Below are 66,744 nucleotides of genomic sequence, written 5' to 3'. Positions count from 1 at the left end.
ATACACTAGTTGATTATCGTTATTCTTATCCTTACCACAAATCTTTTTAGAAACCTCTCAATTGCAATGCAACTACAAGAATCTACATTGTATATGTCACGTGGTACAGAAGTACGAATCGATTGGTTAGTTCACGACTAAGTTAACATAAGTTGGAATCCACCAAGAAAGCTTGAGAGAAACCTCAAAATAGCGTAGATTTATTTTATTTCAATGATTCAAAGATTATTTAACTGGACGGCTTACAGCCCTATAAATACTAAAATTATAAAACCCTAATAGATATGAAATTATCAAAAAATACTAATAATAAAATTAGAAATACTAATTTGACTAGAATTCCTATCAACAACTAAAAATAAAACTCTAAATAACATAATAATAAAAATTCCTAATAATTGAGTAAATAATACGGAACATGTCCTACATCAAGTCTCCTCCACTTAAAAATAACTAACCCTTGATTTACGATTTGGATGCGCACAATGAGCTGTTAGAGACTCATGCAGAACCAATCCTTCAAAATCTTCAAACCATATGGATCAACAGGTTGGTTTCGTGTGACATCACGAATGCCGTCCACATTGATTGGACATCTTGAGAGGCGAACTCCTCCTCTGATACCAACTGACGCGACACGGAAGTACTTATCGATCAAGCTAGTTCACGACTGATACGAATGTCCCACATTGCTTAGATAAGGAACTTGTGATCTATTGATAAGGAGAGAAAATGTCTTCCTCAATCAACCAACAAGTTTTCTAGGTAGTGACCTATTGGGCTGGTTGGTTACAACCAGTCCATATGTGGGTAGTGGTTGGGCTTATGTGGTTGGTTAAGGAATGTATGGGCTTGTTTAGTGTGTGTATGGACACTCACCTAGCCTGGTTCTTAACAATGATATCAGAGGTGTTAAGTCTCTACACATATGGGTGTTTGGATCTCCCTTCTTCCAGGTATCGGACTGGATTGGGCCTCCACGGAAAGGGCTATCAGTGGATCTGGTGGTACGGGTAAGCCCCAACCCAGTGAAAGACTCCCACTAAGTGCAGCCAATGTGGGCTTCGGCTCAGTAAAGAAGGGGGGTGTTGATGCGAATGTCCCACATTGCTTAGATAGGGGACTTGTGATATATTGATAAGGAGGGCAAATGTCTTGCTCAATCAGCCAACAAGTTTTCTAGATAGTGACATATTTGGGCTTGTTGGTTACAACCAACCCATATATGGGTAGTGGTTGGGCTTGTGTGGTTGGTTAAGGAATGTATGAGCCTGCTGGGTGTGTGTATGGGCGCGCACCTGGCCTGATTCTTAACAACGACTAAGCCTACATAACTTGGAATCCACTAAGGAAGCTTGAGAGAAATTTCAAAATAACGTAGACTTATTTTATTTCAATTGTCTATTGGGCTTGTTGGTTACAACCAACTCATATGTGGGTAGTGATTGGGCTTGTGTGGTTGGTTAAGGAATGTATGGGCTTGGTGGGTGTGTGTACAGGCGCACACTTGGCCTGGTTCTTAACAACGACTAAGCCAACATAATTTGGAATCCACCAAGAAAGCTTTAAGAGAAATTTCAAAATAACGTAGACTTATTTTATTTAAATGATTTAAAGATTACTTAACTTGACCTCTTATAGCCCTATAAATACTAAAATTATAAAACCCTAATAGATAAGAAATTTTCAAAAGTACTAATAATAATATTAGAAATACTAACTTGACTAAAATTCCTATTAACAACTAAAAATAGAACTCTTAATAACATAATAATAAAAATTCCTAATAATTGAGTAAATAATATGAAACATGTCCTACAATAGGATGTGTAGACAATAAGAAATTTATGTTTGAAGGCAAGAATCTCGCAGTTTAAGTTTTGATAGATGCTACATTCACAACTAATTCACCTAGCGCGACGAGTTCTCAAGGAATCATATGCACTACTTTTAGAATTAGAATTTGATCAAAGAATGAGATAGGCATTTTCCGAAAGTATTAGGTAAGATAGGAACGAAAGAATTACCTCAATCTCATCCCTTAACCAGTGTACGAATGGTCAATGCACTGGCTACATATCATTCAGCAATTCAGGGGAACAAATTAATAAGACCGTAACCAACCTATACATAATTCAATACTAAACATAGGAGGTCAAAAAAAGATATATCACAATTTTTTTAAGCAGTAAGAAAGCAAAGATAACAGTTGCAATATAGAGGATTTCTCACATAAGGATATAATGTAAGGATGTAAAATAAGGGTTACATTTTAATGGTGTGGATGAATAAGATGACAAGTGGGATCCACTGCTTTGGGTCCCACATGTTTCAAATCAATGGTGTAAACATAAACCCTTATTTTACACCCTTATATTAGATCGACCCTTATGTGAGAATTCCTCTTGCAATATATATATATATATATAACAAAAAAATTATTCTATGTGAATCAAAAGTATGAACACTCCAATGATTGTAATAAAACACAATAAAAATGGGGTCAACACATTTGTTGTGGGACCCGTCGCATCTTTGGTTGAAAAAAAAGTTCACAAATTTATTCATATAGGAGAATTTATTATATATATAGAGGAATTCTCTTATAAGATACTAAAAGAGGTATTTAGCATACACATAAGGATCTTACATCAAAATAGAATCCAAAAGGCCCACATGTTTTATTTGACTTTAAGACAAAAAGACCCCACCAAAAATAATATAAAAGATTTAAACATTGATAGATTACTAAATGAAACACACATGTTCCCTAACATTTCATGCAACTTGATGATGGTTTCCTCCTCTTCTCCTGTGAAATACCCTTTTGTTTTATGTCCTGCCTCAAACCAATACTAAAAAGAGAAATATTCAAGAAAATTACCATCAACCCTAAAAAAATACCTCAAATTGAAATATTGAATCCACCCTAAAAGAATATTCAAGAAGATCATGTATTAACAAATGATCACTACGAATAGTGAACCAAGCCCACAAAACATAAGACCCACAAAAAATAACTCAATGAGTCGAGCCCACAAAACTACACTTCACAGAAAATAGAACAATGAGCCCACAAAAAACATAGCACAAAAGCCCACAAAACATATGGCATTACAAAGCAAAAATGAAATGACCACAGTAAGCAAAAACAATAACAAGTTTGTATCAACATGCAATTGTTGGGATGATTCTGGTCATCGTGCCGCTCCAAGTCCCGTTGCTTAACAACCGCATTATAGTCATGACATATAGCAGTATCTTTATTCATCATCTTAATGTGTTGTTTCAAACAGTTGATAAAAGTGAATGGCAAACCATTGCACAAGGCACAAGGGAATGGTCTGTTGGCCACCTTGTCCATACTTGTGCAGAATGATCCTTTGCCACCCATCACTGTCAACTATGAAAAATATTGCAATATTCATTACTTTTACTAGTTTTCATAATGAGAATATTTATAATGAGTTTAGGGTTTACAAATACTTTGTCCACTCATTAGAGCGGGCCCATATTAATGGAGCGGGTTTTGGTGGCAGGTCAACATAACAAATTTAGATACAACTAGTTGCAAGTCATTCAAAAAAAATAAACACAAGTAAACGAACAAAGGCAAAAAAAACAATATGTTCACATCAACATGCATTCAATTTTAGATCATGTACCAACACAACTATAGTTTTCTCTTCCTTAGGAACTCTCCTCTATCGAATCACGGAGGCACCAATTTTATTTTTTAGTTTCTCAAAAAATAACATTTATATAAATAAAAGTCCATCCCCTTTTCATAACGGGTGTAACCTTGGCTGTTGAACCTTGATTTTATTGTCTTTTGCCTTCTTGAATTCTCATTGGGCAGTTATAGCCTCAATCTCTAATCCAAACCCAATAAGAACATACATTTCTCATCGCATCCGGGACTCTCAAACTCGGAGTAAATTTCACAGTCTAAAATTCTTCAATCTAGACCGCTTATTTAATCCAACAAGAGCGAAGGCGGACACGTGTCCACTCCAATTCCAAAACTTCCCTCTCAAATTTTGACTAAGCAATTTCTTCCCTCCTACAACAGAAGAGCAAGTTTTTGGGTATTCTCAAATGTGAGCATATTCGCTTCACGTTCTCTCATGAAAACCACTTAATCTACCATCATTTGATTATCTAACAGGAGAATCTAAATACATACTTATTTTTACTTTGTTTAGACTTATACTAGTAGGTCTAAATAGGTCTAAAGTGATATACAGTCTTCAATCATGTCTATGATGTCAAATGGAGTAATTAAATATAAGAATTATTAAGATTGTACAAGTCTTTCGATATATTTGTTTGTATTCATTCAAGTAATGAAATAAGATTTCTTGAGATATTCTACACGTTTTTTTATCAATGGAAGCTATGGGCTGAAGATTTACGTTTATCAAGCTATTTGAGTGAGGTAAAAATTAATTCAAACACCCATTTTAATATCTTTTTCACATGTGGCTGTGAAACTCATTTTAATGTAATCATAATTTTATATCTCTGTCAATTAATTTTATTTGATAAATTTGAACAGGATGTTAGCACGGCTTGATGAAAGTAGAATTAGATAATAATCAAATAGAAACAGATTATACGGAGCAGTTTACAACTAATATGGTATGACTAAATATTATATTGTGTAATATTTTAAATTTGAACGAATACTAATTACTTATTTTTCTAATAGGTATTTAATTGTCATGAAGATTTAATTGGCAGAGGATATGAGTTGGGATTCGTTTTGACTATATCCAGTTCAAGTCAAGGTGAATTTGGTCAGAAACCTAAATTACTTATGCAATGTGAATGAAGTGGGCATTATCGGTCAATAAAAGCTTCATCCAAATTGATCGGTACTAAGTTATGGGCACATTCAGGCACTATTGTGCAGTACAATGGGATATAAGTTATAAGCAAAACTTTAAAAATTATAGGCAGATATGGAATCCATTGTGTGTTTCCCAACCAACTGTACATTTAGATTCATATTAGTATTTTATATGGACTTCTCTTTCCACTTGTACGGAATATTAGCTATTAAATAAAAATCATCACTTTTAAGTGTTGATATATTGCATGCATAAACAAGTATAGTAATAATTATATTGCATGAACAACAGTCAAGTTACACTAATAGAAACAGTAACATAAGTAGAAACAGTAACACAACTACAATTGCTTGATAGAAGGAGCGAGGTACGCGTTAGCGAATCTCCTTAAAGAGAATTTATCCCAGCCACTGGTGCTAAGCTCTCCGGACAGTCTCTTCCCAAGATACAACGCCTAACACACCACAAGTAAGCATCATTTCAATACTAGTGGTCTCAACGAACTAATTATGAATTGCACTATTAGACCAGATGACAAAGTAGAATTTAGTAGAGTAACAGCAGAGGAGAAGAAAAGAAGTTTGGAAGAGTAACAATAGAGAAGAATTTTGTCTCACTTTGAAAGGAAGTTGTAGGGCTTTTTATATATATAAGAGCTGGAGCAACCAATTGCCCAGAAAAATCAGAGAGTGGTTGTTTTTTTATATATATAGAAACTGGAGCAACCATTACCTAGAAAAATCAAAGAGTGGTTGTTGACTTTCTGGGCACACCTCTTGACCAAGAACTGCCCACTGTCTATGGGTTTGGGCTTATAACAGTGTGCAAAAAATTTAAGATGCAAATTGGACTGGGCCTAACCCAAGCTCACCACGCTAGACCGATTGACCAAATCGAACCGAGCCTGCCGAACGACGGCGGCCCGCATGTGTGTTTTTCATCCAAGCTCATAATGGGGAGCCTCTCCCTCCTACAAAAGCTTGGGTGCCCTTGCGCCCAAAGTCTTACTATAAAGCATAAACTTATAAACACCACATCCACATTGTATTTTTTCAATGTGGGATTCTCACACACACTTATTGCACTTTGTTCACCATGCTCATTATGGTCATTTTGGAGTCTTTTTACATTCAACCAAAAAAATGATTTGGCCACACTAATTGTTCCAATTTATTATCCTTGTAACAAGGATTAATTACCCATAAATTTCATTCACTAATTAGTATTGAACTTTTAATTAATAATGATCAAACTATGGTTGATCATCATTTTTTTCAACATTAAATTTATGGTTTCAAAATAATTGATGTTTAAATGCTCAAGTAATTGATATTTCATGCATCTTATCAAAAGAAATCGCCTTTCTTTTGATAAATAAAAAAAAGTGTATAATATATATACAGAAAAAAAAGAAAAAAAGATTTGCATTTAAAATTTCCCTTATCAAATTTTGACTTTTTGATTGTTATGGATTCGAGATTATTTGTTCTATCCTTTGTCAAATCTTTGTTTCATGTTTTATTGAGCTCAGTTGATTAATTAGGGTCTTTTAGTTCTTGGAAAAGGGTCTATGCTGTTGGGCAGACAAAGATGATAGCCGAGAAGTATAATCAGTAAAGCGACAGTAGAAAAAGATGATGTGGCAATATACGGCTAACGTTATAGAGTAGAGAAGATGGAAAAGACCTCAATTTGAGAACCCAATCTGAGCAATTGCAATGGTAGAAATCTATTGACTCATGGATGGTAAAAATGATTAATTTGTTGGGCCATGATTTTTAAATGGACCAAGCAAGGGGTCATGGTCTTTGGTTTGCTCCCTTGTTGGCTTCATATGAGACCCACTCAACTATTACACTCACAATTACATAAAAATCAATGTAACTATATCATTGTGGTTGCTCTTACTCCTGAAAGGAGAAAAAATGGATGGTTCAATTGACCTTTTGAGTGGGCTCATACAAAGTGTTCAGATTAATGAATTGGGCCGAAAGAAGTAGTGGGCCGATCCAAATGATGGATGGGGTAACGCTTAGAGTGACTGTGGCCAGCCCACTTTATCCAAAACCCACACATCAACCGTTTTACATCACATACTTCCCAACTGTGTCTCTGCCAATAGTACCAACAATGTCTCTGTGTTCTTCTCCTCCTCGCATCCCAACCTTTGCATTCCCGCCGAGAAGGCACCACCGCCACTTCTTCCACGACCTTCCACGTCCTCGCCAAAACCCATTTCAGCTCCAAACTATTCGACTCTCTCCCCCCTGGCCCACAACCACCTTTACATGCTTCTCGCAGAGGCAGAGCCAATCAACTGAACAACAACTTGAATTCGAGCGGCTGTTCTCCAATCTCAATCAAGCCACATTGAAAAGAGAACCCGGTAGCATATTTTACAATGCTTTACTTTTCACTGATATACTCTGGGTTGTACTCATGGCTTTACTTTTTTTTGCTTAATTTTTTGGTGTCAGGGAGTTTACCCAGCGCAATCTTTCTTGTTGCGGGCACAACGGTACCCATTTTGATTTACATACTTCTCGTAGTTTCATTTTTGGAGGGATTGATTTGAATGTGAAGTTTTTGTGAAGAACTCATTTGTTCTTGGCGTGATTTTATTTGTTTCTTTGGCTCTGATTGGTATGTATTTCCTTAGGTGGGTGCGGGGATTCTTGCTCTTCCTGCAGTTACACAGGAATCAGGGTTTTTGGCATCTGCAGTTACCTGCATTCTTGTTTGGGGATTTATGGTGATGTTCCTTACTTCTTGTTTCGGAGTTTCCTGTCCGTCCGATTGTGTTTGATGTTGTTGAATAATTGATTTTGTGAGTGATAAACCTTAAATTCTGTCCAGGTTACCACAGGGCTGCTAATTGCTGAAGTAAATGTGAAGACAATGTGCGAATTGGGTTCTGGTGGTGTATCATTGGTAATTTTCTTCACTATTTGTTACTCTTTTGTGCTTTCAAGTTGTTCCCCAGAATTGATACTAGAAATTCTTGTTTCATTTTCTGTAATCGAAGTATATGTTTTACCATATGCCTGACAACCTAAGAGATTTATTATTCATAAAAAGACAATAAGAATACTAAAGGTTGCAAAGTGGCTTGAACAACTACATTGAGTGAGCTCTTCCACACTGCTAAAAGAAGTCATGATTCACGAGTGTTTATACTTGGGCCATTTTGTACCAATTTGGAACCCTACTGAGGATTAATGTGGGTTTGTGGTATTGTAAGTAGTATCAGAACCAAATGGTATTGGCTACTTGTGTGGCTAAAGAACTCATGGGAGAAGGGTGGTCTTTTGACCATTGGAATAGTACAGGAACACCTCTTGTAGTGTGAGCTTCCCCAACATTGCTTATAGTGGACTATCATGAGCAACTCGTACATTGCTTGTAGTCCCCTATTTATGTATATTTTGGGAGGGACCAATGGGAAACCCCAAATATGATTGTCAAAAATTCACTATATACACATCTATGCTTGCGTTGTTGGTTGCCTAATTGTGATAGTGAATTAAAGTTGTTTTATTCTCAATAGCTCTGTGGTAATAGCTTTTCTTCTTTAAGTTTAGCTTTTTAGCCTGAAATGCTTATTGATTGCTAGTGTGCTTTTGGTTGAGAGCTCAATGGTATATGAAGCATATCTGTGCCTTAGTCACTTTGTATCTTACTCTGGCTGACGTATTTTGCTCCCCTTTGGCTAATTCAGGTATCAATGGCCATGAGAACTCTTGGAACAGTTGGTGTTCAAATTGCCTGGTAGATTATTTGTTTATATTATTGTTGACTGACTTGTCTAACTTGTAAAGTCGGTTTAAATAACAACCATGGTTTGACTGGGACTTTCATTTTGGACAAAATTCAATTTTCAGCATTTTCCAAATTATGACAGACATTTTCTTTTCTACTTGTCTTGCAGTTGGTCGTACATATTTATACATTACGCTCTTCTTGTTGCCTATGTGGCTCGTTCTTCAGATATTTTGACAAACTTTCTTGGTATCCCATTGTACGAACCATAATTATAGCGTTTTAAGTGCTTTTAATGTTGCTGAAGTAGCATCTATTCTAAATAGACTACTTTGGACAATACTTCAAGTAGATTCTACATGACAGTCAGGTGTTGACGGGCAACATTATCTTTGCAGATGGGAAAGTGCAACCTTGTTCTCATTGGTCTTTGGAGGTGTATGCTACTTTGGAAGGTCACTATTGTTTCTTGTCTTCTAACTCGAACATTCTACGCCTCTTTTTTTGGCTGTGTCATCATCATCCAAACCTTTAACACATACAATAATGGAGTTGACTACATGAATCCACATGATAAATTAGTGAGAATCCAATTATTTTACTTGTAACTATTGAATTAGCCTTTGAGGTTATAGTGGGATTGGTAGATTGCATTTGACTTGTCTGCACTGCAATGGAAAAGGTGTTTTATGCTTCATTATCTGGGGAACTTTAACATTTCTGTATAAGTGAACAGAACATTATACAGATTTGTATTTTGCTTTCGGTTTTTTTTTTCCTGTGCTTGTAGTGGGCCCTATTGCATGATTTTGTCATTTGTGTACTCATGTGTTTACCTGCCAACCCACTTGGTTTTGTATGTTATTACCTTTAGCTCACAACCTCTACTCTCATTAGTTATTTCACCAAACTGTGACCACCTTTGCTCTGCTGCCTCTTTGGGTTCTATCTATATTTGCACTCTGGATGTAACCAAGCTCCCATAAATGTTCTAAAACATAGTCAACTTAAGGATTGCTGTAGAAAGAAAAAAAATGTTTGATTCTCCTTTTTGCTGCACTACTAATTTGAATATCTCTCTCTCTCTCTCTCTCTCTCTCTCTCTCTCTCTCTGCGTATCTCACTCACTCACATATAATAGTATAGAACATGAATTTTGAACTTACCTGCGGTTGCAGCCAGAGGTTCATTGGTGCTGTCAATGGGGCTCTAGTATTTGGAATCATCGCTTCTTTCACAGCTCTTGTGGTAATACCGACTTCATTTAATGACTCCATCTTGAATTAAACACTTCTGCCACATGTAAATATAGGCTGCCACTTTCCTAACAATCCTATGCTGAGCTTTGTTTGGGGTGAATGGGTAAAACGTGGATTAATTGCAGCAGTTTTTGGTCTATAATAGTCCAATCTTTTTTTTATTGAGTACAAGGGAAGGGAGGGGGAGGCTTGAACTCGAGACTTCTATGAGATACCACGCACATGAGTGCCATCTAAGCTACTCGTGGTTCTCTATAATAGTCCAATCTATTTTCTCATTAGAAAACAAACTGAGAAGAGTAATATTTTCATCTACTATTTGTGTGCCTCCAAATATTTTTACCATCATCTTATGCATTGATTGTTTTCAAAATGGTTTTTCCAGCTGATAGATTTAGTTCTACAAGTCTTCTCATCCCATCTTTTTTTTAGGTTGTTGCTGGTGGAAACGTGCAATGGGATGCTCTTTTGAAAGCCAATTTCGAAGCTGTTCCTATGAGTATACCCATAATAGCACTTTCATTTGTTTACCAGGTAATTTAACCAGTCTGCAGTAATTCAAGTGGAAGCAGTTGTGACACTTTGTATCTGCTTTCTTCAGAATGTAGTACCTGTTCTTTGTACGAATCTGGAAGGAAACCTGTCAAAAGTAAGGTGACAGATCTAATTGTGCACTTTTCCGGCTAGCATAGTACATGAATAGACATTCATTATCATGGCTATCATGTTTTATGTCAACAATGCTAGTACTTGTCACTGGATCGATATACTCCAAGACCTTCAACAAGGCCATGTCTAGCATTCTGTTTGAGAATAATGAGGGTTGCAGGGTGCATGTTATCTTTTACAGACTGAGTCACATACATAAGTATGTTTGCAGACGGAATACACTTGCATCTAACAAGTGGACCTTGTCGTAGACATTTGGTTTAATTGATCGGACAATTGTGATATTAATTCATTAAAGGTCATTTTCTTACCTTCTAAAGGGAAATCGAGCAGGTTCTTCAAGCTGTCCTGTTTACTTTCTAGAACTTTCTTTCTCGTTGGAAATTTTTATGCTGTATTTATCATCGACTTTTCTTTATTTCAGGACTGCAATTGTTGTCGGCACAGCTATACCCCTTGGTTTATTTGTTGTATGGAATGCCGTCATTTTAGGTTCCATTACAGATATTGAAATGGGAAACAAGATCACTGACCCATTACAACAATTACGATCTACCAATGGAGTTGTTGGGGTAAGCTTCCCTGAGAAATTTTGAATTTTTTTTTATACGAGTATATGGCCTTCCAAATGAAAGTGTAAAGACTGAGGTTGTAAAGTTTTTTCTTCTCTTCAATTCTGCAGCCGATAGTTGAGGTGTTCTCGGTTCTTGCAATAGCAACATCATATATTGGATTTGTTCTTGGCCTATCTGACTTTCTTGCTGACCGTGAGTTGAACTCATTCTGCATAATTTATTATCGTTGTCCTTTGTTCTATTCATCACTCGATATAAAAATGTGGATAATTGTCTTGATAAGTGTCTAACATGTTCCAAATTTTTTCACCATAAATTTTCAGTGCTGAAACTCCCGGCAGGTCAGAACAGGCCTCTGCCGTACCTTTTGACATTGATCCCACCACTGGCACTATCATTGCTGGACCCAGAAATATTTTTCAAAGCCTTGGATTTTGCAGGCACATATGGAGGTACGTGTAGATTAGTTCCTTGTTATTGAGCTTCTTCTTGCATGTATTTCCACACATCTAGACCCGAGTTCGGTTCTGACTACTTTTTGTTAGCCTAAAAAACTTAAATCTAAATTGTGCTTGATATCATGCTTATATTACTATCTAGCTAATCATTTACACACAATGATGCGTCCTTGGTTGGTGTTTTGGTCAGTATTGTTGCTGTTTGGAATTCTTCCGGCCGCAATGGCTTGGTCGGATAGGTCATCCTCGAAATTGAAAGTACCAGAGCTGGTTCCTGGCGGAAATCTTACCCTCTCTCTCATAATTGGAGGTGCAGGGTTTGTTATTTTCTCTGAACTACTTGACAACTTTGGGAGGCTTTAGTTCCTCAAAAGGTCCCTAGATGTTTAGCACATTAATGGAGCTATTTGTTTTTTTTTTTTTACTTATTAATCAGTTGTACACAAGACTTGTGATTATTGATTGACGATATGAAAACAAGAAAGTTCTGCAGAAGGAGCTGTATTGGATTTACTTTCATTGGACAGAAGTAATAAAAGGTTGGTTGGTTTATGCCCCAAGAAGCTTTACCTACCTCCCATGGAGTCTGATATGCAAAGCCAAGGACTTTATAGAGACCAAATTTCCCTCTCTCACTGTTTTACTTTCCCAGATCAGTGAACCAGATATCGAAACCGACATCATTCTCTTCAATCCAATTACGAAGGCCTTACACCAACTCCCTTCTCTATCAACCATCCCTAATTACCAACACCCTGAAACATTCCTACTCAACAAATTGCACTCTCGCAGATGTTCTTTTAGGCATCTTACAGTCTCTTCTTTCAGACAAATCACAACTTATAGTTGCTGCCGAAATTGATACTAATAATATCACTGATTCTGTGCAAACATTGGCATTGTGTCGACCAGGAGACGAGGAATGGACCGTCATCAATGCTTATGAAGGCGAGATTTTCCTGCACATATATTTTTATGGAGGAACAGGAACATTGTGTGTGCTAAATCATGCTAATAATTTTGAGGGTGGGACTATTGAATTGGAGTTAGGAGAAGAAGGTGAAGTAGTAAGGATAATCTTTATTCCTTATAACAAATTACATGTTCAACTGTCCAGCAGGAGTTGAGCCCGGTCACGTTCCATATCTGGTCGAACAACGGCAGGGGAGTTGTTAGTTATTACCAAAGTAATGTTCATTCTGGAAGAACCCCATCTCAAGACTGACAAATTAGGTGGGTTTTGACATATTCAAGATCATCGATATTGATTCGGGTGATTATGAAAGGATATACAATAGAGGTGATGAATTGATATTTCTGTGTTGTGGTGGTTCTCAATCATTATCAACCAGAGGTCTGCAAGGAATACGAGGAAATTGCATTTACTTTATAGAAGATTGACGTCAGAATCATGAATCGGGAATATATTACTTGGATAGTAGCAAACTTAAGCGTTGTATTCCTATTCAGAACTTTCCATGGCATGGGGAACTGTTGGAACCTACGCAAAAAATCTCACATTGAAAAAATAGAAACAACAAAGTGTGTGATTTATAAGACATGGGGAGACCCAACTCATTGACTTAAACTTTTGAATTAGATAGACTTTCCTTCATTGTTAAGGAAACTCACATGTGATAGGCCCATGTAATGTGGGCTCACCCCGATCCAATTTCTAATATGAACCATTTTGATTCGTGACAAATTCAGTCTCTTTAATGCAGAACTTGCATGGTTGATGTATTTTTTGGTTATTTTAATGAGCATTTTTATTAAAAGCACCATCTGTTATTAAAAAAAATTTCAAATTTCCAATGTGCATCTTTGATTTGAAATTTTGCATTAGAGATTAACTTTTGATCGTATTATAGCATGTACTTTCCAATAAGTTCAATTAAGCCCTTCTATTTTATTTTTTTTACAAGATGTGTTTGGCGGTTTGCATGTTGGACTAAACAAGTCTCTCATGCTCAATTATATCCCCTTCTATTTTTTTTCCAAGCAGTGTTTAGCTATTTGCATGTTGAACTAAACAAGTCTCTCATGCTCAATTATGTTATAACAGGATTTGGGGGCTTCGCAATTCCCTAGATTCTACAATTCATATCTAATGGTGAAGAAAAAATCATACAAATTTTAAAAATTGAAAAGCAAAAATATGGTGTGATCTGGCACACCTCCTCTTAAACTATTGTTGGATTCAAATTGTACACTCAAAAACGAATTGCAGAGACACCATATAACGGCACTGACTTTACTAGGTTTGTGAACCCTATTTAAAGCAAGGTCCATATTTTATGTGATCGAGGTCATGTCGGCACTGACTTTACTAGGATTGTGAACCCTATTTAAAGCAAAGTCCATATTTCATGTGATCGAGTTCATGTCTTGGCGTTGGTAGCGAATTTTATATATAGATAGATAAGATATATCAGCTTCTATTGGTCTGTGAACATGGATTATAAAAACATAATGGAAGGAATTATGGCCTTTTGTTTCGGGGTTTGTTTTGTTTTACTTTTGCAGAGGAAAGAAGAAGACCATATCTTCTGCTGGGAGATGATAAAGAGAAAATGTAGATCAAGGCATCCATTTTCAGGTGCCCTTCTGATGGGAGATGCATTCAACATGCGCCATTCACTAATAGGGGGGAGAATGACCGTGGCGCTCTCTGATATCGTTGTACTAGAGACCTTCTCAGACCTCTAGATGACTTAAAAGATGCAGCTGCACTTTCCGAGTGTCTCGAGTCCTTCTACACATTGCGAAAGGTATGCTGATGACCATTAACTAGCTGCATTGCTTTTGAAGATAAAAACTGGATACTACTAATTCAGGGATTATATTTCCGATAATAAAAGCTAAAGGAATTACACAAATGTTTTTCCATGGTAAAAGTTCCAGCATATTACAGAGCCAACTCTGAATAATTGGAGGGTTGAAGAGTAGGGCATAGCACCTTTATTTTTTCTACTTAGAAATGATTGCTTGCATCTTCAGGAAACCAGGATGTCTGTCTGTATTGGTTACTTTGGTTTAGACTTCAGATTCTTATACAAAAGATTTCCTTCTGTAGATTTTATAGCAAACCCAAATTTCATTTTAGTCCATAATGCACTACCTATCACCATCAATAGCCCAAGTTATGGAAACTGGCCTGTTTATCATAGTCTACCATATGTTTATGTCACCTTGCAAGATATATATATATATATATATATATATATAGAGAGAGAGAGAGAGAGAGATGATGTTCAAATTAAAGAAACCTCTTAAAGTTGTGTGCTATTATCATTCTCTGACGTAGGAAACCTGCCATGTTTTAATACTTATACTTGAAGTTTTCTCTTCATCCAAATTAGGAAAGTTATTATTTTGTAATTCTTTGAAAAGCTTATGTTCTGAGAGATTTGCTAACCAGTTAGATCCCAAGTCGGAGATTCTCATAAAAGGTGATGGTTTAAAGTTATATCATACGTCTTCTCTAGTGATCATAAGATCATTCCCGTCCCTCCCCCCTTACAAAAAAATGCATTTTCCTCCAAAATAAATGAGTGGTTACAGAATTTCTAAGCATATGATTTTCATTCTTGCTGAAAACACATCACATGGAATGTGTGTGTGTGAGAACGTTTTCATGGATTTTCTCTACTGAATCCTTTTATTGCGTATACACAATGCTCACTGCTTTTCGGACCATGAAAATCTCTAATCTTTGCTTAACATTACAGAAAGCATCACAGGTAGCTTTCGGATATGGAATCATGTTAGGTAAGCATATTAAAACCCTCCTATATACTAAAGCTAGTATGATCATGGTCTGCTAAGGAAAGAGGTGTATATATACTGTTCCCACCAGCAAAAATTTATGTGATGAAACAAAATAAAAAATGGGAAGTTTTCACATTACATAATTATGTTGGTGTGATTGGTGAAAATGGTGTGTGCCCTGTCACGCATTTCGAGTTTATTCTCACCATGTAAGCCGTCTGAGTTATTTCTTTTATTTATTTTGGTAAATAAAACTCTTACAAACTCGTCTTTTGGTTGCGTTATGCATATAAGAAAAGGAAATTTTACAAGTTCGACATAGAAGCACAAAGCTCAATGTGATGGGAGCCTTGCAAATATCGAATTGCAGGATGATATTGCAAAAGAAGAATGAAGTTATCATTGTTGGAGCTGGTGTGGCCGGTGCTGCACTTGCTTGCGCTCTTGGCAAGGTGACAACTCTCTGTAACAAAGTTAAATGTTATAGTTGTAATGAGTTGCTAGTGATATGATGTTTCTGTAAATTTAGTGATGCATTTTAACAATAATTCTATAAGTTCATGGCATAACTGCTAAATTAGTACTTTCCTAATTGTAGTTATAGTTATAGTTAGTTAATAGCTCTGTCAACAACCTTGTTTGATGTCGATTATTTGCAGGACGGACGCCAAGTGCTTGTAATCGAGAGACATATGAAGAGCCTAAAAGAATTATCGGTGAACTACTACAGCCGGGAGGCTAGCTCAAGTTAGTTGAGTTGGGTCTTGAGGGTAAGAATATGAAAACCTGCAGTGTATACTTCCTCCTCCTAAAACATAATCGCTTCATATAATGAAAGAAACTTATATAATCACTGCAGAAAGTGTTGCTGATGTTGATGCTCAAGAAGTTCTTGGCTACGTTATTTACAACGATCGGAGACATATAAAACTACCTTACCCCCTACAAGGTTTCGACACAAATGTGACAGGAAAAAGTTTTCACAACGGGCGATTTGTGCAAAGATTGCGCAACATTGCTGCATCTCTTCCCAAGTATTAGTTCTTTGTCCTATCAATTATATTAACTGTAACTGATTGTTCATTTTAATTCAAGTTTCCTGTTAATTAGTATAACCTTAGAACAAGGCACGGTGAAGTCGCTGCTTAAAGAAAATGGGATTGTTAAGGGGGTGGAATACAAGACTAGGAATGGACAAGAAATGACAGCATATGCTTCCCTAACAAGCACCTGTGATGGCTGTTTTTTGCGTCTATGGAACTCCCTCTGCAATGCTAAGGAAATATATAAATTTCTGTTCTACGAATTATAATGTTATGCACATCAGCACACACACATTTCGGTGCATAAGTTTTTAGGTATGAATCGGCATTTCATGAAGGTTCCTATAGTTTTTTTACAGGTAGAAATGCTGTCTTATCTTTATGGATGGACGATGGACAGAAACTATAAGCTTCCTTACTCAAACTACGGACACGTTCTTTTAGCAGATTTCTTCAGGTCTACAGATATATCCTATCAGTAGCACAGAAACTCCTGTTTCGTTTGAGTTAACCGGTGCAAAAGTGCTCTCTATTCAGAATGGTGAAATGTCACGGTATCTCAAAACCGCGGTTGCATCCCAGGTACTGACCTTGGTTACCAAAACTAGCAAACACAATCCATTTGAGAGTGCATATACAAGGACTAATACAAAATCTCGTAATATTTCAGATACCAGCAGAGTTTCATAGAGACTTTATATCATCAATTGACAAAGGAAAAATAAAAAAGGTTCCAACTTGGGGCATGTCTGCTAGGTTTCATCAAGTTCCCGGTGCAATTTTATTGGGGGATGCGTTGGATATGAGGCATCCGCTTATAGGAGGTGGAATGAGGGTGGCTTTGTCTGATGTCGTTCCACTCCGAGACCTTCTTAGGCCCTTGCATAATCTGAACGACGCATCTGCAGTCTGCAGACATCTCCAACCCTTCTACACCTTGCGTGAGGTTCACCTCGAGAGTAGTATTAGAATGAGTGACGTCCTAGGAAAACACAATTACACGCTTGTTAAGACAATGTTGGAGCTTTCAAAAGCTTAATTTTGCTCATTATGTAGTTTGTTTTGTTGGCAGCCACTGGCAGGTACCATCAATCCACCGGCGGCAGTCGTGTACAGATTTTTTTGTGTGCCTCCTGGTTCAATTACGATGGAATTACGACAAGCATGTTTCGCTTTTCTCTGTGATGGACATGGATCGAGGTTCCAATGTTTCAAGTGAAACAATAGCTCTAGTTGCTGGACTAAACCCTCCTCGAATGAATTTGCTTCACAACTTGTGTTCCACGGCCATCGGTGTTTCTAGCCGATTGTTGCTGCCATTTCCTTCTCCTCAACGCTTGCTGGTAACTGCCAGAATAACTCTGGTACGTATACAAAATAACCTCAAAAAACCAAGTCATGCATGCATGTATATATACAGTCTTCGCTCAATATGTATATATGTTTTTTCTTTTCAGGGTGCAGCAACCATAATCTTAGCAGCACTGAAAGGATACTGATTGAATAATCTGCAACATATGCTAACGTTCGTGTCATATTATTGATGGATTCAACACAGATTATGATTATCTGCAATTAACTGGCGCCATTGGAGAGGCATTTGTATAACAGATTTATTAAATTGAAAGTGAACAAGTTAGCTGTCTGTACAGATTACTGCATGGATTAACTTAGTAAAATCAAATGTCAAAGACTTGAGAATTGGAATGTAAATTAGTTTAAAAGGAATTACTTTTCTTTTCTTTTCTTTTTTTGAATTAAGTCATGGGATTACGTTATTAACCTTTTGTAGGGAGACGAGAATCGAACCTTTTACACCTTGTGTAATATAAAATTAAAGAATACGTTGTCACTAAGAAAGAAAAACACCCAGAGAAAAAACCAGAAAGTATACTCCTAACACAAAAAGAAATTGAAAAACGCACGGCAGCTAAACACGTACCAAGAAGAACACAATCATACAGAGAAAAAACCAACCTAGAAACAAAAAGAAACAGCATTTCTTCGTACACCTTGTGCACAGTGAATTATAACTACACTTTCTCAGTGCGTTTGGTTGATAATATTTGTCAATAATTTATTATTGTTCAACAATATATTATAAAGCTGCACCAAACGGCAGTTTTAGGACCTGAAAACGGAGACAATTTTTTAACAATATATATAGGTCATTTATGAAATTGTTCATTTTAGACAATTCTAAAACATTTTCCAACTATTTTTCACTTATGCCACCAATTTAATTTCTATGCTTCTCTCTCATTTGTCCAATGAAACAACTTCTCTCTCCTCGATTTTCATGCTTGTGAGGGTGGTATGTACGTAGGTGCAGACAGGCATGAAATGAAGACGAAACAAAGTGATATTAATTTAATATTTTAAATTTTGTTAATACAAATCATTTGTATTAATGTAATAATAATTTAAAGAAAATAATTATTATTCAATAAATATATAAATTTCAATTTTATAGTTATTAAATTTATTTAAATGATTTTTAATATTATTATAAATTTTTTTCCAGTTTATTATTGAATTTATTTTTACAACTTAAATGCAGAAAACCCTGCATATAATTTACACAACAATCTTAACATCATATGTGCTATCAGTAAAAGTAGTACCTAACACCTACCAGCATTTCAAGAATCATATATGCTACCATTTCTTATCTGCAATATATCTATCAGAAATTCTCTTATGCGGATGTCTGCAACTTAATAACTTGCGCACTTCACTTTTTAAATGTTTTCAAAAGTGAAATGACAAGTATGACCCACTATTTTGGGTCTCATATGTTTCAAATCAACGGTAAGATTGATGTGAGTAAATTAATATAACTTGTGGGTGTCCGCATAAGAGAATTATCAATATATATATATATATATATATATATATATATATATAATCCTCAAAATTTAGAAAAGAGAGTTTTATTGTCAACCTCAAAATTTGGAGGGTTCAGTTGGCAAAGTAGATGAAACTACGGAAAGGGTCACAGTGAAATTTACCCTAAATTATTTATCAACTGTGCACGCCACCTCAACAGACTGTGGTGCATTTTAAGCAATGTGACGGAAATAACCTCAATGCAGTTCCATATACGAAAATACCCTGACTGTGACTAAACAACCCTAATCTTCTGTCAAAATTCCCAAAAAAGTTCTCTACCATCTCGTCCTCATCATCTCAATATACTCTGTTTCGATCTCCTTCTGTTTATCTGTAGCCGTGAGGCTTTGCTACTGCAACTGTTAATCTGTAATCGGTAAGTCTATCTCCTTTTTGGGTCTATAGATCATAAGAGGAACTAGTTGTTTGTTTTGGTTTGAGGATTGCTCATTTACATCATTTAGCGTTTTCTTCGTTGTTGGCGCTTACATGTTTTCTTTTTACTGTTAAGAATGAAAGATTGAAATCTTTCTGTTTTTTAAAAAGATTAGTATCACTAGTCTTCTGGTCAATACAGCAATTTTTGTGCTTTTTGAATTTTGTTTTATCAGTGAACTTTATTTTGCATTCGAAAAAGAAAAAGAACAAATTTTGTCAGCTGGGTGCAGTCCTTCAGGGATTAATAATAATAGAGATTTGTATCTCTTCAAATTCTGTGTGTGCTGCATAATTATGGTTTTTTAATTAATCTGTTGCTGTTAATGGTTTACAATGATTGACGTATAATCATCATTTGATCGTAATTATGTTTATTACCTGCTATTATAGAATCCTGCAGGTGGTATTAGGCAACAGTCTACCCGTAATTTTGCTGCAGTAGAAGTTGTAAGTTTGACCTGCATGGTTTCTGGCTAAAGTTTCTTCAATAGTCTCCTTGTCCACTTGTGTTTTATACTTTTATGTGACAAATAGCGACTTTAATCTATTAAAACTTGCAAGGTCAATTCGTACATGTTGTATTAGTGATGTGTAAATAATTTAAATCATTGACAATTATGTTTTCGCATAGCTCTAGTGTGAGAAGCGCGTTGAATAGGTGTTGTCTTTAATGCAAGCTTCTGGTCGCTTGTTGAGCCTTAATTTATTGCATGGTCTATACTAGTGCAATTTTTTTCAATGATTAACTACTTCATTCCATGGCTTCTTGCAGACTTTTTTGTCGATGGTGAGTTCCAGAGAGCTCGTGCTGGGAGCTGCCATTCAAACTTTCGTATGCATTGCGACAATGGAAACTTTGATAATCTCTCGACAAGGGGAAGTTTGAGTAGGTTACTTCATCAAGGAGGTGCACTTCTGAATTTTGACTGGAAGCCACATGGAAGATCACACTTTTGTTGTCGGTCAGGAATTCCCTGATGTCAAGTCTTTCCGGAATGCGATTAAAGAAGCTGCAATTGCACAACATTTTGAGCTTCGTATTATCAAGAGTGACCTGATTCGGTACTTTGCGAAGTGTGCCTCAGAAGGTTGTCCATGGCGCATTCGTGCAGTTAAGCTTCCTAATGCTCCTACCTTTACAATCAGAAGCCTTGAAGGCGCACATACTTGTGGCAGAAATGCACAAAACGGCCATCACCAGGCTTCTGTTGATTGGATTGTGAGCTTTATAGAGGAACGACTTCGGGACAACATTAACTACAAACCAAAGGATATATTACATGACATCCATAAGCAATATGGAATTACTATTCCGTACAAGCAAGCTTGGCGTGCCAAGGAACGTGGGCTGGCTGCAATATATGGCTCTTCGGAAGAGGGATACTGCCTGCTTCCTCAATACTGTGAGCAAATAAAGAGAACTAACCCTGGAAGTCTTGCAGAGGTGTTCACCACTGGTGCTGACAATCGGTTTCAAAGGGTTTTTGTCTCCTTCTATGCATCAATATATGGGTTCCTGAATGGTTGTTTGCCTATAATAGGGCTTGGTGGAATCCAGCTCAAGAGCAAATACCTTGGAAACTTACTCTCAGCTGCCACTTTTGATGCTGATGGTGGGTTATTTCCCCTTGCATTTGGTGTTGTAGATGTAGAAAATGATGAGAGTTGGATGTGGTTTATGTCAGAGCTGCAAAAGGCATTAGAGATTCACGCTGATGATATACCACAACTCACATTTTTATGCGATGGACAAAAAGGTATTTTAGATGCAGTTCGAAGAAAATTCCCAAATTCCTTAAATTCATTTTGCATGCGCCACTTGAGTGAAAGCATTGGCAAAAAATTTAAGAACTCGAGGCTTGTCCATCTTCTTTGGAAAGCTGCATATTCCACCACTACCATAGCCTTCAAAGAGAAAATGGCTGAAATAGAGGAGGTTTCATCTGATGCCGCAAACTGGATAAGGCAATTTCCTCCTTCCCACTGGGCCTTGGTATACTTTGAGGGAACAAGGTATGGGCACCTCTCTTCAAATATTGATGAATTCAATAGATGGATTCTTGAAGTCCGCGAGTTACCTGTAATCCAGATAATTGAGCGAATTCACACCAAACTAATGATTGAATTTGAGGATCGGCGGATGAAAAGTAGTTCGTGGTTTTCTGTACTTGCCCCTTCTGCTGAGAAGCGTATGAGTGAAGCTATCAGTCATGCAACCACATATCAAGTCCTTCGCTCAGATGACTTTGAATTTGAGGTGCTATCAGCCGAGCGATCGGACATCGTGAATATTGGGACACATTGTTGTTCTTGCCGAGACTGGCAACTTAATGGAATACCTTGCTCCCATGCTGTGGCAGCACTCATCTCATGTCGAAAAGATATGTATGCCTTTGCAGAGAAGTGTTTTACTGTTGCTAGTTACCGTGAAACATATGCACAAGATATACACCCGCTTCCTGAAAAAATTGAATGCAGAAAGATAGAGGAGGATGCTTTTGATGATGACGTTCAAGTCGTACGACCACCAAAGTTTCGTAGACCGCCCGGACGCCCTGAAAAGAAGCGGATCTGTGTGGAGGACCTTAATCGCGAGAAACACACAGTGCATTGTAGTAGGTGTAATGAAACTGGACATTATAAGACAACTTGCAAGTCAGATTGCTTGAAAAGTATTGAACAGTTTTAGGTATCTAGTTATGTACTTCATCTGTAGATCACCTAAACGGTTAGGCTTTATATTATCAAGTAAAGTAGTGTTATGCTTAAACTGTGATTCCAGTAATGTAATATAGAACCTGCCTGCCCCTTGTAATGTCATATTAATATCTAGTTGTGAATTGGACTTGAGCCTTTGGACTTTCTTTTCCTTCTTTATTTGATTTCCTTTCAGCCACTTTCCTTCTCGTTTGCCTCACATGCAACTTTTCATTTCTTCCTTCTTTCTTTGATTATTTTCTTTCCTTGTTTACAACAGACAGGCCCGCCTCATTTTTTACTTTTGTTTTGTCCTCATCTTTCTTGAGCTGCATCCTGCAAGTCTTCTTCCTTCTTTGTCTCTTTTTGGGCTTCATGAAGTCTTGGGCTTCGTTGGGGTGCAACAAGGTTAGTTTTTTATCAGTTTATTATGCTCTCTTATTGTCTTCTGTTTGACTTAATTTTTGATGTCCTGTGAAAGGAGTGAACAAATAATTTCTTGGAATGAGTTTATATGCAGTGAGAAAAAGATAGAGAGAATAATTTCTCAGCTACCTTTCTCCTTTTACTAGTGACTTTGTGTTTGTGTATGCAATATGCATAAGGGGTTACTGATGGTTTAAGCTTGGTTATAGCTTGTTCTTCTGTCAGGGTACTTAATGTAGAGCTGAAATCCAAAGATATTATACATGTGAACTATTTCCAAGCAACAGATAGCTAAGGACGATAAGAACGTTGGCTTCTTTTCATTGTGAATCCTGTTTTTTAGACTGCCACTGAGGAGGAGGTTATTTGCTGTCTTGACTTTCCATGCATGACTAGATGATCTTCTGTTTGATCAAGGCCACTGTTTCTCTGATAGGTTCCTTGCACGTGTGTGTATGAACTCGTTACCGAACAGAAGGTTTAGTGTCTGCAGAAGACTTTGATTCATCATTGATGAAAGTTTTTGTTCCCCATTTAAGGTATTGATTCTTAATTTCTGCTTTATTTTGGCTTTCTTTACAGAAATCGAGCCATGAAGCACTTGATTACTGCTCTTGTAGAGAGAATGACGGTCTTGGGGATGAGGAGATTGAGGAATTTTTACACTCAAGGTCATTAATCTCTCTTTCTCTCTCCTTTTCTTCTTCTGTATGGTCTATAAGTTCGTTGGGTTTAGGAATTTCGCTCGTGAATCAGTTGGAAGATGGTCGAAAAAACACAAACTCTGGAGGAATATATTCCTTGGTATTAGTCTTAATTTGCATTTTTAGGAATTTATAATTTTAATTTTTTGAGGTTGCATTGCAGTAATGGCAGATAATTGGGTTTATTGAAGCATAAGAAGATCTTCAAGTTTTTTCGTTTGATGTTGAAGTTACTTGAACACCCTTGATTGTAGAAAGAGCTTTTGTTTAGGGAAAAAAGATGAGCCACAGTAACATCTATATACAAGGCATATGTTGAAGGTAGCTTATTTGTGCTTTTGTGCGAGAGGGTGCTCATCATAAATTCACATGGGAAAATTTTCTTTCAATGGCCTCACACCCATACTTTGTTTATGGCAGTGTTAAGCGTGGCCGGGGTACTGTAGGTTCAAGGATGGATGAAACTGGTCCTTATCTTCCAGCTTGTTCAGACTCCAAGGACAATTTGTCAACAAGTCCTTGTGTGAGCGAGCCCTGTTATATGAGGTCCAGAGATAAGCCATCTTCACTGAAATCTTCGGAGGATGAGCTTGACAAAAAGAGGAAGAAGGCAAAAAGCAAGCTATGTAGCATCTCAAAAGAAAAGCACTGTAAAATGCGCAAATCTAAATAAGGTTCAGTGCATGAATCCTGGGGGCAACTTGACCCACGGCTGCCTGGGTAACAAGTGGATAGAAAAGCGCATGCATAAAGCCATCGAAATGTGCTGAAAAGCAAATAGATTGAGAACAATTTGGTTATCCTTACAATCATTTTATGTCATTATTAAGTGGTAAATGGATAATGCCAAACTCAGGTCTTCTTTGATCAAGCAAACTGGAAATCCTATTGCTATTTACAATCCTTGATCATTTGCCGGGGACTCTGCCCAGTTTCTAGCTCTTCAAGGTTGTGAAGGTAAGGATGCACAATTACGATGGGCAGCCAACTCATTTTAGGGCCATGCCAGTTGCCACCATCTATATTTTCTTCACTACTGAATTCAGAGTACTTAAAACTACCACATTGTTTCCCATAACCACATCCTTCATTACTGAACGGTACATGATCACTTGCAAGGCCCACACTAGTTCATAACGAGCCTATGGATAAACCAAATTGGGATATTCCTTTCTTCCCTAAATTTTCAGAATACCGTTGCATGCTACTGTTCTGGAAGCCTTCGTCATGAATCCTCCAAATGATGATCAGTTTCATCAAAGATCTCCTCCTACAGTAGTGTAAAAGAAAAGAGAGAAAAACACAAGGTAGTCAAAAAGAGACGGTACAAGAATACAGTATCATCATGGATTGGCTGAACATTGTACCTGTAAGAGCTCTTCAATGACGTCTTCCATTGTTAGTATGCCGATAGCTTCTTCTTCAGCGAGTTGTGGAAGTGGATTGCCATCTATATGCAAGATGTCGGCGTCAATGTCTTTTGTCCATTTCCTGCTCCTAGATCGTCCATATGAATTGTTGGCACTGTTGGGAAAGCTCTTCCACTTATGGAGTAGCCTCTTGCTCTTTAAGACCTTTTCTTGCAGAGGCTTTTCACCATCAATGTCAATTTTGACATCTTTCTCAGCATCTATTTTTACAAGATAGGGAGTTGCCAAATAGATTTTCCATCATAATGAGTTTTGGGAAAATCTCCAGTCAAAAGGAGAGAAGTGATAGACAAGTATGATCTAGAATGGGTCGAAAAATATTGGATGCAGATAATAGCGGGAATTCAATTCTTACTGTCAGAAGCACTGCTGGAGGAAAGCTGCTCAGCCTGTTTGCATTGTCTAACAACAACTGCCATATGGCTGTGACCTTTCTGAAATTCATTCAATATGTCATACAATGGCAGAGTTCCTTGAACCCTGAAACACAGAGATGTATCCAATATCAGTTTAGGACTAGAAGGGCGCACATTGAATAATTCCTGCAATAATTTAAACATGCATTCTGTACAAACAAAATGCCGTTACCAATTACAAAATTTCTTAATTTATAGAAGGTACCTGGGGATCCTCCGTATGGTAACATTCTTCACAGGTGTTTCATCTTCAGGGTGAATTGTCAACAGATTCTTGACCTAGCAAAATTCAACCGTCAAATGTTTAGAAATCATGGACATATCTGCTCCATGCATCTTACATTTTTTGTGCAAGCCATCTATGGAAAAGAGAAGGAACAGATGGCCAAATATACACAGCTATCTTGCCTTTAAAATTCTTAGTGAGGGAAATCTCCAAATGAAATATTGTAAGATCAGCCATACCAATTCAGAAAACTATTGATCAATAAGCAAAGCCTATGCCAATTGTTCCTCAATATTTCATACATATCGATACCCTCATTCTAGCAGGGACATCAAATGTGTCGATAGAAACAATGCGCTCCTTAATCCAATACAATCCACAAAAATTATAATTACTACTTTTGTGTTTATGTTCGGGGATGTTAGCGAGGCAGGGGAGATATAAAAACTGACAATTTACCATAACTAGTCCAATTATGTTTGTAGGTTGCTCATAATACACTGGAATCCTGCTGTGCCCTTTTTCCAGAATCAAATTCATTAACTCCCTGTACACAGAAAGAACAAACATCAGCATCATCATCATCATCAAAGTCATTGACCCAAACAATGTTGATTTTGGCCTACTCCATAAGAACTTGAATCTTGCTCAGGTACAAGTCCCCTCACACGCTAATATTAATAATAAAAAATATGACTCAAAAAATATACAGGTTGGCCTCATTCTTTAAAAGCATCACACCTGTCGAGCTTGACATTAATATCAATTGCAAAAATTTCAGATATAGAAGTCATGGCATCTTTAGCAGTTTTCTCTGAGAGCTCAAGAGCCCCAGCAATAATAGTCGTCTCATCGTGTGTCAGTTCTCCGCCTTTTCCAGCCTAAACAAAATTCATTCATGAGGTCATGACTCCAGAATAATTTTACTTTTAGATTGGAAAAAAAAAAGCTTCATGGAATCGATTCTGGTGGAGGTAATGAACAAGTAATACACATCAAAATGATGAAGAAACTAGCAGCATATTGAAATGACAAGTGATTAATCATTAACCATTCAAATAATAATAACAAGTCATAACAAGCAGCCAACCAATCAGAAAAAGGAGAAAAGTGAAATTTCAGACACAAGTAAAATATGAGAAGGCTGTAATTGAAAAACTTGAAATGCTAAACTGTAAATTAGCATTACCTCATTACCATGCAAATTAACAAGTGTCTTCAATTCAGCTCTGCGAAAGAGTGCTACATGGCCATGCCCCAGCAGCAAGTCCAGTAGCTGAATAAAAGATCAAAAATGGAAAGTTAAGAAAAGGATTTGGAGTGTATGAATGATATAGTAATCACTACTATTTCAGAGACAGGCGTCCATTGATGAGAATACTTGAACCTATATATATCACCCTTGCCGAACAAAAAGGCAGATCCAAAACAAGAACGCAAAAACTAAAGAAACTAACTTGCGTGAATGAATGAAATAAATTGCGTCATTTTTACACCAAGAGAAGAGTTAAACTATGGAGGGTACCTATACCGACATATCTCACCTTGCTTATTGGAAAGGCAACTGGAAAGCAGATCCAAACGAGGCCATGTACAAAAGGAGCTATAGCAGCACCAATAGCTAAACCATATCGAGAACAAACAGACTGTGGTATAATCTGCATTTAGAGGTAATTTGCAGTCAGTCTAACATGTGGATACTCAAATTCACATTATCACGTTATGCATGATACTACAAATACAAGAAGTGAAATTTGTTCCAAAAGACTGAAGACAGGAGGACAACCACTTTCGCCAGTGCACATGCAGAAAACTTAGGTTCCATCTGTTCCAAGAAAAATCATGATATAGGAAAAATCATGATTTTCCCTCATTCGTTAGAAGGAAAATACAGAGTTTTCCCATGCTTGTTTAACACTAACTTGCCCTCCCAAAGTCGATTAAGCCATTGTTTTACCCACTTTTTATCTTTAAATTTTTCCCAAAACACATGTTTCCCTTGAAACAAACAACAGAAAATCACGACTTTTCCTTAAGCATGATTTTTCTTGAAACAAACGATCTTATAAGAATTCAGACCCACCATCAAGTAGGCGTTTCCAGAAAATGCTACTTAGTGAGCATAACTCATCAAGAAAATGCTAAGGAGCATGGACGAAACAGATAGGTCTAATTTTTGGATCTCAAATATGACTGTCCAAGTAATTTAATTTACTTTCATTATACATGAAAACTAAATGAAGAAATGAATTCCTGACCTCACCAAATAGAAGAATCAGTGTCACCGAAATCAGAATAGCACCCCAAGCAGTAACCAGACCATCAAGAAAAATGGGAAGTGCCTGGAAAGAGAACAGACATTTTAGATATTAACTACTCCTCTGCAGTACATGTATCCAAAATAGCTCGCTTCAATACATTTAGTCATGAGTACCTCCATAGCGGCAGCATTGCAAATAAGTAGCGTGCAAAGCAATAAATGCTGCTTTTGAACTACTGGTAATATCTTCACTGTCAGGATACGACACAGAAAATTAGTCAATTCAAAGTGAAGAGTGCGATCGAACTTCTTCTTGATGAAATAGCACTCCGAAGCAGCTGATATTGTCAAATTAAGATGCCCTCAAAAGGTAAAAGCTTCTAGATACAGATTTTCCATCTAAAATAACCTAAATAAAATTTTAAGACCACCACCACATTCATTTTCCCTCAATGTCTCAGTATTTTTTGAAAGGCACACTTTTTATCACAGAAACCTCTATTAGTTTTCACAGCTCATTCTTCACTCTTTGTTTTCAACTGTTGAAGAATTCCCCCTCTTTTTGCTACTTGTCATTGTAAAATGTACTTTAACTCACAAACAGCGATATATTCATGTTTACACAATAATGAAAATTAACAGAACATGTTTTCCTCTTTCAATAATGAAAATGATCTCTTCTCTTACATATGCCTATAGAGCTTTTTGTAAAAACATACAAATTTATTAGCATTTGCACTATATTCACAAAATGAATATGTCCAGATTCATGCTAGAACTTACTGGCCATTATTCTCTAGTGTCACAAGCTTTTTTCAAGCAGCATAAAAACAACAAAAGAATTTCCATACATCTGTACACAGAAATGAGAAATTTTCAGATTTCAAATTCTTTGAAATCAAGTACGTGATTAGAGTACGACCACCTGACAGTACTGTAGGAAGACAAATGGTGCAAACCAAAATGCCATATAACTCTTAGCTTCTATGTAAGACATAAACTTACCACAAAAATCCAAATTCACACCAAGACACTGCCAAAGACATTACAATATAGCGGGAAAACAAGAGGAAATTGTGTATATGTATGGCCCATGCGATTAACTTGGCTAATAGTAAACATATTCAATCTTAAGATCCTAGAAATAGATATTCAACTTCTACTCTCATTTCGGTGGAAAACTTGGTAATCCTTACAGCAATGTAAAACAAGGTAGAAATAGTAATTTCGTAGACATTTAAATTTTAAGGAATAAAATCCGCTGTAATCAGCTAACAAAAACATTCTACTCAGAAATCTGAAGCTAAAGGTATTCTTTTGCTTTTCTCCTAATAATAAGTTTCGAGTGCTAAAGTAACAAAAGGCACAAATCATCTAACGCAATCAGGTAACTGTATTAGGCACAGTTAGTTACGAAGTAAATAAAGCTTCCAAATCATGTTGGGGCCCACATAACGACAATTCCCACAAATTCCTCGAGTTTCCTTTCTTTCTTTCGATTTCTCGCATTTTTGTTGGTAACCAAACAGGGGCAACATAGATAATTCGTAACAGAGGAAAGGGAAAGAATGAAATTACAGGCGTGTTTGCGATCCTTTGGAGTTCCTGATTTGGCAAGAACCTCGAGATCAACGAGAGACATAGACATGAGACCTAGAGTGAGCCCAGACATCAAACCAGCGAACAACACCAGGAATATAATCACCAGTATGTGAATGAAAAACCCCGATCCGCAGCAGGTGGACTCCACGGCCATTTCGAATCGACCAAATTTTCCGTCAAAATTCCTCCTCTGCAAACACGGCCAAACACAAAAAAAAAAAGACGAACAACACAAAGAAACCTCAGGCTCTGTTAGAGAAACGACAACCAATGCTCAAAAACCTCCATTGTCAAACCTCCAACAAGCCTGAACTACTGAATTAAAAAAGCAGCCCAGCTAGCTAGATACCGAAGATATACACAGGCCGCTATATGTAGAGTTATAGAGAGAGAGGAGGAGGAGGAAGAGAAGGAGAGGTTGGGGAGGGAACAGGCAGGGTCAAGGGGAGAGGCTGTGTCCTTTTCTGGCAGTGTGTAGGAGGGTGACGTGTGATGAGAGTTACGTTGGTATATGCGAGTCTACTTAGACTCTCTCTATACCTTATGACGTGTCTCAACCCGATCATCCCTCTTCATCAATCATCATCATCACTCTATTAAAGTGTTTTAAGGTAACATCATCTGATCCGCGTAAAATGGAGATTGCACTCAATAAAATACAGCTCGCCTTACACAATCAAAACAGATAATAAGACAAGTTATTTTCTTCCGGCGAAGGAAACAATAACAATAATAAACAGGAGTAATTTTTCGGAGAAGAAGTTACTTTTTAGTTAATATATTGTTTTTGTTTTAAATATCGTCTAAATACTGAAATAAATTTAATAATGCCCCCTTTCACATTTTTAAATTTTGTACGTTTGTTCATAAAGTATATTAAAAATAAATCCAGTGAATAATACTTTTTTTTTTAGTGTATGGAAGTATACGTGCATTTATATATTGACATGATAATTAAATGTTAATTGTTGTTAACTTCTATTAAGATCACATTCCATATAAATGTACAGCTTATCTTGCACAACCAAAACATGTTTAGCCATTGCAATGGTAGTATTTTAGAGGGTATGGATGCTCAAGAAGTAACATTTGATTGGGTATGAATGAATGGGTTGATACAACAATAATATTTTGATGGTTTATTTTGTTCATCTCATTTGTTTTGATTGGGCCCCACTTACATTACAATCAACAACAAATCTCTCATTCTCACTAGGCCCACAATAATAGATACACAATAATAAAGATAACAAATTTATACCATTGTGAGTAAGGATGACAATTTGTGTCCGACCCGACCCAATCCGTCCTAACCCACGAGGATTTTTCCCGATTCGAGACTTGAGCGGGGCAGGGATGGGGTAAAGAATCTCAACCAGCATGTGAGACGGGGCGGGGGTGGGTTTTCCTCCCGACCCGACCCGCACCCGCACCCGCACCCGACCCCACTATACATGTATATATATATATATATAGAAAATAATTATATATGTATATATATACACACCCCACATGAGTAAGATAGTTTTTATTTTTATATCTCATTTTAATAGTAATGGTTATTTTAATATAATATATTGAATTATTGTGTTTCTTCAACCAAAAAATATTAAGTAGCTTAGTTGGTATTAGCACTAGTCATATATGTGAGAATTCTCAAGTTATCCAGTCATGAGCACTAGTCATGATCCGCCCCCGCCTCGTTGTCATGCCTAATTGTTAGAGACACACATTCATTCCCCATTAAACCCCACAAATCACAATTCCCAACAAAATTTGATGGCCCAATAGCCATTGCACCATTGCAATTGCTCATGTAAATTTGTTGGGGCCAACAAAATGTATTGGGGATGTGTTTTGCTCAGGGTTTAGTGTAGTTGTGTGTGGGTTAAGTGGGGCTCGAGTCAACATGGAGGCCAACCATGTCTCATTCCTACATGTTGTTCCCAACAAAATGGGGCCATCAAAATGGCCTTATTGTAGCCTACAATTCATCCATGAGGACCATGACCCAACAAAATGTTACCATTGTGAGTGCTCAACTGATAAATGCAAATATTTTATCCGATGAAAAACAATTTTTATTTAAATTAATTATTTCATTCGTTATATTTTCTTACATTCTAAAAACTTTTGCGGTGCGTTATTAATCAATAGTTTTATTTATCCAAACATTAAATTACACAACTATTCAACATTAGCTGTTAAGCTGTGAAAAAAAAAAGCTAGCTTAAAGCTCTAAAATAAGTTGTGAAGTGTTTGGTAAAACTATTAATTTTTGTTAGCGGTTATGAGTTGTAAAATATATTTTGTTTGTATTATTTTTAGGTAAAAATTATAATTACTTTAATTTAATATTTAAATAATAATTTAATATGTATAATATAAATGAATAAAAATATATTTAAATAATGTGAATATATAAATTAATTATTATAAATGAATAAATGAAATTTATTATAAATATCAATTATAATAATTCTAAATGGACAAATATAAATTATTAATAATTTAATTATAATATTATTAATGGATAAATATAAATTATCCTTAATTTATAATTTTTATTAATTTAATTTAACCGTGATATTTGAGAGACCCAAAATTCATTTTTGCCTTCACCTTTGACCGAGTATCATGCCTCAAAATTCAAGATCCAGTGTACTAGTTGTGTTGCGATTGTTGACAGCCGACATATATCAAAGTAAAAAAATGTTGGCACAATTGACTGCTGCTTTGTTTGTTTCTCAATTAATAGAAACTATTTTATGTTTTTTTAATATAGTTTTGTGTTTTTTTTTTTTTAAACAATGATTTGGAGAGGGGAGAAGATTCGAACTCATGACCTAATAGGTGAGTGATATCTTACATGCAATGTGATTGCCTTTCAACTAATGACTCACTTGTAATATATGGTTTTGTGTTGATTACTATTTTAACCTTTTGTTTAATTTTGTAATACTATTAAATTGAATGATGTTACTACAGATTTTTTGTATAATTTTTACATATATATTATAACAGTAGTGTTAGGTAGACCAAATATAACTCAAATCTATGTGGTAATGTTAACTCATCATGTGACATGGCAAATTTGAAATATGAATTTTTGGGATAAAAATACTCTTATTTCTTTAACATTGCATGTTCAAAACTCATGCTACATCACTATTTTTTAATTTTTATTTCTCTTAAACCAAATTTCAAAACGTTTTAACTCTAAAAATACATGATAAATTTAGAAAAAAAAAGTTATATATTCGGAATCAACGCATAAAGTTCTTTTCAACAAGATCCATCATCGATTATTTTTACCCAATCGTTCTTACTTCCATTGTTTTGGAAAACAATGGAATTACAAAATAATTGATTCTGGATTTTTTTTTAAAAAAAATAGCTTTTGTACTAGTGCTTTTGCTTTTGAAAAATAATGGATTATGAATTAAAAAACACTAAATAATGGATTTGACTATTCAATAAATTTAGCTTTTTCATTGGTTTAAATAAGTGGATTCAGTTATTTCATTGATTTAAATCAATATAAATAGATAATTTCACTTATCTTCATCAATGGAATAACTTAATTGCGATGTTTGTCCGACACTAAAACCACTGATTTAAAACAATGGAATATATAATTTCATTACCAATACAAGTTAATGGTGCCTCCTACACACCACACAAGTAAAATCAACAATTTATCAATGTCACCATGTGCAAAGAACGACAATCGTCATGTCCAACGCTCCCAACACTTCAAAAACATCTAGCACAATCGCTTCCAATCAGGATATGCATAAGAATTCAACCAGAATGGTTCCACCGCGCATTATATTCAGTCATTCCCTTCGCTTTTTCAACAAGATCTCTTCCCTCTCGTTCTTTGGGATGTCAACCAGATTGTCCTCTCTCCTTCTCCGTCCTTTATCGGAATCCATCATAATCTTGTACCTATTCCGTCGGACCTCCATCCTTTTACTCGATCTTAGAGGCTTAATAGAAAACAAAGAAGAGGACAATCGGCAGCAAGCGCAACGGAAACAAAAGAGGGGAAGAGAGAGGTTGTTGGGAAATTATGGAGAATAGATGGCTTTGAGGCGTTAAGTATCACTTTCTTTTAGGTGATATTTGTCCCCACTACAACAAAGCCTTGAAAACTTGCAGTCAGCAAAACTGAAAGTTTTTCAAAGGAACTTCTTATTATGTTGCAGAGAAACAAAAATAGAAAAAAGGGTAAGAAGCTTTTCTCAATACCAATTTATAATATTCCCAAGAGACATGTACATGTTTATGCAAAATTGCTAGCAGTTATTTGTCTGTTAAACTGCAGAGAGTTGTATTCAATAGATGTGAATTTTCAGCTCCATTTGGATGAGCGGATAACACTCCGTGTAATATAAAATTATCCTTTAATAAACTTATCGAGTGTCTGGATGATTTTTAAAATACTCGGGATAATATGACTTTATACAAAAGTGATTCTTATATGATGTCGATCGTATAATATTAAAACACCTCCAACTCGTTTTTATTTTATACGGAGCGCTTAGTATAAGAAATAACATGTTAAATCATAAAAAAGACCCTCACTCTCACTTTAGTTGGGGGTAATCCAAACATATCACCACAAATGTTATACTATACAAGCCTAATATCATATTATTTCCAAACACCATGTAGGATTAAATTGTACATCAACTTATACAAGGATTAATATAATATATATATATATATATATATTATATTCAAAGATTTGACATTCCCTCCAACATATATTTAAGTACATGGTAGATTCAATTTCTTATAAAGTGTTTAAAATTCTCATCCTTTTCTAATGTGGGACTTTTGTTTCTCTACTAGTTTCAACTATCAACTAGTATTACAATCTACATCAATAGATGGATTCTTCGATTCGTCCATTCCTGCCCCTATTGGAGGAAACCATCACCACTTTTATTATTCTCAAGGCAAGGCGCTTATGTTCCACCAATTTTTCGGCTGAAATGATTACCAAAGGATAATATCAGAGAGAGATGGAGAGTGAGGGTGAAAGCCTGAAAGGGTTAGTAAGGTAAATATAATAGAGATGGTATTAAAATTTATGAATTTTAAAATTTTTATAGCTTGGATGATAACAAAGCCATGCTATGTAGATTTGGGTTATTTTGGGCTACCAAATATTTGAGCTCTTTGTCATTTTTGATATTACTAGTCTTTCATTTCCTTCGGGTTTCCTGCCTTTCCTTCTCCCCTGACATAAATCTACCACTCTTAACAAGGAATGTTTTAGGGTTTCTTCACCACATCGTCTCTAATGGTTGTGAAATATGGATCATCTCATCCATCTGTTGTAAATTCTTCATCACACCGATTCTTCTGGTGTGTTTCAACTCTGATGCATAGTGTTGGAACTCCTAAATCTACTGGAGATCGATCTTTTTTTTACGAAGGAAAAGTCAAAAGCCTAGATCGAGTCCATATGTGTTGTGTTTATTTTATGTTTGTTGTTTAGTCTGTCCGGGTTCATCCCAAGATAGTGTTAGTCATCCCGGAATTTTCTAGTGTTTGTTTATTTTTTTTTTGTTGTTTTTGACTTGCATACTTCTCTTTGGATCGATTTATAATTTCCTAATCATGATGATTTAGGTGTAACTTTGCTATTATGAATGAATTGTTGGGCTTATACTTAAAAAAAAAAAAAGTCCTACTAGGGGATGCTAAGATGCCCTGGAACTCAACACGGGCATCCTCCATGGCCACCAAAGATCACCGCCTTCTTCACCACCAGAATTCCAAAAGAAACTTCTCACTCTTCCCCTTACTCTCTCTCCTCTGCTTCGCCTCCATTTTCCTCGCCCTCTCTCTCTTCAGAAAAGCCTCAATTCCTTTACACTCCCGTGGAATCTCCCGTTTCAGATCCGACCCGAATGCCGCCCTCCAGTCCTGCGATTTCTCGGATGGGACGTGGATCTATGATCCGGACGCCCCTCCCCAGAGGTACGACAGCACTTGCAAGGAGATTTTCAAGGGATGGAATTGCATTGCCAGTAACAAATCCAACGCTAGAGAACTTATCAAGTGGAAGTGGAAGCCTAAGCAATGTGACCTTCCCTCTTTTGATCCCGTTAGGTTCTTGGAGAAGTACAGAGACACTAGCATTGGTATTTTCTATTCTCTTCGGAATATTGATTGTGTTTACATAAATGAATGTGTAATTAGCCATCTTTTGCTTGCCTAGGAACTGTCAGAAACTTAAGGCGAGGGTATTTCCTGAAAATTTATTTTTACCTGGAATTTTGCATTTTGAGTGCTAGAGAGAAACACCCTTTTGATTGATTTATTTGCTCAGATAATGCATGTAGAAAAACAAAGTTTTCTTATAGATGGTTTGTAATATTGGAGTAACGAACTTAGCTGAACTGACATCTTTGTCTGAATTTTTTTTTTGTTTCAGAATTTTGCGTGTGCTTAGTGTTCAAAAATGTTATGATTGCTTTCATATTTGAAGTTAGATAATGCAATGAGCTTCTGTATCATTATCAAAAACTGCAGAGGACTAAAGTTCTTGTTATAATAATAGGCAAAAAAGATTTAAACCTTTGGGATGCCGAAAATAATTGGTACATAGATATTTATAAGAGTGTCTCTTGTATAATCTAATAAATTTCACGGGTACAGTTGTGTGTTCCCTTTGAACGCTTGGGGAGGCAGTAGAAAATATGATACATAATATAGGGATATTGTTTCCATTTTTCCAAAACTTCTTTTGGGGGCAGGTTTCAGCTCCTTAGTCACTCCGTCCCATGTCTCCCTTTCCCTGCTAATTAGAAATCTCAAGTGACTTCTTTTACATATAATTTTTCTGGAGCAAATGCTGTTTGCGTGATCTTGTCTTCAGTTCTAAATTTCATGTTGCATGTAGACCTTATGAATTTCAACAGTGCAGGGTTTATTGGCGATTCCCTGAACAGAAATATGTTTGTTTCTCTCTTCTGTACTCTGAAACGTGTGACCGGTGAAGTGAAAAAGTGGCGTCCAGTTGGATCTGACCGTGGATTTACATTTCTTCATTATAACCTCACTATTGCGTATCATCGGACAAATCTTTTGGCACGATATGGTAGGTAAGCTATGTCTGCTATGGCATTGGAATTGGAAAATGCTGATGATTCTTTACTTGTGGGAACATTTGCTGCGTTCTTTCATTATATGTAAGATATTAATTCTACGTGGCATCTTTTTCGAGTTTATTAACTTGGTTCTATACCGAAGCTCTACAACTAGGAGCTTAAGAAACCTCCTAATTTATTGCCATATGCTGGTTACTATTTATATCTATCCTCCTGTGATGGAAGTAGGGGCATCAGTGGGCAGAGTTGAGCCTAGCTTAGTAGGTTTAGGCTGAGCTTGTTCATGCTTTAAGAATCTACCTAGTCCATGAAAAAATATCTGAGCAGAGCTCAAGCATAAGTTTGAGCTATGGCTCTACTGAAAGCTAGATTAAGATCTAATATGAAGTTTTATGAACCAGTTTAATTGACTTACTCTAAAGCAGCCAAATACATATATAACTATAACATGCATAATTTTATATCTTATGTATAGTTTCATAGGTAAGAATACAATATTTATGAAGCATATCAAGACTTCTGAGCCCCTGGGTTGAGCTCTCAAGTATCAAGCTGAAGCTTGGTTTTACTCGTTGATAAACAAATACAGCTTTTGAGCTAGCTCTTCAGATACTTTCGTTTTCTCTCCATCTCAAAAGAAGGATATACAGCTATTTTTTCTGAGAGCCTTTAGTGTGAGATGATGGATCTTCGTTTTATTTTCAAGAGGAACTTTGCATTAAAGGAAATAAATATTATGGTGATGAGAATAATGTATTTGGCTATTATAGTATAATGTGAACGACATTTGTATTATATATTCATATTGGACGGGCTAATAAATCAGTTTCATTTATAAATTCTACCTTACCAAACTGCAAAAGACAAGAGGTTGATTGTTTTATAGCTTTGATGGACTGATATCTCCTCCTTAGAGTCTGTATCACAAATTAGCTTGGGTGAAACTATCCCTGACAGCTCTTGTGTTATCTTTTGTATGCGCTTCAATTCTGAGCCAGGGTAGTGTTTTATCACTTGATGTGCTTAAACTCTTAACCAGTGAGGCATCTAGGTCCAGTATAGCTACAATTGACTTTTCTTTTTGTTCATAGATTTTGTCCGTGTATATATATTCTCATCTTTCTAGGGGTCTTAGAGGCATATAATATGGCAAACAGATATTTATAAACCACTCATGATCTCTTTGATTTTCTTATAGACTCATGTAGCTGACCCCAAACTTTTTGGATAAAGGCTTGGATGATGATGATGACTCTTGTTCTTGGATACAGTTCAAATTTTTTATGATTGGGTTTCACATTTACTACTTGAATTAGGATATTCCCGTACTTTAGTTACATTTAATGTGGGCTTGGTTCAATCTTGTTTAATGCAGGTGGTCCGCTAACAGTAATGGTGGGGAGTTGGAATCTCTTGGATATAAGGAGGGTTTTAGAGTTGACATTGATGTTCCAGAAGGCACATGGGCAGAGGCCCCAAGCTTCCATGACATTTTAATCTTCAATACAGGACACTGGTAAAAACATCTTTCTTTTCTAATGCAGTAGACTATCTTTTATTTTCGTGAAGATTTCTGATTAAGTTTTTTTCAATGGTTGCTGTATGTTGTTGTTCACATGATTTTCCAACTGCAGAAAAGATATTAGAACTTAGAAGTGATGTTAGGTTAGCTGCTTACGTCTCTGCCAAGTGACATGATTATGTTTAATGTCCAATGCAATCAATGTTTGCACTTTGAAACTCCTGCTGTTGCTGGTATCTTTTCCAGTGGATCTTGTCTTTGCTTTCCGCTTTCAAATTGGACAAATTGTAATTAACGAGAGCATATTTTGACTCTTTATATGGCTTCTGCTTCTTGTTGGTAGGTGGTGGGCTCCTTCAAAATTTGATCCTTTAAAGTCTCCCATGATTTTCTTTGAAAATGGTCATCCTGTTATCCCTCCATTGCATCCTCATGTGGGTCTGGATAAAGTTTTAAAGCACATGGTATGACGTTGAACATTTTGCTCTCTAAAACTCTTAATAGCATAATGAATGAGAACCTTTGAACTTGTGATCCTGCTGCACTTGGTAAGCTGGGAGACGAAAACTTGCCTGCTCACCATAGTCCATATGCATTACAGCCTTAGTACTTTGCACCCTTGGTAGTGAATGATGCTTGTATGTCCATGTAGGCAAGAGAATCGTACTGGCTCATAAATATCAAATGACAGACTTTGCAGTGTAAAATATTCTGTATATTATGATAGACTGAGAGATTCGAATGAATTGATTAGAGATCTGGAATCATTTCCATTATTTTTATTTTTATATACCATTTCACCTCGATAATACAACCATCAATCCAGGGGTATGGTAGAATTGTCTCTAGGATCAGCTTAGAAGTAATTGTTTGTTTTAGGGAGGATTTAGATTGGTATTTGACAAGCGAATCTTGTTATACGTCATTGGCGCTCTGAAAAGTTGAGTCGAATGACGCTAAATTGTGACACAGACAAAACAGTGTAGGGTTGAAGCAAAATAATAAAAGGTCGTCAACTGATTCTGCCTTTTTTTTCTTTTTCTTACTGATTAAAAATATGCTATTTTGGACTGCGCTGTCTAGTTAATCATGTATATTTGCTCACATTTTATCTGTGATTTCATGATAGGTAATATATGTAGAAAAAAGAGCTCGACCCAGTACGGTCAAAATTTTCCGTACACAATCACCAAGACATTTCGAAGGAGGTGATTGGGACCAAGGTGGTTCCTGCCAAAGGCTACAACCGTTATTGCCTGAGCAAGTGCGTTGCATATCATATATGAGTTTTCTTATACATCAATTGCTTTAATCTGAGCAGCTGCCTGAATGCTGTTTAACCTCTGCTGTGTATTTTGGTTAGGATCAGAAGGTTTAAATATTTATTTTATTTCCCTTTCAGGTTGAAGAACTATTCTCTCTAAAGAATAATGGAACGAATGTGGAGGCTCGTGTTGTGAACCAACACCTTTACAAAGCCCTTGAAGGGTCGAATTTCCATATTTTAGACATAACCCGCATGAGTGAGTTGAGAGCTGATGCTCATCCGTCCGCAGCTGGTGGAAAGAAACACGATGATTGCCTGCACTGGTGCTTACCTGGAGTTACGGATACTTGGAATGACTTGTTCATAGCTCATCTGAATTTCAAGGTCAGAAATTGAGGATGTATTTTGATTGATTTACTCCGAAATTGGTTTCTGAAAGTAGTAGTTGTTGCTTGGTTTGGTTTGCCAATGTTAATGGCCTCACTACTGTCCATTACTCCGATGCCTTGGGCATAATTTTCATGGATCATTTTCCACTAGAAGTTGGGTATGTCATGTGATGTGGATCCAAAGCGCACTATATGTAATGTATATGATGGATCTCAGTTGACAATGGCACATTTTTCTCCATTGTCACTGTTTTGAATGGCGAAGATAAGGAAGGATACAAATGAAAAGCCATGCAAACAAAAATCATGTAATGAAGAATGGGAATTGATGACCCTTTTTCCTCTTACTATGAATTCTCTGTACAGAGAGGATAATTTGTTGAGGTACAAGAGATAAAGAAATTTTATTCACACATCACGAAAATACTATCTTTACATAACTTTTTGAACATGACAAGTTTGCCTTTAAAAATTATAAGTCTACACACAAAATAATAATGAAAAAATAAATTTATGTTAGATGTGTAAAATATCAAAAATTCTATTGTTAAGTTTACGTACACATTGTCTCTTTAACCCCAAATTCATCTTCACACTCTCTTACCGATTTAACCATTGCCTACACGATTGTTGCCACTGATTCTCCACACCCAGATTCGAAGTTCATTTCCGACCAAGAAGCGTCGACTTGACTTGCAATTTCGACCAAGAAGATGCCGAATATCAAGGTCAAACAGTCAGAGATAGAGTAGAGAAAATGCCATTGATTTGTAAATCTTTTTAATATGTATATTACTTTTGAAATCTCTCAAATCGAATAACATCGGTAAAGTAATTGTTACATAACATTAGTTGATGTGTATAATTGTAGTCCATGTGCTTATTTTGTGTTAAAAATTGTTGAAACGCAAATCAGTAAACCAAGTCCGATTTTTTCTCTAGAAATTGGTAGGGTAGTCGTGTTATTTTTCTTCCAGAAAAACTACATTCTGTTGTTTTTTTTTGTGTGGAAAATTATGGTCTAAACTTAGTATTCTCTAATTAATTATGTAAAAATTATTTATTTAAAATTTTAGTTTAAGGGTTAATATGTCTTGTATACAAGAATATTTATGTAAACTATAAAAAATTAAAAAGTAGTATAAAGATAGTGTTTTGGTGGTATGTAGGTAAAAATTTTCTAGATAATTTGTTGGACAACTAACAACTTTTTTATGGACTTAATTAGATGTTTAATGGAGAATGACGAGTATCTTCGTGACCCTATTATGGGCCAATGACTTTCGGTGACTTATCTTTGTCCATCCCTCAAACTTCTTCCTGCCCATTAAATATACAGACCGAAAAATGGTCCATCAAACTTCTTCCGAAACTGAAATGATACCGGTGAGAGGTTCGATATACTGTTCAACCGGCCGTGCCTTAACAATAAAATAAATTCTGAAAAATCATAAAAAGAATTGTAAAATAGTAGAAAAATAAGAAAAAAAATACCAAATCAAATTAAATATAACATTGGCAATCTCAAATAACAAAAAAAATCAAAGCACTGTTCCAAACCAAAGAAGTTCATGAAATTAAAAACAAACCCCTTTAGTAACAATAACAAATTAAAACAAAGTACCAAACCAAAGTCCATAAAATTCAAACATCGATCCTAATAACCACTTCATAATTGATATTGAATGTAAGTGGCCGGCACAACACAAATTCGATCGGTGTTCATGTGTAATAAATCCAATTGGTAGAATGGCGGGTACCCGGTTCAATCCGATTTTTTAAGACACTACTCAAAGGATAGTGACTATGAATTCTCATACTACATAAAAGGGAAAAAAGAAAAAGAAAGAGAAGGAAATATGTCATGGAGTCTCATACTAAACTGTTCTCCATAACCTCTTTGTAAACAGGTGAAGATCATCATTGAGAGGAGGAGATGTTATCACCGATAGCTACTACTTTGCGAGTGTGCGACAAGATAGATCCATGCATGCTACATTTGTTAAAAAAAAGTTGATTTTACTAAACTTTTCTCACCGGATAGGGGGCCATGATTGAAGAAGTCAAACGACATTGGCAATAATCTTAAAAACTCACATGCATGCATGGTGAATAGCCAAAAAGGTGGAGAAAAGGTCCAAACAAGTTGCTTAATTGTTGACGTTATTACCAATTCCAGGATCAAATCACGGAGCAAAAAAAGTTACATCATCAACATATATACCCCATTTTAGAGGCGTTAATTCTGGTCTAAATTGTCATGTACGTGATAGTCGATCTTTCACCAATCACCATAATATATATTTTTAGTTACAAAGCAATAACAATGTCTTAGTCGATCTGAAATACTGTGTCTCCGTGATAAACTGCGTCCATTTGGTCAATACAGTAAATGGGAATTTAGATAACCATTTGGGTGACAGTCTAGTTGATGAATCTCTCTAGAGTCAAACCATATAGACTCGTGAGATCTTGAGTTTTATTCTCACTAGAAGCAATGACTTGTGGCCATATGCTGGGCTTTGGACCAACTTACCCTGACATCAGGTGGGAAACTTCTGTGCGCGGGGATTTGACAGCCCGATTGTAGGCCTATATCGGATGTCCAAAGGTCAAGCTTGTATTGTGTCGTTCTCGGTTAGAAAATTGATAATTTTTTTCGTAATTGAGAGTGGCACCGTAAAAGCTTGGCTATTGGACATTCGATATGAGCTTAAACTCAGACCGTCAGATCTGCACGCACAGAAATTTCTCACCTGACGACAGGATAAGTTAGTCAAAGTCCAATACATGATACAAGAGTATTTGCTCCAAATGAGAATCGAACTCAGTACAAGAGACCATAAGATATGATTTGACTATAAAGAGATTAACCACTAACTATCACTCAAGTGCTTTCTTTCTTTCTTGTTTGCTTGCTTTAAAAAGTTTCGGTTACTAATCAATCACATGCAGGAATATATGCATTTTTATTCTTATCTATCACTAATAACTATTTATTGTCAATATATAGTAAGAAATATATATAGAGCATTTTTTATTAGCAGACTCCCTTGCTTTTCCTATATAAATACACATATATACCATCAACCATACACCCCACTTGTACTAAAGTCCTTGAAACCATTTCTCTTCCACCGTTAATCCTTTGCATAGACATTGAAAATGTTGTTGCTCAAGTTTTTAGTCATCTCATTCACAGTTCAAACCCTAATTATCCAAACCTGTCTTGCCCAAAACACCCCACAAGACTTTGTCAATGCACACAACGCCGTCCGGGCTCAAGTTGGGGTCGGTCCGATCACTTGGAATGACACCGTAGCGGGATACGCGAAACATTATGCGAATCAAAAGATAATAAATTGCGAGATGGAGCATTCCTACGGGCCTTACGGAGAGAACCTCGCGGAGGGTTACGGAAGGCTTGATGGTGTTGATGCTGTAAAAATGTGGGTTAGTGAGAAGCCTAACTATGACTATCGTTCTAATTCATGTGTCGGTGATGAGTGCCTGCATTACACTCAGGTTGTGTGGCGCAATTCGGTTCATTTGGGGTGTGCTAGGGTTCAGTGCAGGAATGGTTGGTGGTTTGTCACTTGTAACTATGATCCTGTGGGGAATATTGAGGGTGAAAGACCTTATTGAGTGTTAAATGAATATGGTTTTTTTCGTTAATGATATTAATATATTATAATATTGTGGAAGAACTTTCATCATTCAATATGCAAATAAATATTGATTCAGATTATGGATAATAATAGAAAAACAAAATTAATTTTGGCATGAACAAATCAAATTAACACATTCATTGTCTCTTGCAGTGTTTTAAATACTAGACTATTCAAAGTAAGACATACCAAGTATCGATTTATTGGATCTCGCATAACCGAACCCCCAAGTGTGGGGTATATAAGTAAAGGTCCAGCCCCTCTCACACAAGTAACGTGTTTTCTTGGTTTAAGTATTTTGGAGACTGTCTAATAAAACAAATTCATAGGGGCCTTTGGCCCAGCGGACAATAGTACTTTGATATGATTGGGTTGGATTTTGCTAACATGAAGTTGATCATTATTAGGACTTGATCATCAACTAGTGCATGTGGTGATTGTTGAAACGTCAACCTTGATATTGGGAGTGGATGGTGGGTTAGACAAAAATCTCAGACCGTCCACATAATTTAAAGTGATGGGCTAAGAAAAGTAATCTTGAGTAAGTAGCTAGTCATGTGTTCTTTGAAAAAGAAAAAGAAAAAGAAAAAGAAAAAGAAAAAGAAAAAGAAAAAGAAAAAGAAAAAGAAAAGAAAAGTGAGAGAAGATATGAAGCAAAACTATAGATAGACTAAGAAACTTAATTAGTGAAGGAACTTTCTTTGGAATATTTATTCATAAAACCCTCAAATAAAAGCAAAACTAAGACAGACCAAAAGTGTTTTAAGCTGCCCTAGCCTTGACGTAACACACAAAATTGTTCTATCTTTATCAAAATTAAAATCATTGTACAACATATATAAGAAAATCATTGTACAACCTAAGGAAATAGACTATTCAAAGTAAGACATAACAAGTGTTTTAAGCAGCCGTAGACTTGAGGTAACACACAGCTATCAAAATCAAAATCAAAATCATTGTACAACCTCTAAGAAAATTTATCAACTTGCACATGCAATACATGGAATAACATCTTTCTATCTCCATTATGTGTCTTTATTCTAATTAACTTAGTTTTTTCTTCTTCTTCTTTTTTCTATCGAAAAACCAATAATCATTACTTTTTGGCGTGCGCATTGGATAAACCCATGCATGAGATGACACTATAACCACGTTTCTGATCAGGTAAATACATGAAAATGTAATTTGAACTCTTCGGGTAAGAATCGAACCTAGAATCTTTAAATAGGACAAATTATGTACTAATTGTTAGATTATGAACTAAAATCATTGTACAACCTAAGGAAATAGACTATTCAAAGGAAGACATAACAAGTGTTTTAAGCAGCCGTAGACTTGAGGTAACACACATCATTGCTATCTTTATCAAAATCAAAATCATTGTACAACCTCTAAGAAAATATATCAACTTGCACATGCAATACATGGAATAATATCTTTCTATCTCTATTATGTGTCTTTATTCTAATTAACTTAGTTTTTTTTTCCCCTCTTTTTCTATAGAAAAACCAATAATCACTACTTTTTGGCGTGCGCATTGGATAAACCCATACATGAGACGATACTATGACCCGCAAATTAACCACGTTTCTGATCAGGTAAATACATGAAAATGTAATTTGAACCCTTCGGGTAAGAATCGAACCTAAAATCTTCAAATAGGACAAATTCTCTACTAATTGTTAGATTATGAACTAATCCCTCAATAATATTTGGATTTAATAAAGAATATATTTTAACTAAAAAAATGATAAATTTGAAGGTTGTTTGGTTTAGAAAATATTTTGATATATTGCAATTATAGATTCATCCTTACCCTAGAAGATAATTTTCCCGGAAAGAAAAACTGAGGTGGCTTTTTGAATTATGCGTGTAGTACATGGCTTCGAAAATTCTACTTTGAGCTTTGAAAATCCCACATTGTAACCCTATAAATACCCTTCTAATTGTCTTATAATTTCATCAAAAACTATCAAAATCAAGATGAGTTTCTCCAAGATATCTCTCTCTCCTCTCTTTCATTCTCTTGTCCCTAATTGTTTACCCTTCTCATGCCCAAAACTCTCCACAAGACTATGTCAATACACACAATGCTGCTCGATCGCAAGTGCGTGTCCCAAACATTGCATGGGACAACAACTTACAATCTTATGCACAAAGCTATGTCAATTCAAGGCTTGGTGATTGCAATCTTGTGCACTCCAATGGACCGTACGGAGAGAACCTCGCCAAGGGCAGTGGCGAGTTCACCGGAGCAGCAGCGGTGGATTTGTGGGTTAAGGAGAAGCCTAACTATGACTACAACTCTAACTCTTGTGTGGGTGGAGAGTGCTTGCATTACACTCAAGTGGTTTGGCGGAACTCGGCTCGAGTAGGGTGCGCTAGGGCTCGGTGCAACAATGGGTGGTGGTTTTTTTTTTGCAACTATGGTCCTCCGGCGAACTATAGAAACCAGCGTCTCTACTAATGAATGAAGATCACAAGCAACTATATATATGATATATCATGAAATAAAGCTATATGTTTATGAACTTTGGATTGAAACTCAAATAAAAAATATTACTGAATAAGTTTTGTGTTGTTTTGACTTTTGATGGTATTTATATTTGAGATCATGGTATTTAATGTTTTGTTTTGATTTATCTATCAACCCCTTTCTTGACTAAGAAATCTACCACACCATTTCCTCTCTCCAAATATGAACGAAATCCACTTAGTGAGATTAGTGATTGCATTACAATCATGGCCCATAGACCATGGATTGGAGGAATCCTTTTCGGTAGGTGTCAGTACAATCGACTTGTAAAATGATTCTAATCCAATTATCTTTGAATAAAAAGTTTTTAAATCCATACATACCAACATTTTTTTTTGCAATACATACCAACATGTTAAAATTAATGGCTCAAATACCTTTTTGTCCCTTAACTACATAAGTTGTTTCATTTTCATCCTCAATCTCATCCCTCAATTATTAGAAAGTATCTCGTTCGTTCCTAAAGTCATATTAAGTTGAGTAAGACTATTTGCACCTCACGAGATATTAAGGACAACCCATTTTCTCGTCAAAAAGCTTACTCTCAAAACACCCCAGAATCCTTATCATTTTTCAGTCTCAACTATGTTTAACTTCCCTGAAGCCCTAGATACCCAATTTGGTGAGCAAGTGCCGCCAACTATGTTTCTTCTTCCCTGAAGATCTTGCAACTGTATCTTCCATCTTCGTCAGTTTCTTGGTTCTCCCTACCACCAATCTCTCTCCTTTCTTCTCCTTCTCCTTTGTAAGCATTCTCTCCTTTGGGCTCTTTGAGGGTGATCTGGGTATCTCTGTTTTGAAGATGTCATTTCGATTAAGCTTTCTTTAGCACGATCTTTTTTGTTCAATGATCTGGGTATCTCTATCTCTGCTCTTTGGTGCTTTTTCCCTCTTTTGTTATTTGATGACAAAGTTATTACTTGTTGAAAGGATGGCTCTTTCTGGAGTTCATGAAGATAGAGGAAAGTTGAGGATTTATGAGAGTTCGGATGAGCTTGGAACTGATTTGGAATTTCAATTTTGGTGTTGCTGCTCCTAGGGAGTTCATGTGGCATGAAGAAGAAACCCTAGTTAGAGGAGGAAGAAGAGGGGTGCAGAGGTTTTTTTTTTTGTTTAAAAAAAAAACTGAAAATGGGGTGTAATATTGAATGTTATGTTTTTAATTGGGGTGTTGTAAAATTGATGTGTACTTAGTTATTTTTAGGGTGCAAATAATGTTAATCTATTAATTTAACTTACAATTAAAAGTTGTTACTAATAAGTCAAAACTCATATTAACCTTACAACATATTTTTCCACACGTCAAAGCGTGCAATTTGGTCAAGTAGATGGCTTACCTTATCTTAAAATCGGTCTACACAAGTTTGTCCATTTTTATGATTTTTTTTCCCTTTCTTCTAGTAGTTAATACTAAAAATATATTAAGTGATAGACATTGACTTAATTTGGCTTAATTCTCATTCTACATGAGAAGATAACATGTGTTGTGTTACCAAATCAATTTCTTCAACGTTGAACCATATATATGGGTATCCTCAAAAAATAATATTTTTACGTGGCATGATCACACATTGTGATTAGAGATTGGTTGAACTATTTATAAGACTTGGGGAAATTGAAAAAGTCATCAATTGAACTTATTCTTTGATATATCCTTAATTAATTAAGAAATACCTATCATTGTTAGGCCAACTAGTGATTACATGAGGCACTAATCAATAAGACCAACTAATGGATTGCAATGATATCATCTCTTTTGACTTTCTTTTGTTAAGTACTACATCGTTTCGACGTGGGAATTCATTCCTTATTTATAAGGCCTTACATACCAATAAGACTTTTTTTTAACCCAAGTGAGTTGGGTTTTGACCCATGGGCTTCGGCCTTTAGTAGCTAGGTTAAGAATGAACAAAGTCATACGAGTTCGATGTATCCTCGAGAACTGGACAACTTAAAGCGGATAATATTGTTGGTGTGTATGGAGGTGTACGTGGATTTACAATATCTTTTGTTGCATCCTTGAGAACCGAATAACTCAAAGCAGACAATATTGTTAGTGTGCGCAGGTGTGGATTTACAATATCTTTTGCATTCTTTTAATTTAGAATGTAAATCTAACTAATTTGGACACACATATGTCACCATTTTGGATTACTTACAGGGACAAAAAAGGTGAACGCCCAAAGAACAAATTTATTTTTTAGACATATGGACACGTTAATGTGTTAAGATAAATTAAAATGTCTCGTATCGAAAAGTTGAGGGAAAACAAATAACTTTATAAGTCAAGATCCAACACATTTCAATCGTAATGACTCTTTTAAAAACAAAATCGTACGGATATTGTAGGTCTAAATTGGACAATACCTCTTATATGGAAAAGATGTTTGGATTAGATTTTATGACAATCCGTGTGTTTCATTATCTCTTTGCTCTGTTTTTATTTTTGTTTCAACGTTGACTATCACAACAATAAATTTATCTTTGCGTGATAAGTAAAAACTTTGGGCTCACTCTACATAATGAATTAGCTCGCTTTAACCCTAATTCAACCCTAATATGCTTTTATACCATTCCACTACTATATATATATATATCATCAACATTTCCTCATCAAAAGTCCTACTATAAACACATTTGCAATAGAATGCAAAAACTCAAAATGGGTTCGCACAAAACTACTTCCATGTATAATTCCCTTCTCGTTTTCATGATGATGGCCTTACTAGCCCTACTTCTTGAACCCTCCCATGCCCAAAATACACCACAAGACTATGCCAACACCCACAACACGGCTCGTAACCAAGTGGGTGTCTCCAACATGACATGGGACGATGCGATTGCCACATATGCACAAAATTACGCTGATTCCAGAATCGATGACTGCAATCTTGTGCACTCCAATGGAACTTACGGCGAGAACCTCGCAAAGGGAAGCAGCGGCACCTTCTCCGGTGTCGATGCCGTGAATTTGTGGGTGGCGGAGAAAGCTTACTATAACTACACTTCTAATTCTTGTGCTGTAGGGCAGCAGTGTGGTCATTACACTCAAGTGGTTTGGCGCAACTCGGTTCGACTTGGGTGCGCGAGGGTTCGTTGCAACAATGGGTGGTGGTTCGTTACTTGCAACTATGATCCACCGGGCAATTATGTTGGCCAACGCCCTTACTAGTTAATTAATTAACTAAATTGTCATAATAATCTCTTTCATGAGAATTGTTCTAATTCAAAGATAAATAAAACCAATAATAATTTCTTTATAGTATTAAGGGTGACTATCCAAAGCGTACTGTGTATTTATATATCTATCAGATTACCGTGTCTAGTGGTGTCCTAGTTTTTAATAATTGAACTAGGATAAGTTTCTGCTCGCGCTAAGAATAACAATAATTAATTAAAAAATATGTATCAATTACTCATTCCACACTCAACCGCGCTACGTATCCTTAATAAAATAATTCATAAGGGTCCATAATCTATGTGGTATGTTTACTAAGCAAGATGACATCACAGTTTTTTACTTTTTATTTCTTCAACGAAACTTCAAAATATTTTCTCTCTCAAAATTAATGTTACATTTCAAAAAAAAATTACATAATCGGATTCAGTATGTAACCTAAGCGTTCTTAATTATATTATTTTTGAAACAATGTATACAAAATTTCAACACTTAAAACAATATAATTACATACAGAAAAGTGTAATAAGAGACTGTATTAGTCAGAAATAATGTAATAAGAGACTGTGTTAATCTGAAACAATGTAATAAGAGACTGTGTTAAAACAATGTAATTGCCACATGATTATGTATGAAAAACCTTTGATATATATCATTTCCGTTCCACAATTACATATGTATTCGGAGAGCCACTTCTATTGGTCCTTAATTGATAAAACTGTTGAATAAATCAAAGATTTACAGTACCTACATGAAAGGGTTGACTATTTTTTTTTGAAAGGAATCTGTTTATTATTAAGAACCAACTGACAGAGAGTTTGTCATTACAACTTCGTTGAGCCAAAGGGGCCCAAAAGATGACCTCCAAACACATGAGATAGTACATGAAAGAGCAAAATGCGTAATACAGTGAGCTACTCTGTTAGTAGAGCGAGGGCAATACATAAATTTGAGGTTTGCAATAGATTCGCCTGCTAATTGAATATCATGAACTAGATTACCGACTTCATTCCGACCTAGCTCGCTCGAAAGGATCTTAACCACAGCCCCACGTGAGTTACATTGGATTGTCACAACTCCATCATGTTGGCAACCAGCCACTAGCCGAATTCCTGTGCGGACTGCTACTAATTCTGCGCATTCAACAGGACAGATTAGTGTTTTAATTAAGCAGCCCCAGCCTTTACGTAACACAGACAAGTTGTATCTTTATCAAAATTAAAATCATACTACAACCTACTATAATATCAACTTACATGCAATATATGGAATAATATTGTTATATATATAACACATATGTTCCATATGATGCACATAAAATCCCACGCGTACAACTCAGTGGCTGAGATAACTGAGATATCAATTGCTGAAGTCCATTTTTATCATAAATGTCTTTAAAAAAATTTATATCTGTAGTCGAATAATTTCATACGTAACTTTAATGGTTGTTTTTTTGTATTTTCTGTCTTTCCTCATAATAAAATTCTCACAGATTTATCAAAAAAAAAAATTAGACTATTTAGATGTATCGGGATATATCTATTGAATCCATGTAATAACCCATAAATAATCTATGTCAAACAAGTAAGCCCACGTAAAATCTATGTATAGATCCGTTTTTGAATAGGATTGAAATATGATGGTGTTAGAATTCTATCTCACATCGGTTTGGTAAAGTCAAACGGTGAGATTTATAGGAATGGCTCAACTACAATAGATGAAAAATAATATTTTTATTTCTAATTTTAAAATTCCTAATATTAACTAGTATTATATTAAATTAGTATAGTTGCTCAAATAAGATTATATTAGACATAGACATTATGTAAATTTGTAGGTTATATTTCTCTACTTAGCTCTCTCTTTTCTTTTTAATTAATAAAAGCATATGTAAATTTGAACATGCAAAGCCAACTAATTTTTTTTCCATTCCTTCAAGTGAACAGAAAGTGAATGTCTACAAATTTTTTTCTTGGTTTGCTTCACTTGGAGGAAATTAAGCAAGTACAATGAACTCAAACTAATCACACGGCCAAGCCCACTTAATAAAGTCATGGTCAAACTTAATTTGTGATGACTCTACTAATTGAGATCTCTTCAAAACCACTTTAATTCCAATGTACTTTTATCATGAGACTTCCAATCAATTATAAATATATATATATAAATATGTATGTATGTATGTATATGTATGCACAACACTACTTCCTCATCAATCATCAATATCACTATTTTTGCATCTTAACATCAAAAAACCAAAATGGGTTTGTATAAAACCTTCATGGCTTCCATTTGTGTCATCATCATAACCCTAACAACTTGGTGTACGCAATCTTGCATGGGACAACGCGGTGGCTGCTTACGCCCAAAGCTACGCCAATTCAAGAATCGGAGACTGCAACCTTGAACATTCCACCGGAGACTACGGTGAGAACCTCGCCAAGGGCGCCAGCAGCGCCTTCACAGGAGTCGCGGCGGTGAATTTGTGGACGGTAGAAAAGCCTTACTATAACTACACTTCTAACTCTTGTGTTGGTGGAAATGAGTGTTTGCACTACACTCAAGTGGTTTGGCGCAGCTCGGTCCGGCTAGGGTGCGCTAGGGTTCAGTGCAAAAATGGGTGGTGGTTCGTTGCTTGCAACTATGATCCACCAGGGAACTACATTGACATAAGGCCCTACTAATGGAGCCACCAACACAGATTCATCGCTCTAATAAGCTTGTACTACCTTGTAAACGGCATACACAAAATAAAACACAGAATAAAAACTACAGTTGTACTTTTTATTTATGATTGTAATTAAATCAATAAATAATAGTATTTATTTAGTGGAAATACAAAGATCGGCCACATCTTGACCAAAAATTAAAATTACACTATGCCTCCGTTTGGTAGAGCTTATTTGCTGTCAAAATAAGTTAGCTTATAAGCTATAAAAAATAACTAGATGATAAGTTATAAAATAAGCTCTCCGAAGCTTGGTAAAACTAATAACTGACCCTAGCTTATGAGTTGTGAAAAAAAAAATTACGTTTAGTTAAAAGATAAAATAAAAATTAAACAAAAATATTAGAGCTATATAAATCGTTATAGTTTGTTATTTTATGATTTTTTATTTTTGGTAAATTTTTTTATTTGTATTTATAAATATTTATTATTAAATTTAATTTTAAGTTCAAATTTATATATTACAAGATATTTTTATACAAATAAAATTGAAATTTATAAATTACAAAATATTTTTATATAAATAAAATTGAAATTAATATTTATAAAAAGTTAATGAAAGAAAAGAAGAAACAAGGAAAACGAGAAGAAAAAGAAGCTCTAAAATAAGTTTCTACTTGAAATTTATTTTTTGAGTGTTTTGGATCTTATAAACTAGTGTTTCTAGGGGTTAAGGTGGTTTGGTATAGCATCTCCCACGAACTTATAAGCTCCACAATAAATTGTACCAAACAGGCTCTAGAATTAATTTGTCAGAAGTCCACACCCCTCATACAATCAATTATATTGTCTGTTTTGGATTTATCGGTTCTCATAAATACATCGGATCTATACTATTTTGTTTCTTCCGAGACCGTCTCACTTAATAGTACTTAAGCCTAATGAAAAATATCTAATTAGTTGTTTGAAAGTGGGCTTGATCTTATATATCCATCGGAAGAGACAAGTCTTACTGATGTAATATTTTTTTAACTCATAACATAATTCGATCAAAGTAAAGCAATAAAGTAAGGAGAACACAAGGAAACTGGAAACCCATTAAGAGTTATGAACCAACTTAACCTCTATATGAACCTAATTTTTCATTGATTATATAAAAATTAAAGTGAAAAACTATAGTATCATTGAATGCATAAAGATCACGTATTTACAAGAAAAACATAACCACCACACGTTGAATCTACGAATCCAGATTCCAGACATTCACATGCAAAAATAAAAAATAAAAAATTCTTAAAGTATTAAACATGGCAAAACAGAGCAAAACCAAATGACATTATGGTTTTTGAGCTGGGATTTGGGTCTCTCGGCTTTGGATCTGTGGGCTTATGGCTGTTGGGCTTCTCTTCATAATATCAATGGCTTATGATATTATTATACATAAAAAAAATTTAAGGGCCCAAGGGTCCCCACTTCTCTAGCCCCTGGTTGTTTTCACCTGCAGTTTTCATTTGATATCCATTGAAGAATTTGTAACTTTGATTTTAAAGAGATTCATTTTCTTGAAATAGCTAGAAACAAACATTTCATGAGTTACTAAGTCTAGCAATCATTATCCTTTGACCCCCGCAGGATAACCTAAGAATATGCAGGGTCTGGCTCTTGGATCAAAATTTTTTTGATCCTTGATTTATGTGATTTTTGTGGAATATCAGTTGACAATGGACCCTCTTTGGGAGCCAGTTAACGTGGGACGGCTACGGGTTGGAAACGTTTTGTCTCCGAAAATATATTAACCTAGTATACTAACATTGTGAAATTCGATATCGGGTGAATGAGATTGTTCAAAAAAGTACCCCACATTGTTGGAAGAATGGTGATTTTGGTTATGTCAATGATTCAAATCTACTTGACGGATGATTCAACCGGTTTTCCTACTAGCTAGATCAAGTATGTTCTGTCAATGGATCCACATCTTAGTTCTTCTATATTTTCTCTACTTAGCAAGTTGATTTTCTCAAGTCTACCTACGATATATTTTTTATTTTTAGTTTTCCCAGCAGCTGTTGGTTAGAGTTTCTCTTTGATATATTCATTGAATTTATGTTTGGATTAGGTTATACCTTCCTTGGACAACCACATTACCTCTTTACGAATTAACCTATCTAAAAGGTAATGGAAGAAATTCGAGACAAAATTTAAGAGGTTTCCTACAATATGCCTTCATTCCTGGGACTACTTGAATATATTATTACCAGTCAATATTGAAAAAGCATACACCTGAGCCACTAGTTGAAGTGGTAAAGATGACGTGTATTCAATGGCGTACCTGAGTTTACAGGGGCCCTGGGCGAACTCTAAAAGGGGGCCCCTAAATTTTTTTTTCGTGATTGTCATATAGTTCTTAAAAGTGTAACTCTAAAAATATATTACTTAAATATGACTCTTCTAACATTTTGAAAGGCAACATCATTAATTACGTTAGTATATATAATTAACCTTTTCCGTCAAATCACTTTGATGTTTTCGATTTTTTTATGGGGGAGATTCTTGAGAATGATGGGATACGATTTAGAGAATGAGGCTTTTGATTTTTTTTTTTATTTCTTAAATGGGTTGGGACTGGTCTAATGTCTAAGTCTTTAAGACTCTAAAATTGTATTTCTAATTGGGTTGGACCCCTTCTTTTTGTTAGTTTGTTTAAATTCTCAATTCTTTTTCTTTATGGGCTTCATAAATAATGTTTATGGGCTTTAAAATAAGTTGGGGCTAGTTTTAAAATAAACTATCATAACTAAAAAAATTTAAATTTTGGGGGCCCTGGGCAACGGTCCAGCTCGCCCAGGCCCAGGGCCGCCCCTGTGTGTATTACTCTGGTGACCAAGGTTCAAATCTCCTTCCCCGTTTCAAATATTAAAAAAGCATTACATAATTATTACTAAGTAATGAAACATTACTGAATTAAAATTCTCCAAATAGCTAAAAAATTACAACATATATAAAAGTCCTCCTATTTGATCAATACTTAGGAAGGAAACACTCCTTTGGAAGGCTATTATTGAATCTCTGATTATCTGTACAATAATCATAAACCATGTGGTATCTCCTGACCCATCTGAACCACCTCCTCTGTTTATCTGTTAGAGATCTCATTCTCTCTTGGTTCCACCAATTTGTAGGGCTCCCTGCCCTACAAAACCTTGGGTTTCCTTTCCAAACACAAGCATCAATCTTGTGATTCTGGAATGAGGCTATGAATGGCCCCTTTGACCAGTCAATCTTGTCGCGGCCCCCTCGAGTCGCCCAGCTGTCGCCGTTCCATAGGCTCGCCTTTAGACTCATTGGCTGCCACCTTGGATATGCCACTCCCTTGTCAGCATGGTTTCTGTATACCCTAATTGGTACCCAATCCACCATAAATCTACAAAAACAACAAGAAGAATTTCATCACTACTCATAGTCACATCTTAATTAGTTACGAGAATTAAGGAGCAAGAACTGATCTAGTGATAGTCTCTTCTTTATCCTCACATCGCGGAGAGACTGTTTTGGTGAGCCACAATTATAAATATAATAAATAACAAGTTTAGAGTTGACCCAGTTGTTCGATGGACATGTTGGTGTGGGAAATTCTCGGTTACTGAAAAAAACTATAATAAATGACACAAAAGTCATTGAATAGATCTTGAAAATAACTGCATACACAATTTGATGAAGGTTCCACAGGATGGAATAGGTATGGAAGTCCTTTGTTGGATCAAACCAGAAATAGATCCTCTCTTCTCGGTTATCGAATCCGTCAGCATAAACATTTGTTTGAAGGATATAAGGTTGTCCTGTAACATTGCCAAGGAATTCAAAGTCGATTTCATCTCGATTAGGCGAATCCGATGTCATCTGCATTGCCAAAACCAAAATCAATTACATGAACTGCAGGATCTGCATTGCCAAAACATATAAGAGATTGGAGCAGAACATATATGAATATTAATTTGTTACTTACATAAAACCCCAAAACTGTGCCTGCTGAATGACCTGGAACTAGTTTAATCTGCATGTCTATTTGTCCGAATAAGAACATCTGGTCTGAAGCAAAACCAGATCCTGTGTAACAAATTCCCAGATAGCACTAATCAGAAACATTAATGAACACTTTTTTTTCTTCAATTTCATTTTTTTTTTTGGGTATTTTGATGCATACCAGATTCTTGATCTAGCTTCAAGCTTCTTGTCGTGCCGTTTGCAGAAGTATTTACATGGTTAGGAGACCATGTCACAAAGAAATCCTTATTGAAATCCCCTGTTGAGACAACAGAAGCTATTGAAATATTCAGCAAATTCAGCCCAAGAACCGCAACGAAGACGACGACGACGTTTAGACAATTTGTCATGTTTTTTTGTTGAGTGCAAGAAAGAAATGAGAAGAGAAGAGGGTATATATAGGTATTGCATGGCATGGTTAGATAAAAATGTGAATAGAAGGCAAGGCTTTTTGTTTAGACAAGGAAAAAAAAGAATATCTTTAGAAAGAAGCAAAGGAGTGTCTTGATTGATTAAGATATAGTTATCACATATATAAATATAGTTTTCATATTTAAGTTGGTGCATTAATTATGATTTATTATATTTATGTGGGTCAGTCAACCTTAAATATGAGGGCAAAGACTAAATAAAGAAGAAATGGGAGTTACCACAATACTAGGGCATATATATCTGGTCATATATATATACACACACACACATATACACATATACATATATATATATATATGACTCCATTTTCACGCCATATATGTCTGGTCATAATCTTGCATATAATTTACACATAATGAAATAAATTTGCAGGGAATGTATAATACAATTCGCTTTCACAATTTATTCTTGTGATGATATATAATATCTATACCTATATACCAATCTTTAGGCATACACATAGACTCTCAAACAAGAGCCTTTTTTGCTGTCAGGTTAGCAGAAAGTTTAGGAAAGTGAGATGCTGACTTGAGTGTATATATATACATATATAGCTTTTCTTTATTTAGGATAGCTTGGTCTTATAAATTTCCCTTTTGAAGGACTACATCAACTTATTCTTGGCTTCCTTTTTATAAAGTTAAGAGTATGGGTCCAGTTTAGGTTCAGAAAAAGTGCCCTAAATAACTAAAACTACAACTATAAGGCTATAAGCTAGGGTTTGTGAGGCTAAAAAGCAACCACTGTGACCAAGTATTTGATTTGTTCTACATTGTCTGGTCCCTGTTTTAACCATTTTTTTCCCTGGAAAAATTATGAGCGGATCATAGGGAAACAGAAAAAGAAAGATTAAAAACATTCAGCTTTTCTTTTCTTGGTAATAAAATGTAAGGGAATGGGCTGCCATATTAAAGGTGTGCTTGACAATTTTAATCTCATAGTTAGTCATAATTAAATATGGATGGTTGGAATATGATAAGTTAGTTGTTTTAGTGCCTGATTGATGTCAATCATGGTGATGATTGTTACTTACAAAGGCAATAGGAGTATCTTGGACACCAAGTTAATCAAAGGACTTTGAAGAGAACAGAAGAATACTTTTATTCTCTGTGTATGAGAAGGTAGTTCTTGTCTGTCTATGATCCACTTAATTAGTTAGGAATACTTTGTCATTAAGAAGCAAGAAAGTAGAGCAAAGTGAGGAAACTGTACCTTTAATCCAACTTCAAATGATTACCTATAAAATTCATATGTTAAAAGTTTAGTTTCAAGTATTCACAAAATTAGGATCACACCATATTTAGAATAGTAATAGAGAAATGATAACATACTACCCATTATGGTACCTATCACCCATCTAGGGACTCACCAGTGGACAACATTAGGGTCAAAGTTTCAAAGATCCGAATAAGGGTTTATACTGTCTTGTTCAAGCTCCAAACTTTAATATTGATAGTCTTCCCATAAGTAGGGATGAAAGTGGGCCAGACCACCCGTGAGCAGCCCTTTTCAAGCCTAGTTCGAGCTTGGCTCATATGATAAAAGGGTTGAGCTTGAGCCTATTTTTAAACTCGTTTAACATAACAGACCAAGCACAAATTTGAAGAAGCACGGCTCGAAGACCCTAGGGCCTACATATACATTATACATATAACATATACATCAAAAGCACAAGCCACTTAAAAAGTCTAATACTCCAATAGTCCAACTATTTTTGTTTTGTGGGCGTCATCAAGATAAATATCGTCTTTCATCAATTTTCTTTCATAGTTTCATTGAAGATTTTGACACTGGTCCAACTTGAATGATGAGAGCCCAATCCAGCAAGATTGATGAAGGGTCGATCTAAAGCAAATAGGGCATAGAAGAACACTCTCGAATAATTGCAATTGCAGAGCAGTCTAGAGCAATTGCAATCGCAAGAGGAACGACTGACAACCATCAGAGGAGGAATTATAGCACCATTGAACATCGAAGCACCAAGCTCAGTTTATCATCCTATGGTATTCATAGTCCAATTGATTAGTAAAATGGCCATGCTCTTTTGATTTTAGTTTTCGTTCGATTTCTCAACAACCAAACAAAGAACGGAAGATGAGAATGATATACGTACCTGAGAAGCCTGACCTAGCTCATCTAGTTGAGCTAGAGTACAAAGATCCCTACTGTTCTTGCAAAGGTCTCCGAGCGAACCATGCCTATGAAGTGCAAACCCTCTAGCTTTCCAATAGAAGTCTTCATTTGCTTTCTCTTTGTTCTTTCCTTTTCTTATAGAGAAAAATTGAAATTCCTCTTCATTTATGGCATCTTTGCGAATTCAATTTGATTAGACAAAAAAGAATCAAGAACAATCAATAGACGGAATATAAATGCTTTACTAATAAATGAAGTTACGAGTCGGGCTCAACGGGTACGGCTCAAGCTTTGGACTTCTCACAAGTCAAGTCTGTGCTTGGATTTTTTGGGCCCTATTGAGCTTGAGTTTACTAAGAAAGTAACGAGCCAAGTCTAGGGTCTATTGATGTATCGCTCAGCTCGGGCGCGCTTTCATTCCTATCGATGAATGGCAAAAGCTCGATGTGTATGATCAGCTAAGCCAACATCAAATAACTTTGTTGAAATACCATGTAAAATGAGTTTTGAACTCAAGAGTTATTTCTAATCAAATAACATGTTTATTTGATTGTGACTTGATTGATATATGTTGGTGCTCTTCTACTGAGTTGATTTCTAATCAAATCAAAAATGTATTATCACTTGTGCGGATTGGATTTTATGATGTGGTGATTCTATGTGTTAGAGCGTGGCATGACTTGCTATCAGTTCAAAGATTTTGATATGAAATTTGTGAACCAATATGACCCATCATCAAACAAATTATGTGTAGTTTGCGAATAAAAAACTACTGGTTTGATGGTGCCTTCCTAAAAATAACTTAAAATTTATCAAATGTCAAGTGAGAAAAGCAGTAGATAGAAGACAAATATCGGAATGAGAGTACTTCTATTAAACTGAATGAAAATAACACATCACTAAAATGTATTAGGATTTTCATTGAGAATACATCCCAAAATATATGAAAAGCATGCTTTACAAGTTACATCAACATAATAGCCGTGGAGGCTACAACCACAGAGGCTTGAAAGAAAATAAATCGGACTAAAAATAGTTGACCGGAGTCATGCTAAGTAAAGGATAAAATTAAGTTTATAGACGTGGAGTCTGTATTTGATGCGGGATAGTTGTAACTTCTGCTTCTTCTTCTTCATGATGGTCACCATCTCTTGGCTTCTAGGCTTTATCTTGTTATGTCGTGGTAGATCATGAAAAACTAGTTGTTGGCTTGCTCCTTAGGGTTACTAGACTAATTCCCCTATAACCTTATTGTCTTCAAAAGTTAGTGGATCAACAGTGATGGACCTAGATCGTCGTCTTCCTTCATGATGATTGTTGGAGTACTATGAATATGTAGCTCGTCCCATTCCATGGAAAGCTAGGCTCCATGCAGGTTATTGATGAATTGAGGCTGATGGTTATCATCCTTGGCTTCTCCATGTGGATGATCATGGGAATGTGTCTTGATTCTCAAAGCGTAAGGGTAAGTCAATTCCAGTATCTAGTTGACGTACAATAGCTGAAATCATGTTTGATACAAACTAGGAGCGTGATGGTGTCAAATTCCGTGATCTTCTGAACTTATTTAATCTCTCACATTTTATAACAAACCACATTTAAAAAGAAGAAAACGGCTTTGACAATGAATCTCTGAATTTTAGCTATTTCGATCAATTCTCCTCAGACATCCTGATTTTCTGTAATAGAATCCTGGATTTCAACTAAGATAAAATCACAATCCCTACAAAATGAACACGCGGTTGGCCATAAAATCTCATTGCTATTCGATGTGTCACTTGGCGTTTTGTTGAGAGTTTTCATTGGTGGACCTTATGCTACCATGTGTCATTAGGTGACTAGAGGTCACTTTTGATACAAAAATACCATAATAAAATTTCAATTATTATTAGTTAAATGGATACAAAATCTTTTTTTCCCTCCCATGTTTAATTTGTTAAGTTATTTAATACGTGTTTTGCATAGGGCGACCCAACAAGGAATCGTTGGTGGCAGATATGATGTTGACGAGTTAGGCTTTAGTTGAGGGGCCCTGCAGTAGATTTTCTATTGTAGGGTCGGCAATAGGCCAATTTTGGCCATCAAAATTTTTAAAAAATTGTATAAAAATTATAAATATAATGTTTATAGTGTTTAGATTAGCATTGAGCATTTTTTTTTGGAAAAAAAAATTAAATTTGTTGTCAAAAGATTGATACAAATATGAAGCATTTTCTATCGTTGGATCAACCACCTATTTTACTTATTCTTTTTCAATGAATTTAGTTTTTTCTTCCCTAAAAAAATACATGATGCTGATCTATACACTAAATATTTGCATCTACTATTATTTTAGAATTTATTAAAAATTAATTAAGCTCTAATTGAGCCTGTTGTTGGTCGTGCAGTAGATGACCTACGGTAGGGCCCCCAAATTCAGTTAGGCTTGAGGCCCAAGTAGCCAAGTCAGAAACCAATGGGCCGAGCCCCTTAGGGGCTACTGCAGGCGGCCCCTTAAGGTCCCCATGAATCCCACTTGCACAGACACCTCAAGTGGCCCCACAATTAAATTTTTAAAAAATAAATGAATTGAAGAATACAACAGAAGATATTTTACAGTATTATTTATTGGGCGGAGCTGTCCAGTAATTACCCTTTGGTCTTGATGGATCCCATCTTTGAAGACCACGACCACAACAACTGAAACAAATACAATACAGACAGACACCCTTTTACTCATCTCCCTAGAGTCTTTATCAATCCTCTTCAGTCTTTAACACCCAACTTTTCTTGTTTCTTTTCACTGCATTAACAAGCTTGGTTTGCCTCTTCAGGTACTCTTTTGTCATTGTTCTTCATACTTTGACTGATTAGCTTCTCATTTCCATTTCCTTTCATTTTTTCTTTTCTGGGTTGGTATGGATGAATCTTCTTCTTCTTCTTTCTCAGCTTACTTCACACACTTTGTGTGTGGGTCTTAGTGTACCTGATTATTTGTGTGACATGGATTGGGTTGGTCTTGGAACAAGAATTTCATCAAATATTCGCTTGCAATTTAGCGGTTCTTGTTGTTTGGTATGCGAACTGGGATACTAGGGTTTGTTGGGGGTTTGTTTCTATCAATTTTTATAATTAGGGTTATTCTTAGAATCTTAGTAATAATATGAGAAATTACTCCTAGATTTTCTGATGATATGATTGATTTCTTTTGAATTAGGAGGTGATGAATGTAAATTTGATGGAATGGAGCTGTTTGATTGTAGGAATTGTTGCTCTGAGACTCTCAACCAATTAGATCAGTAAGACCTAGTTCAGTAGCTATCAGAAACTATAAGGAGTTGTATATGATTGTAAAGTGCAAACACATTTGGTATCAATTTCCAACAATGTTATCCAGTTTTTTTTCCCCTGTATTTGTGGTTTTGAATTTTTTGGTGTTATTTAGCTGGAACATGCTCAAAATTTTGCATTTTCACCCTGTACTATAGTGAACATTTTCAGTGGCCTAACTCTGATGGGCTTTTTGATGTGTTATGTCATTTCAATGTCTTGGTGTGGGGAAGAAATGAAATACAATACAGACACCTATCTCCCTAGTATGGATGAATCTTCTTCATACTTCTCATTTCCATTTCCTTTCATTTTTTCTTTTGTGGGTTTCTTTGCTTCCCTTGTATGGATGAATCTTTTTCTTCTTCTTCTTCTTACTTATCACACTTTGTGTGTTTGTCATAGTTTATTTGGCTTGTTGCACCCCATCTTTTTAGCACCCGATTTTTTAATGAAACCTTTTCTTTTAAAGATGGTGACATGGATAGGTTGGTCTTGGAGCATAAATTTTATCAAATTTTCGTTTGCAATAATAGGGGTTTCTGTTGTTGGGTATGCCAACTGGGATTCTAGGGTTTGTTGGGGGTTTGTTTCTGTCAATTTTTATAATTAGGATTCCCATTAGGGTATTCTTAGTAATAATATGAGAAATTACTCCTAGATTTTCTGAGGATATGATTGATTTCTATGAATTAGGAGGTAATGATTGTATATTTGATGGAATGAAGCCGTTTAATTGTTGGAATTGTTGCTCTGAGATTATCAACTAATTAGATCAGTCAGACCTAGTTCAGTAGCTGCCAGAAACTAAGGAGTTGTATATGATTGCAAAGTGCAAACACATTTGGTATCAATTTTCAACAATATTATCCAGTTTTTTTTTTTTCCCCTGTATTTGTGGTTTCAAATTTTGCGGGCTTGTTTTAGCTGGAACATGATCAAAATTTTGCATTTTCAACCTGTACTATAGTGAACATTTCAATGGCCTAACTCTGGTGGGCTTTTTGACGTTTTATGCCATTTCAATGTCTGTTGGTGTGGGGAAGAAATTAGAGCTGGTTTTTCTGAATCATATCTTTTGAATTGGGCTTTTTTCAAACATGAGGAAGTTTTGTGATAGAAATTTGAGGAATTGTTTCAACCTGCTATTTCTAATTGATTTCCATGTAATAGATAATTGAGAGTCGCTCTGGCCAAAAATAAGTATATTGATAATATAGTTCTTTGAAATTTTAAGCATCAAAACCTAGATAAGTCAGGTGAACCCCTACTAGAAATATTTTTGAGATATCTAAAGGAGTTTTGATTGTAGTTAGCTTGTTTATTATTTTGAAGGAAGCATGCATAATGGTTTGTTCGGATTTATGATTTAATTATTTGTTTCTGACACTTGAGATACATTTAGGGAGAGATAAGGTTTGGGGATTTCAAGAAAACAATCATGTTGAAGCGGTCACCGAGTAGAACCCAAAGATCAAAAGGTGTCAAGGTAAAACGTGTTCTGCAGATTCTGTTGTTGCTTGGTGTCTGCTTTTGGTTGATCTACCAAATCAAGCATTCCCGTGATAAGAAGAAGGAATATGATGAAAAGGAATCAAAGGTTTCTGTCAGAACTCAAACCGATGTTGAGAATTTTAAACTAGGCAGGAAGGACCTTCCTCGTGAGGGAGTGACTAGGAGTGAGAAGCCTGATGAAGAGGAGGAAGAAGAAACCAGAGGAGACGATGAAGAAATGAAGCATGCAGAAGAAGGGCAAGAAGAGAACAAACATGAAGAAGATGATCAGGAGGAGGAAAACAAGCGTGAGGAACTAGAGCATGAAGAACAAAATACACATGAAGAGGATGAGCAAGAAGAGCTAGATAACAAAGGATTAGCATCAGAAGATGAGGGAAATGGAGGTGGAGATGATGAGATCGATGAACGTGATCAAGAGAAAATTAGAGAAACTGAGCACGATGATGAGTTTGTGGATGATGAAAAAGAAAGGGAAGATGGAGCTGATGAGGAGGGTGGAGGTAGGGAAGGTGAAGACAAAGAGGGTGACATGGAGAATGAGAATTCATCAGATGATCAGGACCTTGATGGAGGCAATCTGAATACTCATGAAGCCCGAGAGGAGCATTACAAGGCAGATGATGCTTCCAGTGCAGTGTCTCATGATACCCAGACTATGGGCAGCGACTCTCAGAAAGGAATTTTGGAAGTCCAAGCACAGAACTCAGAAAGGGAAGTTTTGCAACAAGAGAATCAATCCAATAACACGGTCAAAGATACGGAAGTTCATGAAAATAGCGGTTTAACACTGGGAGAAGGTGATAAAGCTGAAATAGGTACTTCTTTGGTTCTGGAATCTGGAGAAAGGAAGGGTAATGAGAGCAGTACAACTGAGAGAGGGGATAACTCGCTTTCAAATTTGACACTGATATCCCCATCCAATAATCAACTAGTGGTGGGAAATAACTCATTAGAAATGAGTACAGAAGCTAGCAAAAATTCAGGTTCTAGTATGGACGCTTCTGGTTTGTTTCTGCAAAATGTAACAGAGACAATGAACTCAACTCAGGCACAGAATGCAGCTAGTGACGATGCAACTCGTGATAATTCAACCATTGGAGGAGTTTCCAACTTGCAAACAGCTGAACTGGAACTGGCCAATAACTCTACCACCATTTCTGATAGCAACCAATCTGATTCGACTGTACCCACTGGTATTGAGAAAGCAGATGCAACTGCCTCCAACTCTAGTAATTCGGAAGCTAATGTGCTGGATGACATCATAAGGTCTGAAACAAAGGCTAAATCAGAGATCGGCTCTGGGTCTTTATCGACAACAAAAGAGGACCCTGATGCAAGTCAAAATGAGAAGTTGGATCCCAACAATGAACCAGGTCGAATTGATGGAGACTCTGGATCTTCTGCTGTAAATGGGACTGCAGATGCTATTCAACATGAGGCCTTTGATTCTTCTGATTCTTCGATTGCCCAAGATATTAAAGATGTACGCGTAGATTTGGACACGTTGCCAGATATTACTACTGGAGGAAATAACATTGAAGATGCTGCAGCAGAATGAGAATCCCGGAGGAAAATCCTAGCTGGGTTCTTAAGGGCGCAAAAGGTTTTTTTGATAGATACTTTGCCACTTTATTTTCCGACTGCTGCAGTAGGTAATTGAATGTTTTAGCAGGGAAAAGGTAGGCATGTTAATGAGTGTTAAATTTGTATTAGCTTATGTCAACTTTCCCATTATGTTCTTGTATGTATATTTTGTGTTTGACATAGTCTGCTTTTTATTTAGTTTTGTTCTATATTGGGTTAAGGCTCTTTTTATGGGTGCAAGAAACTAGTGAGATTTGGTATCAATAGCATGACATCTTAAATTTTTTTTTTTATGATATTGGCAAAAGGTAGTTTTTTATGGTGTGGTTTCATTTTCGTCTCTTAATTTTTTTTTCCCATTATTTAGTGTCATAATTATAGGAAAATACTCAGTTATTTCTAAAAAATTCCGGCCATTGAAAAATTCCATGTGGAATCTAACTTCGCTGCTGTCGTCCATGGTGGAGCTACATGCACATGGGACTAACAGTCCACGTGGCATGAGTTAAAATAAATAACCATAATCCCCCAATTTCTCTATTTTCAAGTAAATTGGACTAATTTAATTCGTGTTTGGGTCCGGGTAAATGTTTGGACTCGAGTATGGTTTTAAACTTGACAAAGGTTAAATCTAGGTCGAACAACTTTGGTTATCCGAACCGAACATAGTTTTGCGGCTCCTACTTGAGCTATGTGTTTCAGCTGACTTGTATTTTGTTTGTTACAGTCTCCTGCCATTTGAGCATAAAAATCAGCCTTAACACTAGTTCTACTCCATTTTTGTCATAGATTTCTGCCATAAAGGCATTTTCATTAGATAACACAGTCTAAGAAAAGTCAAATTGACAAATTAAGCCATACACAGGTTTCAACATGATTGGAGTACTACAAATGGAAACAAAAACTTTTGGAAATTATTTCCTTAAGTTATGTTTGGTTGCTCCTTTGACCAAGAAATGATAATGGGTATTACATCACTTTATTTCCATTTCTATGTTTGATTGGTTTTGGGAGCATTGTAATGGCATTCTCATGGGAATGATTATTCCCTTATTGGTGGTAATGACTATTCCCACCTCACCCCTTATGAATGGTCATTCCCATAGGAATGGAAATGGTAAACTATTACATTTTTACTATTATACCCTCATTAATTGTCATTCCATTCACATACCAAAAATAATATTATAATATTATATTTTAAAATCTAAAAATATATATAATAATATTTTAGATGTAAAATAATATAAATGCTCTAATCATATTATATTTTAAAATCTATATAATAATATTTTAAAAATAATATAATATAAATGTTTTAAGGGGAAATTAGGCAAAAGGAAATTATGAGACTTATATATTCTAAAAAGGACAAAGCGGGAAAATCATTACAAAAAAGTATATTTGTGTTAAGTTGATAAAAATATCTCTAAGATCCATCTTACAATCACGCGTTGATTCTTTTTCTTCCTTTTTTCTCTCTCTTCTTCTCTCTTCTTCCTCCTTCACGCCAACCACTAGAAATTGGCCGTTTGGCCATCGTTTTCGACGAACGAACTACCGAAATGAAGCGACAGATCAAGGCACATCACCTTTGAGGTTTTATTACTTTTTCGAACTATCTTTTCATCTAAAGTCGGATATGAATCTGTAAATATTATATCTGTTTGGTATATGATATTATATTTGTTTTGTATCTGTCAATATTATATATGTTTTGTATCTGTCAATATTATTCTGAAATCAAATCTGAATCTGCAGATATTATATCTGTTTTGGATCTGTTCTGATATGTTAGCGGTTTTGGTCATTTTGAAACTTCAAACAGATAATATTTCATTAAGGACAGATAACATTGTTTTGATCCTTTTAGAACTTCAAACAAATACTA

General features: G+C 35.7%; 11 protein-coding genes, 1 long non-coding RNA gene and 1 pseudogene across 14 annotated transcripts; 11 read left to right on the top strand and 2 right to left on the bottom strand.

The window, feature by feature from the left end:
* Window positions 1–6,947: 6,947 nt before the first annotated feature.
* Window positions 6,948–12,086, top strand: LOC119982217 (tyrosine-specific transport protein). Its single transcript, XM_038825472.1, has 14 exons — window positions 6,948–7,239; window positions 7,331–7,371; window positions 7,513–7,605; window positions 7,710–7,784; window positions 8,572–8,621; window positions 8,782–8,871; window positions 9,011–9,067; window positions 9,791–9,860; window positions 10,304–10,405; window positions 10,473–10,525; window positions 10,965–11,112; window positions 11,223–11,307; window positions 11,439–11,567; window positions 11,764–12,086. Exons 1-14 carry the CDS (start codon window positions 6,984–6,986, stop codon window positions 11,934–11,936), a joined length of 1,422 nt encoding a protein of 473 aa, XP_038681400.1. The 5' UTR covers window positions 6,948–6,983; the 3' UTR covers window positions 11,937–12,086.
* Window positions 12,087–15,406: 3,320 nt separating this feature from the next.
* Window positions 15,407–18,109, top strand: LOC119983127 (annotated as a pseudogene).
* Window positions 18,110–19,473: 1,364 nt separating this feature from the next.
* Window positions 19,474–22,576, top strand: LOC119982143. Its single transcript, XM_038825351.1, has 2 exons — window positions 19,474–19,655; window positions 20,490–22,576. Exon 2 carries the CDS (start codon window positions 20,655–20,657, stop codon window positions 22,404–22,406), a length of 1,752 nt encoding a protein of 583 aa, XP_038681279.1. The 5' UTR covers window positions 19,474–19,655; window positions 20,490–20,654; the 3' UTR covers window positions 22,407–22,576.
* Window positions 22,577–22,698: 122 nt separating this feature from the next.
* On the top strand, window positions 22,699–24,533 carry LOC119982145. The gene is made up of 4 exons (XM_038825354.1): window positions 22,699–22,822; window positions 23,277–23,318; window positions 23,423–23,511; window positions 23,965–24,533. The coding sequence occupies exons 1-4, from the start codon at window positions 22,790–22,792 to the stop codon at window positions 24,215–24,217; spliced, it is 417 nt and encodes a 138-aa protein (XP_038681282.1). The 5' UTR covers window positions 22,699–22,789; the 3' UTR covers window positions 24,218–24,533.
* Window positions 24,309–29,921, bottom strand: LOC119982144 (DUF21 domain-containing protein At2g14520-like). Of its 2 annotated transcripts, XM_038825353.1 has the most exons (12): window positions 29,775–29,915; window positions 29,455–29,668; window positions 28,051–28,127; window positions 27,875–27,958; window positions 27,161–27,274; window positions 26,806–26,892; window positions 26,358–26,497; window positions 26,076–26,163; window positions 25,596–25,669; window positions 25,330–25,454; window positions 24,912–25,174; window positions 24,309–24,814 (listed from the first exon to the last, which is right to left on the bottom strand). In XM_038825353.1, the coding sequence occupies exons 2-12, from the start codon at window positions 29,630–29,632 to the stop codon at window positions 24,770–24,772; spliced, it is 1,275 nt and encodes a 424-aa protein (XP_038681281.1). In that variant the 5' UTR covers window positions 29,633–29,668; window positions 29,775–29,915; the 3' UTR covers window positions 24,309–24,769. The 2 variants fall into 2 exon arrangements, with proteins under 2 accessions (XP_038681281.1, XP_038681280.1); XM_038825352.1 differs by having other exon boundaries at window positions 29,455–29,921.
* A 5,239-nt stretch (window positions 29,922–35,160) lies between these two features.
* LOC119982097 (protein trichome birefringence-like 13) lies at window positions 35,161–40,027 on the top strand. The gene is made up of 6 exons (XM_038825295.1): window positions 35,161–35,639; window positions 36,425–36,602; window positions 37,984–38,124; window positions 38,474–38,594; window positions 39,260–39,394; window positions 39,533–40,027. The coding sequence occupies exons 1-6, from the start codon at window positions 35,201–35,203 to the stop codon at window positions 39,791–39,793; spliced, it is 1,275 nt and encodes a 424-aa protein (XP_038681223.1). The 5' UTR covers window positions 35,161–35,200; the 3' UTR covers window positions 39,794–40,027.
* A 2,846-nt stretch (window positions 40,028–42,873) lies between these two features.
* On the top strand, window positions 42,874–43,490 carry LOC119982852 (basic form of pathogenesis-related protein 1-like). The gene has a single exon (XM_038826437.1). It carries the CDS (start codon window positions 42,952–42,954, stop codon window positions 43,429–43,431), a length of 480 nt encoding a protein of 159 aa, XP_038682365.1. The 5' UTR covers window positions 42,874–42,951; the 3' UTR covers window positions 43,432–43,490.
* A 1,830-nt stretch (window positions 43,491–45,320) lies between these two features.
* Window positions 45,321–46,024, top strand: LOC119981938 (basic form of pathogenesis-related protein 1-like). The gene is made up of 2 exons (XM_038825076.1): window positions 45,321–45,324; window positions 45,443–46,024. Exons 1-2 carry the CDS (start codon window positions 45,321–45,323, stop codon window positions 45,919–45,921), a joined length of 483 nt encoding a protein of 160 aa, XP_038681004.1. The 3' UTR covers window positions 45,922–46,024.
* A 425-nt stretch (window positions 46,025–46,449) lies between these two features.
* Window positions 46,450–47,100, top strand: LOC119982920. Its single transcript, XR_005464530.1, has 2 exons — window positions 46,450–46,735; window positions 46,921–47,100. It is a non-coding gene; the product is annotated as an uncharacterized LOC119982920 (long non-coding RNA).
* Window positions 47,101–48,615: 1,515 nt separating this feature from the next.
* On the top strand, window positions 48,616–49,255 carry LOC119983001 (pathogenesis-related protein 1-like). Its single transcript, XM_038826637.1, has one exon. It carries the CDS (start codon window positions 48,638–48,640, stop codon window positions 49,160–49,162), a length of 525 nt encoding a protein of 174 aa, XP_038682565.1. The 5' UTR covers window positions 48,616–48,637; the 3' UTR covers window positions 49,163–49,255.
* Window positions 49,256–51,483: 2,228 nt separating this feature from the next.
* On the top strand, window positions 51,484–51,852 carry LOC119981937 (pathogenesis-related leaf protein 6-like; the record flags this gene model as incomplete). Its single annotated transcript, XM_038825075.1, has 1 exon — window positions 51,484–51,852. A coding segment is annotated over one exon (369 nt), but the record flags the coding sequence as incomplete, so codon positions are not given.
* Window positions 51,853–54,717: 2,865 nt separating this feature from the next.
* LOC119982970 (probable xyloglucan endotransglucosylase/hydrolase protein 10) lies at window positions 54,718–56,261 on the bottom strand. Its single transcript, XM_038826593.1, has 4 exons — window positions 56,038–56,261; window positions 55,840–55,940; window positions 55,540–55,733; window positions 54,718–55,257 (listed from the first exon to the last, which is right to left on the bottom strand). The coding sequence occupies exons 1-4, from the start codon at window positions 56,225–56,227 to the stop codon at window positions 54,855–54,857; spliced, it is 888 nt and encodes a 295-aa protein (XP_038682521.1). The 5' UTR covers window positions 56,228–56,261; the 3' UTR covers window positions 54,718–54,854.
* Window positions 56,262–61,079: 4,818 nt separating this feature from the next.
* On the top strand, window positions 61,080–65,136 carry LOC119982894 (cilia- and flagella-associated protein 251-like). Of its 2 annotated transcripts, XM_038826488.1 has the most exons (3): window positions 61,080–61,255; window positions 61,639–61,720; window positions 63,157–65,136. In XM_038826488.1, the coding sequence occupies exon 3, from the start codon at window positions 63,193–63,195 to the stop codon at window positions 64,825–64,827; it is 1,635 nt and encodes a 544-aa protein (XP_038682416.1). In that variant the 5' UTR covers window positions 61,080–61,255; window positions 61,639–61,720; window positions 63,157–63,192; the 3' UTR covers window positions 64,828–65,136. The 2 variants fall into 2 exon arrangements, with proteins under 2 accessions (XP_038682416.1, XP_038682413.1); XM_038826485.1 differs by lacking the exon at window positions 61,639–61,720 and having other exon boundaries at window positions 61,081–61,255.
* The last annotated feature ends 1,608 nt before the right edge of the window (window positions 65,137–66,744 follow it).

Source organism: Tripterygium wilfordii, chromosome 17, assembly GCF_013401445.1.
Source record: "Tripterygium wilfordii isolate XIE 37 chromosome 17, ASM1340144v1, whole genome shotgun sequence".
Taxonomy (NCBI): Eukaryota; Viridiplantae; Streptophyta; class Magnoliopsida; order Celastrales; family Celastraceae; genus Tripterygium; species Tripterygium wilfordii.
This window is presented reverse-complemented; position numbering and strand designations above follow the sequence as displayed.

Excerpts from the sequence above, each read along its gene's own strand:
- LOC119982217 (XM_038825472.1), top strand. The coding sequence starts at position 6,984 with ATGTCTCTGTGTTCTTCTCCTCCTCGCATCCCAACCTTTGCATTCCCG. Across the intron at positions 7,785-8,571 it reads GTTCTGGTGGTGTATCATTG|GTATCAATGGCCATGAGAAC; the intron begins GTAATTTTCTTC and ends TGGCTAATTCAG. Across the intron at positions 10,526-10,964 it reads GGAAACCTGTCAAAAGTAAG|GACTGCAATTGTTGTCGGCA; the intron begins GTGACAGATCTA and ends TCTTTATTTCAG.
- LOC119982143 (XM_038825351.1), top strand. The coding sequence starts at position 20,655 with ATGGAAGATCACACTTTTGTTGTCGGTCAGGAATTCCCTGATGTCAAG.
- LOC119982145 (XM_038825354.1), top strand. The coding sequence starts at position 22,790 with ATGAAGTCTTGGGCTTCGTTGGGGTGCAACAAG. Across the intron at positions 22,823-23,276 it reads CTTCGTTGGGGTGCAACAAG|GTTCCTTGCACGTGTGTGTA; the intron begins GTTAGTTTTTTA and ends TTTCTCTGATAG. Across the intron at positions 23,512-23,964 it reads GAGGAATTTTTACACTCAAG|TGTTAAGCGTGGCCGGGGTA; the intron begins GTCATTAATCTC and ends TGTTTATGGCAG.
- LOC119982144 (XM_038825352.1), bottom strand. The coding sequence starts at position 29,632 with ATGGCCGTGGAGTCCACCTGCTGCGGATCGGGGTTTTTCATTCACATA. Across the intron at positions 26,498-26,805 it reads TTAATTTGCATGGTAATGAG|GCTGGAAAAGGCGGAGAACT; the intron begins GTAATGCTAATT and ends AATTTTGTTTAG. Across the intron at positions 25,175-25,329 it reads CTCCAGCAGTGCTTCTGACA|ATGCTGAGAAAGATGTCAAA; the intron begins GTAAGAATTGAA and ends TTGTAAAAATAG.
- LOC119982097 (XM_038825295.1), top strand. The coding sequence starts at position 35,201 with ATGCCCTGGAACTCAACACGGGCATCCTCCATGGCCACCAAAGATCAC. Across the intron at positions 38,125-38,473 it reads ATCTTCAATACAGGACACTG|GTGGTGGGCTCCTTCAAAAT; the intron begins GTAAAAACATCT and ends TCTTGTTGGTAG. Across the intron at positions 38,595-39,259 it reads ATAAAGTTTTAAAGCACATG|GTAATATATGTAGAAAAAAG; the intron begins GTATGACGTTGA and ends ATTTCATGATAG.
- LOC119982852 (XM_038826437.1), top strand. The coding sequence starts at position 42,952 with ATGTTGTTGCTCAAGTTTTTAGTCATCTCATTCACAGTTCAAACCCTA.
- LOC119983001 (XM_038826637.1), top strand. The coding sequence starts at position 48,638 with ATGCAAAAACTCAAAATGGGTTCGCACAAAACTACTTCCATGTATAAT.
- LOC119982970 (XM_038826593.1), bottom strand. The coding sequence starts at position 56,227 with ATGACAAATTGTCTAAACGTCGTCGTCGTCTTCGTTGCGGTTCTTGGG. Across the intron at positions 55,734-55,839 it reads GCACAGTTTTGGGGTTTTAT|ATGACATCGGATTCGCCTAA; the intron begins GTAAGTAACAAA and ends TTGGCAATGCAG. Across the intron at positions 55,258-55,539 it reads TGGAACCTTCATCAAATTGT|ATTTATGGTGGATTGGGTAC; the intron begins GTATGCAGTTAT and ends TTGTTTTTGTAG.
- LOC119982894 (XM_038826488.1), top strand. The coding sequence starts at position 63,193 with ATGTTGAAGCGGTCACCGAGTAGAACCCAAAGATCAAAAGGTGTCAAG.